Genomic DNA, 71,941 nt, shown 5'->3' with positions numbered 1-71,941 from the left:
TATCATTATCATTATCATTATCATTATCATTATCATTATCATTATCATTATCATTATCATTATCATTATCATTATCATTATCATTATCATTATCATTATCATTATCATTATCATTATCATTATCATTATCATTATCATTATCATTATCATTATCATTATCATTATCATTATCATTATCATTATCATTATCATTATCATTATCATTATCATTATCATTATCATTATCATTATCATTATCATTATCATTATCATTATCATTATCATTATCATTATCATTATCATTATCATTATCATTATCATTATCATTATCATTATCATTATCATTATCATTATCATTATCATTATCATTATCATTATCATTATCATTATCATTATCATTATCATTATCATTATCATTATCATTATCATTATCATTATCATTATCATTATCATTATCATTATCATTATCATTATCATTATCATTATCATTATCATTATCATTATCATTATCATTATCATTATCATTATCATTATCATTATCATTATCATTATCATTATCATTATCATTATCATTATCATTATCATTATCATTATCATTATCATTATCATTATCATTATCATTATCATTATCATTATCATTATCATTATCATTATCATTATCATTATCATTATCATTATCATTATCATTATCATTATCATTATCATTATCATTATCATTATCATTATCATTATCATTATCATTATCATTATCATTATCATTATCATTATCATTATCATTATCATTATCATTATCATTATCATTATCATAATCATATTCATTATCAGTTTTCAGTTTTTACTCACCGACATCGGCTTCTCTGGGCTGACTAATATGACTTTTTCCACATTACATACTGAGAGACTAATATGCCCTGCGATCGTAGCGCACTCAAAGGACGGCCATTAATTGGAACGTCTAACTGGACAGGGCGTAGAGCCTCAATTTGTTTTAGCGCTAAAAATACAAATACAAAATACGCTCATGCTCATCTAGAGAGTGGACGAGAGTTTCCCGTGTCCCCCGCCGAAACCCGTACCAATTTGCAGCAGCCACGAACAGTTTACGTTAGATATTGTAAATTTTCGTAGGGAGCAACCACGAGCTAAAAAACAACAACTGGCAATGAAAACCACAAAAAAAGGGAGCGAGCGAGAAGGAAGGCCGGGGCGAAAAAATATGTCTATTTAAATTTGTTCTGTGGCCTCGCTGTGTTCGTCTGCGGTTCTTTTAGGTAATTTGCACATTTTACACGCCGACAGGACCAACACGCAAATGGATATCGAATCGGGCGGGTGAGCGGGCCGGCGCTGACTATAACGTAAATATTGAAATGTATTTGGCAGCTGTGCTCAAATTTCGGCCAAAAGTAAATAAGAGCGATGGTTGCTGTTCCGGCGGCGCCAGCAGAAGAACAGACTGAACATACATATGTGGCATGTTAGACCGAAGCGTGATTTGAATTTTAAAGCGCTTCCCAGCACGACCCCCTTGCTGTAATGGGTAATATGTAATCATAATGCAGCACGAATTAAAGACGCCAAAATATTAATCATACGCCGCGTGGCGCTCATTATGCGCCACTCGAGAGACCATAATGAAAAGTGAAAGGCACCAGGACGCCAACGACAAGGCTGCTTCATCTGGGCACAGGCACAGGCACAAGCACAGGCGGAAGTAAAAAATATTTAATTAAAGCTAGCGTCGCTGCAGGCTCCTCCGAAATGTGTACGCGCACAGGCGCGCAGCGGAGCTTCTAGCCAAGAAAGAAAGAAAAGTGGCCAAGTGGCGCTGGCTAAAGCTGATTTCATTTTAAGCGTTGCGATAGCAAGCCAAGCGGGAGTTGGAGTTGGTGTTGCAGTTGAAAAGCCTTTGGGGTGCCTTTCAGCTACAAAATAATAACCTACAAGTTAAGAGGAGCACTGAAGGAGGCGAAGAATGAGCAGGAGGAGAGAGAGCACCAGGTGGAAGCTATAAAAAATAGTTGAAATGAAATACACACTGCATCGATAGCCAAATTATAGCAGGCAATGCAGTTTAAGTGGAGCGCCTTGCCTGCAGTCGGACACTGGCATACCTAATAGCTGTCGCAGCTGTCGGAGCTCTGCCTGGGCATATGTGGCATGGGTGGGTGGGTCGTGTGCATGTGGGTTAATAACGTCATTTATTATGCACTTCTTTCCGGCATTTCCGGTATTTACCGCGCACGCGACACGACACATAAATGTTGCCATAAATTTAGCACTGCTCCGCCACACGGGACTCGAGAGCATGCGGGGGCGAGTCGAAATGCAGCACACGTAGCAACTGCAGCGATGTGGACGTCTTCACTGCGGTCTTAGGTACACGCTCTGAGCTGTGAGCTCTCGGCAACTGCTGCAACTTTTGCTCAAATAACTTGCAATTTATTTGGTGTGTTGCGAAAAGCAACTTCCGTTGACGCCTCCGCCATTTTGTTGGCGCGCCGCAAACGCCATTTTGTAAAGGCAACATGGCCGCAGCGTCGCTAAAAGAAATGCAAATGTGTCTGCGAATGGGAATGGGAACGGGCATGGGCATGGGAATGAGACAAGGCTGGCAAGAGGAATGGTAATGCGAATAGCAAACGCGTGCTTGCCACCTGTCTGCCACCTGCCACCTGCCACCTGCCACCTGCCACCTGCCACTTGGTCGCCGCTGCACTTATTTATATGTATATATTTTTGCGGTTTATAAAGTTTTACATTTCACTTGGCATTTTTTTATTTTTGTATTCTCGTTTTTGGATTTTACGGCGTAAACTTTACGACGTTTTATGCGGTGAAAGTGGCTTTAAATCGAACGCGAAACGAGGAGGGAGCCCAGAATCACTTGAGCTCCTCCCGCCGAGTGCCGTTAGCCTCGGCTTATATAGCGCCCATAAATTTCCATTTCGTTGCAGAACATTGGTTTCACATAGAAATTGAGTAGATACTCTCATAAATCTTGGCGAGTTCAATAACATAAATACCAAATTGAAGGTTGAACTTTTCTTCTGTGTCTTCCTCTTCTTTCTACTTTTCACTCTGCTGCATTTGCATTTATTTTATGCAGATTTCTCAGCTGAAAATAAGACCACAGAAACGGAACTGCATTAGCTGCGAGTGCTATATGTGTGTGCGCTTTTCCTGCAATATTTTGTTGCTCTTGAAACAATCCAATCTATCATTTTATATAGCCAGCAAAGCTCGCAACTCGCCAGATAAGACAGACAATGCATCATCTCAGAATGATATCTGCTGGATCATTTATTCATACAGAATTTTGTGTCGACCATTCAGTCATTAAGCGAAGCAACCGACGTGTGGATGTCTTTGTATGAAATTAATTTGCATTAAATATAAATATATATTAATATACATATATATTAATATAATAATAATAATCAATATAATAATGGACTTTAAATGAACTGAAAATCTTTGAAATCTATGCGAAAGCTATGTGAGTGAGTTTCTTCTGGATATCTATAACAATCTTGCTTTGCTTTTATAGTCTGTAGAGGCACCCAAGAGTGGAGCCTTGAAGTCAGCTACTGCTTCACTACACACTTCAGCTGCAGCCAGAGTTCCGATTTGAAATATGAAGAGAGAAGCATAAATATTATGGTAATAAATATAGTCAAATAAGTCTATATATAAAAATATAATTTATAGTATATAATATATAATATATAATATATAATATATAATATATAATATATAATATATAATATATAATATATAATATATAATATATAATATATAATATATAATATATAATATATAATATATAATATATAATATATAATATATAATATATAATATATAAAATGTAATACATAGTATACAATATATAAAATAATATATAATTTCTAATCGTCACCATGTGAAATCTATTAAATCATAAACAGAGTCGACTGAGTCATATTTGTCTCTCTGCCATCAGTTTGAAAAAGCTATAAAAGCGTCATAATAACCAGCAAGAGTACTCTAGTCGGGACTTACCGACTAGCAGATACCTTGAACTCTGATCCGCAGCTTATGCAGCGGCTGTGCTTGCACTTCGCCTTCTGAAGTGACTGAAGTGTGATTCAACAAACTTTATCCAAAGTGGACAGAGACTCGAAGATACATGTCTATAGGTCAGCTTTAGTAAGCTCAGTTAGCTATTCAAGATATCTTCTAGTCACACACTAGCTCATGAGCTTGGATTGCCCTGTACATCATACCCTTTTATTGCATTCTATTAGGGCATACAACAGCAGGCCACCCGCAGTGTCGTCTGTGGCGTCTAATTAACTTTGACTTGAAGGCGCCAACAGCAGCATTGCTCAATTGAAAAGCATTCCCTCGGCCCTTCAGCTCTCCTACCACCTATAGGTGGGGAAATAACATAAATTACTATCGCGAGAGGAGGAAAGACAACTGTTTCCGCTTGTCCGCCTGCTGTTTGTTTGCTGTCCCATTTTCCCATGCTGTTTGTTTTCACATTTATTATTTATTGCCTCAATTCTAACTAAATTTTTATCATTTTGCACTCGCAATCGGCCTGTCTGCTGAATTATGCAAAAATAATTATGCGCAAAGTGTAACAAAACAAAATACGCTTCAGTATTCTTCTAGTTTGGCCAACAAATTGCGCTCCTCCTGGACACCCAACTTCCCATCCGCCTCTTCATGATGACATTCCATGCCATGCCATGCCATGCCAGGCCAGGCCAGGCTGCGCCATAGAAGCAAATGCAGTTGTAAATATGTCCGTTTATTTGTCTGGCTATCTGGCGGGTCCTGCCGTTTGTTAGCCTGTTTATTTGTTTGCTCGCTTTGCATACTTTATTCTTGTTGTTATTGTAGCTTTTGGTTTGCACATTGTAAAATTTAAAACTCATTTGATTTACATGAAATTTCATAGCGTCGCTTTGATATGTGGCCCGAGTATCATTTGATTTTCCATACAATTCACCAAATGTCCAAAAACAGAACACAACAAGCAACACAAGAGTCGGCCAGTCGGGTATGTGCGACTAGGATATACTCTTTTAAGTACACACAGTCCAACCCGTTATCAAGCTAACTCTTCGAATCTAAGAGTCTCTCAGCTATGGAATAGACTAATCAAATCAGCCTGGGCTAACTTCATTCATCATATTTATCTACAGGATAATTTCATTCTCAGCATACCCTATGTAGAGCACCTCATTGATTACAGAGCATACTAGCAAGGCATACAACAACAATTTAAATGGGATGCGCATTTATAATTGTTTCACATTGTGCATTCCGCACACACAGAGTAAGAGGGCGAGCGGGAGAGGGGGAGGGAAAAAACTCATTTTATCTGCAATTCAAGCTGAAGCTGAGCCAAAAATAATGAAAATGTAATTTCATTCGCGAACAGATATGCCAATTCACTCAATCATTCTAACTAGCCAGCCAAATGGCCGCCCCAGAGGCATTTGTTTGCTTTTTGGGGTCTGTTGTTTTTGCTTATGAAATTAATTTTCATTGATTTGGCAAATGTTGAATTCATAATTTTGACGCATTATTTTTGCGTGAATTTCGAATTGTGTTTATCGCAAACGATGGCGCATTAAAAGATAATGAACTGTTTGCAAATTTGCATTTGAATGGGACTACCTAAACAAGTAGCATAATGCCCAATGGACTCTAATGGCAGCATAAGACAGCAGCTTTGCGAGTCACATTACAGATTTATTCAAATTTATTCCAATTACTTATTATTTATTTATAACTTAATGGTCTACCGAATATGTGAGAGCAAATCCAAGCAGTTGGCAGAGTCAGTTCGCTAACTGAGTCACTATAACCTGATTAATACAAAGTTAAAACAGCAAATGGAAACTTTCCTTCGGCTCGAGCGTTTGCGGTGAATCTGAGATGTGAAAGCCTCGACCTTCAAGTAGTTGTAAAAGAGTTTTTATACTGAACTCTTTTACAACTGAACTCTTTTACAACTACTTGAAGTTCGAGGTTTTCACATCTCAGTTTCAGCGTGTGCGAAATATAGCTGGAATACCAGAAAATTTTTATTAAATAAAATATACAAATATAAATAAAAAGATTTAAGCTGAGCTTAAGTTTCCTTAATTCATATTTTTGAGTATACCTATAAGGTCTAAAAGTATATAAAAATATATAATAATATAGATTTTTAGTTTCATTCTTTTAGCTGGATCTCATGGAAGCAAGCTATACTGCCTAACATAACCAGCTTGCCAGAATACAAGAGGATATACCCATCTCACTTGCCAGATCGGTTCATTTAATTTTCATCTCAATGGAAGTAAGCTCGACTGAAAAATAATTGATATAATCCTTGTAAGGTTTTAAAAATCATAGTATATATATTCATGAATATTTATATATATTCGAAGAGAGAGACTTCTCTTCAACTCAAAGTTAAAAATCTGTTTATCAACGGCAAGGGTCTCTGCTTAAAGAACTCTGCCTGCTGTTGATTGGGTTTATTTCATTTTGGGTAATTGTTAGATTCAAAACAGTAGAAGAAATTGCCGGCGATAAGACTTGCTGCGGGAAATATCTCTCCGTTTGCTCCCCTCTGGATGCCGACCCCACAAGAACCGCAACCTTGACATCTTAATTAACCAACTTTGGCAGCTGCTTGATGCCACTCGAGTGGGCAAGCAGCTGAAATTTCAAGAACATTTAACACATTGCCAAATCTAGCGTGACCCAAGTCGGAGCAAACTACAGAATGCCCCGCGCAAGGAGTTCATGAAAATTTTATTTACACCCTGCCAAACGGTCCGAATTAATCTCTTGGCAAATTTATTTCAAAATGTGCCATAAAAATGCATGCAAAAAAATTCAAACAGCATTTCTACCCCAAGTCAGCGAGGGTGAAAGGCAAACAAGCAGCATAGAGTTTCGCCTGCGATTTTCCTTCTTGCTCCGTGCTTGATTTTCGATTTGTTTCTTAATTTTTACGAATTTGTTCTATGCTCTTGGTTTTGGGCAAACACAGGCGACAAAGAGCATGCGATGTGGGTGTGGGTGTGGGTGCGGCAGCCCAGTGGGTAAGAGCCTCAGGCCACACTGATCCATAAATACTTCCCCTGTCAGCAGCTGATTTGCTTCTGATTTATTTGCAAATGCGAATTTGCTTTTTATGTTTTCGTATTTTTATTTACTTTATATTCGCACCACGAAATTCAGGCAGCAGCTCGCAAATGGTTGAGGCAGCCGACCTACGCCCTGCTCTGGTAGGTGTGAATGTGTTTTCTTTTACTCAACCACCCAACCACCCTCTCACACTTGGCCGATTTTCCCTCATTTTTCGGCAGCTCTTTCATTCGCCTGCCTCTTGGCTTCTCGCTATTCAGCTATTCACTGCTGCCCGACCAAAACACACAATAATCATTTCAATTTTAATGCTCCAATAATTTGGAAATAGCTACGAAGGGTTATTTAGCTTTTTTCAATCTCTCTCTCGCGCTCCCTCTCCCTCTCCCTCTAAAGAACTAGCTGTAAGTAAGCTCGGGCGAGTATATAAAGTAGAGTCGAGTGAACCTTGAGTTCATTAGGTAACTTGGCTTCATTTTTTCATTGGCGTGGCAGCGACCCCCTTTGATTTCTGTTTGCTCAAGCTGCGGAATGTAGGTCAAATTTTTTTGCAATTGCAAATAAGACGGCCACGAAGAGTGCAACTGCTGCCGAGCTGTGCTTAAAGTTACTTTGAGTTGCATCTAAGGAATACATTTCTTTTATCAGATGTCTCAAGTAATGAAATTCAACAGCGAGTCGTATATTCAATTCAGATCAAACAAGATATCAAATAACTATAATTGAGTTTTGCTATAGTTTGCTTAAAGTTTATAAATTGACTTTTTGCCTCAGCTGTGCATACATTCTGTGAATCTGAGTATATTTTGGTCCATTTACCCAAGCTTGGCACTATTTATTTAGCCTAAGATCTGTCACGCTTTAAACGAAAAATGAAGCTTTTACTCATAAATCTCTTTTTGGCACTAAGACTCTCCTAGTCTGAAGATAAATCCCAACAGAAATCTTGCCTAATCAAGCATTTGTTAATCAGAGTCAGAGTATACCAGATGGTTAACAATTGACCTCGTCTACAGATATACTCATGATTATTCAGGTCATAGGCTTACTCTGTATTCTAGTCCAAATCAAGGCTCACTTAGCTCCGCCAAGAGAACTGCGCTCTATTGAATTCGCTTTCAACCCTGCACAAAAATGAGTCATATGTTGTATAGATCAGCCCACTAGGAAATCACAGTTTACGATTCAATCATAGGGCTGGAAAGCGAAGAGCGAGCTGTATTCCCAATGCACGCGGCGCAATGAATAATGCGACAAATGTCAGTGAACGCCTAACGCCTATCAGGAATACAAAAAAAGGAGTCAGAATGTCTAAATAAATTTGCATTAGCGGCAGCAGCCAGGATGTTAAGGAAGGGGATAGCTCGACCGGGGGAAAGGGCGCGTCGCAACGTTCATATGCATAAATTATCTAGCAAAGGATGTACGCAACATTTTCATTTGGAAATCCAAAAGCAGAACTTGTTTATATTCAAATTAGTAGGCAACACAAACAGAAACAGAGACAGAGACAGAGACAGAATGCCAAAGGACGAAGCGAGCACCAAAGCTGGCGCCCATGACTCTTTGACTGTTTTTATTGTCAGCAAGGACGAAAGGGTGACAACGACCAGAGCGCTCAGGACCTTGAGCTCTGCCATTTGCCAGTTGCCAGTTGCCATTTGATTTGCTTTGCTTCGTTCTGGTTTGGTTTTGGTTCGTAATGAGCGTTTTATGAGGATGCTCCTCCTAGCCGGAATAAGCATTGCGATGCTACCCCACCTTCCAGCTGACAACTTAATTAAGTTTTCATTGTATGTGTTGGCTAAGCAAGTTGGGTGAAAGTGGAAGTGGGGCGGGCGACGTCGGTTAGTTTCTGGGCAATCAGCGCATATTGTAGAAAGCACAAATGTGTGCCACACCCACTCATTCGCGCCTGTCCCAACACTGCCAACACTGTTGAGTGGCACTTCGACGCCAGCGCGGCAGCTGGACCAACCCACCAATGAGTGGTTCGCTCTGATCGATCGCCCAGGCCATAGCGGCGCGAGCCGTAGCGTTGCAAGCAGCACTGACTGTGCAACAAATGGCTGCAATTAATTTGAGCGTTCGCTAATTAATTAATAACTGGGTCTACTGTTGCTGCTGTTTCAGCTGATTCTGCCTGCCCCGCTACCTTTTTGCATAACGACTGCGACACGGGCAACAAGTAGACCTTGGACTGGAAAGTTGTCCCTGGCAGCGGGTCTCTGCGGTGTCTTTGCTGCTGCTGCAACTCATTAAAGGCCAATTGAAATATGATTGTTGCCATGTAAATGTGACAGCTGATCAATCAAACCGGTTCGGAGTAACTGCCACAACATGTTGCCTTCGCCGACAGCTAAGATATTGTCCAGTTATCGAAGCCAAACTAAATCCATAATTCATTCGTTTTGATACCTAAGCTACAATGTCCATAAACAATTTATATACTACTAGAATAACATGTTTTCCTTTGCCTCCCCTTCCCGCTTCGAGCTGGCTTACTTTTATTGGTAATACACATCGTTAAACATCGTATTCGAAGTATTTCAGTACGGATTACAATTCCTTTTATACTGGCCTGATCATCATTTGAACGAACTTAAGTGTTTTGGCGTGCCATGTAAACCAATTTATTCCAAAAGTTTGACTTTCCGATTCCGGCAGCTTGTACAATCCGTTTAAATCACTATAAGTAAAAAAAAGATGTATATATATATATATATGTATATATATAAATATATTCCCTTTAACGCTTATCTGAATTATAGATTCTGTTACCTCTGAGTGCAGCTGTTGTACCACCAGCCAGCAGTAATCCATTCTGCGCAATGTAGTGACTTGTGATTATCGTGATCTGCATCTGGGGTAGAGAATTCCATATGCAGATGAGCAGCCATGGAGTCACCTCCGTTACCAGAGTAGTCTCCCAGTGATATAAGTTTAAAGTTGTCTTCGTTTGGCCCAACGAGGAAGTGGCTGTATCGCGCATATCTGTCTTCACCATTGAAGTCCTTTAGATAAATATACAACTCGTGCTTTTGGGATATTGTCAACAGGTGTATCTTCTCGAGGCCTAGGAAAAAATCTCCGTTCAAATTACCGAAGCCAGACCGGTACACTTCCCACTTGCGATTGAAGCTCACGGAGCCGTCTATACGACGCTGAATTACGGTCCAACCGGAAGTAATCAGAGTCGAGTCACAGGACACTGGAAAAGGGTTCAATCCAGGTACTTTTATTTTGTATATTCCGGTGCTTTTTCCTAAGCAGCTGTTGGTTATGTTCTGCGACATTTCTGTTTCAGTGGTAAATTGGATATTTGCCTTTTCTATGTTGCTGATCGTCAAGGAGTCCAAGAAGTGCTTAAAGGACTCTTTGAGCTGCTGCATTTGGATTATTTCCGCCTGAAGCGAGATTAGTGGTTGCTGAAGGTGTCTAACAATGTCGTCAATGTAATTTCTGCACCGGGAGTCAACACTGCTTGAAACATTGATAAACTGGAATATATAGAATGGATTGTCAGTTATAATGCTCAACAGTATAATATATATAGTATATTCTTGATAACTCAGACGAACTGATTTATCCAACTGTCCGTAGTCCACAAAAACTAGAGATATCAAATTTATATATATATAAATATATATATATATATATTTAAATATTTATAATATATATTTATATATTTATAATATATATATATATATTTATATATATATATATATATATATATATATATATATATATATATATATATATATATATATTTATTGGATAATTTTCATATATTTTGTCATTTCCATGTTATCAAGGAGAAATTGGATTTTAGCCATATTTTACACAGTCCAAGTTTCTGAGATGATACTTCTAGGTTTTATTTCATTATTTATTTTTATCACATCATATCAATTGAGTCTTACGTCAAAATCTTTCGTATATGTACTTACCGCAGTCGCTTCGATCCCATTCAATAATCCTGACAGGATAACACCAAAAATTAGCAGCATTATCCGGAATATACACATTGAAATTACTAGCACTGGCCCAAGTCAAGTGTACTCATTGGAATATAATTTCAAACTGAATGCTGCTAAAGTGCGCAATCAGCACTTAGAGCTCATTATCTGAAACGTCAGCAGAGCTTATCAAGCAAGGTTTATTATACATATATACATATAAGGTGTAAGGTATATATGGGGAGGTGAAGGTGCTCTTTGGAGTAACACGAGAGTGCAGCCTCAAGTCAATTGCAGCTGGAATCGGCACTCAGCAGCTGAAGTCTTGCTTGGCATATAATACTAGTCATCGGCTGTTAAGCTATACTATAATTCATTATTCTCAGTAACATATATTATTATATTAGTATTGAGCTCTGTTCCTTGCGCTTGAGATCATCTTGATGTCTGTCACTGGGAACGGCAAATAAATATATGTATGCAGCTGGCAGAAGTAATCGAATTGTATAGAGTATATGTATTCGTGTCCAGAATATAGGATGTATTTGATCTGGTCGATCTCAAAAACTACAAAAACTACAAATTTGCTAGTCACAGTATGAACTGAATGAACTGAATGAACTCTAGGATTAAACTTGTGTAAATAATTGATTGCTTCATTAGATTTCAAGTCTCTAGCTTTGATAAATATTGATTAATAACAGCTAGAGATGCATGATAGAAATGCAAGTTTTCTGAAAGTAAAAGGAATAAATAATTGAGGAATACCCCTCATTCAGTGCTCACAGCTATATTACAATTTTCAAATGAGCGCAGAAAAAACTTGGCATTCATTTATTTAAATTCTATATAATCGTATGACAAGGCTTAAGGGCTTTGCTCAGCTACCAGGAACTTCAATCTTTGGACACACATCAAGCAGCATTTAACACAATCATTATGCTGCTCTCAGTTCCAGAAATATCCTTAATAAAGTGCCCAAAACTGTCAGAGACAAAAACACAAATTGCTTTCCCTCCAGCCGGCCACTCGCATAAAATGAAATGTAAAATGCAAAGACTCAAAGGCATTGTCCAATGCACGCCCCAAAACTGGACTCATATTTATTTAAGCAATCAACAGACCGCTGTGGGCCAGTGGCATGGAGAGTCATCTGTGCGCCTTGTGCAAATCAAAAACACAAAACTAATTCCTTTGACAATGCCACACGCCGGCACCAGCCGACCGACCAGAGACAAAAGACAGAAGCGGATTGGGAACGGGCACTGAGAACTAGGAGCTGGCTGGGCATGGGAGTTGAATCTTTCAGCCTTAACGTGCTGTTGGACTGAGCTGAGCCAAGTTGAGTTCAATTGAAAGGAGCCGACCCGAGTCGAGTCGAGCCGAGCCGAGTCGAGTTGAGTTGTTGCTCCTGTCAAAGATGCATTCAAGGATTAAATTAATGTCACAGCAAGTGGACAATAGCCGCTCGCTACCACAGGGGACCGTCAGCCCTGCAATATTAACGCTTAATTGTTTAAAGCTAGACCAGAGGGCAGGCGGCTGCTGTATTAAGCTACCTGCTAAGGTCTGATGATGAAGCCATAAGCAACAGACAGCTGGGTAACCTTTAAATATGGAAATGTATGCCCAGGCTCGTAGATTGCCCCGGGGATCTGTTGTCCTCCTTCTGCTGCCGCTGCCGCTGCCGCTGCCGCTGCCGCTGCCGCTGCTGCTTCATCTTGCCTTTTCATACTTTAAATCAAATCGCATTAACATTTCTTTACAATTTCTGCTGCTCAGCATCGTGACAAAAAAATAAAGTGTTTGTTGGTCGGGGGCCAAAGCGCATAAAAAGGATATTTGACACTTTTAAATGTGCGCTTATTGTGAATGCCACGCCCCCCCCCTCTCTCTTCCCTCTCCACTCTCCCTACAGCTCGCTCTGGCCGTTTCTTTTGTCTGTTGAACTATTTGCTGCCTGGCTTCTTGAATTTTTGTTATATTTCTTTCAAACGTTTTTTTATTTTTTTTTTTATTGTTTGCTTTTGTGTCTTGGCCTTTGCTGCCTGCCAATGCCAATCCCAGTCCCAGTCCCAGTCTCTGTCCCTTTCCCATTCCCATTCGGCTTCCTGCCTTGGAAAATCAAATCTATTGTCATTTTGCCAACTACGTCTAGGTTCGTCCTGCGTTTGGTCCTGTGCCTCAGCACTTTGTCGGCTTTTCGTTCCCGTCAACCTCATCGTCCTTGCAGCGTTTAAAAGCCATAAGCGTTTGCCTTTATTGAGCTTTTATTGTTTTTTATACCCTGCTTTCTTCCTTTCGAGTCTGACTGCGTACTGCTTCAAGTTTTTGCCGCTTCTTTCGCTCACTGCTGATAGTTTTATTATCAGAAATCAATGATCTATGGGTACAGTAAACTCTGTCATGAAATTCCAGCTGCTTTTCTCTTTCAAATCGATGTCACTTAAATCAAATTTAATTTTGATTGCAGTTTGTGGTCAAATCAAATCTGAGGCTCGAGCAAATCAAAGCAAATGAAAGTAAGTTTATTAAAATGAATTCATATATTATAAATAATAATTTTCGGTTACTCGACGCTCAGAACTCACCTTTAAGCGCAACTTAACCCAACGCTGTTTATGACAGGTTTTGACGGCAATCCCCTTCGATTCGAGGAGCGTCTGTCACATTCAGCAGCTGCAGCCGTCTTGAAGGCCTTCGTACACGTCGCACTTTATTGCCAGACAAAGCACACACTGTGCTCAACACATCAAATGTATGTCAATAACACTGTCCAACACGGCATTGGGCTGCTGTCAACATTGCCGCTCTCCCTCTCTCTCTCTCTCTCTGTCTGTCTCTGTCTCTCTGCATGGCGTTCACGCCCCTGGCTATTGGTTGAATGCAATGCCACAGCATCAAATCGCATCTCGAAAAATTCATTTCATTTCATTTCCAGCCAAAATACACACAAATCGAAGCAAGGAGCAAGCAGCTCCATAAAATTGAGAAATGAGAAATATTTCGCAATCATTCGTTGAAATTATGACAAACGCATTTCTAAGCTGTCGCATTGATTGAATTTTCTTTGGCCCTTTCTTTGGCCAACTCGCGCAAAGCATTTCCTCTTCAGTCTAGCTGGCTCTATTGTGCTTGGATTTTTGCACCTTTCAACAGCGCTGCGTTCCACGAAGCCGGATTAAAAATCTATGTCAGTTGTTTGGTTTGTTTGAATTTCATTTTCGGGCTTTCCGTTGCCATTGCCATTGCCATTGCCATTGCATTGCCACTCGCATTCCCTTTTCCTTTTCCATTTCCATTTCCATTTCAATTTCCATTCCCATTCCCATTGTCGCCCTTCAATGCCAGTCGACACCTCACCCATTGTGCCCATAATGAGGTATTCCGACTCGGGAACTGCATATTATGAAACGCTTAAAAGTAAATTAAGGAGATTTTAGCTGCAAAATGTTTACAGCTGGTCTCTGTGGCATCCTCTTGTGTGCAGCTCTCACCTTTGTGCATGTGTCACTCGACAAATGGGATTTTCGAGCATTAGTTTGAAACAGAGTGTGTCATATGGGTTTCTTTCTTCCACTCCTGATGACAGTTATTTGCTTTCTTTTCAGGAAAATTTCGATCGCATTGATTTCTTATTTGGTTTCTGCTGGTTGCTTAATCCGAGCCCCCGTCCATCCCATCCATAGCAGGCGTAACTGCCCCTAATTGACATTGACATCCGAGTGTTTCGAAGTGCCGTCAAAATCAATTTTCATAAATATTAAGACAGGCGCATAATTGATGCCGCGCTGCTCTGCCCCTTCTCCAGGATCGACCGAAACTATTTACATTCCCTTGGATAGTTGTGAGTTGATTGATGGATGGAACCAGCGCCAGTCCGAAATTGACTTGCTGTTTGCCGGGCCAGCCTCAGCCCAAGCCTCCGTCTCAGTCTCTGGGTCAGCTTCAGTAGTTGCCTCCAAGTAGGCTGTCCCACAATTTATTATCTATTTACAAAGTATTTGTAGCGTAAATTTCGTAGCTGTCTTATCAGGCTGCCCCACACCATAAACCAGTCAGACCCGACTCGATTCTGTGGCCATATCGAAATGACTACTAATTGACTGCTTCCCCATTCCTGCTCTCCATCTCCCTCTTTCCCCTACTGTTAGCCTGCTCTGCTCGCAAGAGTTTTTGTTTTATTAATGCGCCTGTGGTAGATTAAAATCTGCCAGACAGCCGGACAGCCGGACAGCCAAACTGCCGGACAGACAGACAGCAACTGCCTGCTGCGGCAATTTCTGTGCATTCGAGCGATCAATCATTTGATTGACGCCGCGTTGCTCAGCATGAATGATGTGCTATTTGTGTGGGTGCCTGTTTGCACGGGCTTATAATGGCATTGGCGCCTGCTTCTTGACGAATTAGAATGTTGTTGCCGGCACCTGTTTGGACAAAAACTAAAACTGAAACTTGTTTGACCAACTGATGATGCCTTCTTTGCACATATAGATGATGGACAACTTTGTAATGTATGGCTATTTCAAGTGTTATTCTATATACTTACTTAACAAACATTCTATTTATAAATATAACTTTTGTCAGGTCAAGAGCTGATACTCAATAATACCATGAATGAAATTCAATTTGAGTTCAATGCAAATAATATAAATTGTTTTCAGTGTAAATATGTATGAATAAATATACAAATAAATGTATTATGTTTCCTGTATAATATAGATGAGTTTCTCTCAGACATCAAAGGCACGCTATCGCTATGCACTCTGATTGCTCCGACACGCGCTCTTGTTATAAGTGCTGTGCTGTGCTGTGCTGTAGCTGACAGCTTTTGACACAGGCGGCAGCACAAAGCAGATGTAATTGAATTGCTGCAACTAATTGAGACAAAAGCCGGCGCAAACTAATCGCGAAACAAAATTCATTGACATGTAAATAACGCACCAGTTCATCCTATGTACACTTACACACACATGCACACACGTACGCGTATTTCTGTTTCGCTTTTGTTCTCCCGTTTACCTTCGCCTCTCTTGCTTATGTTTTGTATTCACTTGTCTCTCTGCATTACTATTGCTTTTTGTTTTGCATTACTTATAACAAACGAGATGCGACGAGCCGCCACAGTGGAACGGGACTTTTTCTATATTATTTGATGTGCTTCGCCAACGAAACAACAAGAAGACAAAGAAGAAGAGTAAGAGACATGAAGAGTGGGAGAGGGAACTGCGTTAGAGCAGAGGTTGAGCATTGGTTGGGCACATAAGGATCAGGGGGCGTTGTTCGTCACGTGACCGCGCCATTTTGTTGTTAGCTTTGGCAGCATATTTTTTGCCCGGCTACACACGCACACACACACACATACGCACACATACAAAAGCTATAACAAAGCAGCAAACAGGCTGCAAACGTACAACTTTTGCTTTCTTTTATTATTGAAAATCGCCAGCGCAAAAAAAATGGAAGAAAAGCAAAAACAACATGACCAAAAAATGGGCTGCTAATTGCTTTTAAAATGCAAAAGCCAGTGGAAAAGAGCGAGAGAGAGATTGAGAGAGGGAACGCAAGCCATAGACCAACATTGACTCTGGCAGGACATGCGAAAAAGCCGCAGCTGCCTGGTCGGCTGTAATTGTTTATGGCAAAGCCCAGCGCGAACAGGGCGCACAGGAGAGCACAGGATAGACCAGCACCAGCAGCAGCAACAGCAGCAGGATACACATAAATCAAGGATAATGGCCAGCGTCGTCGAGTCGCCGTCGCCATCGCCATCGCCGCCGCCGTCGCCATCGTCGTCACTGATGTGCGGTTAAAATTCGTAATTCGATGCTTTTGCATTTGCTCAGCTTTTTTATAATTTTCGTTTTATTTTGGTTTTTTGTTGTTTGCTTTATTAAAAATTGAAAACGCATTCAATTTATTCAGTCGCCGGCAACAAGGTCGTCCTCAACCATCCAAATCGATTGAATGACTCCGCAGCGGGAGGGCGGGCAGCCGTTCCCTCCGTTCGCAATTGAGATTGGGATTGGGATGGGGACTGAGATTGCGATTGGGATTAGGGCGTCGTCTGAGTGACGTTTCGTGGCAGTTGTGTGAAATGCTGGCCTCTCAGCGTCGCGTTTTTGTCTTTAAATCAATGTTAAAGCAATTTGTCACGGCCGCCGCATGGTGACAATCAGCAAGGGGGTAGTCGGGGCAAAGGGGTTGCCACTCGCGACTCGCAGGACCAGTAGCAGAAGCAGAAGCAGGACAAAAGCGCCATTGTCTGGCAGAAGAGTACACGGCATAGCCATTACCATTACCTGTCAAGTGGGCTGAAAACAAATCGCAATGGGAATGTCAATAGGCCAACCGCCCAATCGCGAATGCAAAGTGGCGGCAAAAGGCCGTCAGCGATAGGGGCCACCAGCTCAATTGATTTAGGACTTCAGCTGAACGGAGCCACAGATAATAATAGACCAGAGCAACAGAAAGAGAACGACAATGAGCGAGGCGATAAAATCTGTCAACGCGAAGCAAGCGACTAATTCAAACCACTTGAAGAGCGTCAAAAGTTCTCTTTACACTGAGCGAAAATATTTATTGCAAATATAAATGCAGGCAGAAGGCCTTATGAAACGTTTTGAGGCATGTTAAGATACATATTATAAATTATAAAATATTATTTATTTAGTCTACTACTTTAAGGAATTGCAAAGTAACATACATATAACAATTACTAAACTTATGCACATCATTTATGATAATAAAAAATCTTAAAGCTGAGTATCAGAGTTGTGTTAAAATATATATTTATATAAATTGTCATATGGCTGTCTTTCTGTCTTTCGGCATTTCATAAATTTACTTTTTTTCATTACAGTTAAATTTCCATTTATTAGCCTACTTAGAATCCTAGATTTATAATCGGGAGAGCGATTTTTGACTCGCACTCCGCCAAGCTCTATAGTTTTATAGAGCAGACATAACATATATAGCAATAATTCATTTAGAAAGGGATTCAAAAAACAGCAGACGTTGCAACTGCAGCAATTAAAATGCAGCAACAACATTAGCCGCTGGCTCAGGTTAAAGTGTTTGAAGTGCGACTTCGATGTCATTGATAGCCAGCGGGGCGTCGACTTGCCAAAAGCATTTGTGGCATTCAAAAAGCCGCAGACGCAGCCGCAGCAGCAGCAGCACCATCAACATCGGGGCAGAGGGCAAGAGTCATAAACAACACAACGGATTTCCCGCAAGGAAGGCGACGTCGAAAAGGCAGCAAAGCCAATACCTAGCGCAGCTGGGGAATCTGCGCGTGCAGCGCGTGCAGTTCGCATCGATAGCGATAATTACGTGGGCGTGGTCGGCGACAACCTGCTGCTGATTTGAACGCTCTTCTCTCTCCGTCTCTCTCTCTCTCTTGCACAGCATCAAAAGCAAATGCCGCACGTGGCGAAGGCAAAGGCGACAACGGCGAACCATGCCGATTCCGATTCCCCAGCCCATTCCTTCTACGCAGCGTGGGTGCAGCCAACCAGCCGCAACAACCACTGTCGATAATCGCGGCTGATCAGCGGCATTTTTGCAACAGCGACAACTTTGTCTCATCCTCCGCCTCCGCCCAGCAACCTCGTCGGCTTGCACTTCACTTAATTAAATTGCAACCCAGCGCCGCTTCGCGGATGCGGCGCACTGGAGGCAGTTCCTCCGGCTGTGGTACGACGTCACTTGAAAGTTGCCGCGCCATAATCGAATTATGCGGCAAGTGCCGGCAACAAGAATTACGATGGCAAAGCGAAAACATTATTAAAACCTCATCAGCAATTGGCATGCAACGTGGGTCGCCAGTCCATCCAGCAGCGTCTCTATGTAGGTGTAAGTGTGTGTGTGTGGGAGGCGCTCTTAGGAATAGGAACTGCGACAAACAACGACCCACAATTAGACGGAAGCCACAACTAGAGAATGACTTCATTAACCAACTTTATAAAAAAAGCCAAGAACAATGATAATCAGGAGATATAAATACAAGTATAAGTATAAGTATAAGTATAAGTATAAGTATAAGTATAAGTATAAGTATAAGTATAAGTATAAGTATAAGTATAGGTATACGTATACAGTCATACGTATAAGTCCTAGGTCTCCGTCTCCGTCTCCGTCTCCGTATCGCGTCTCGGATCCTCTTCCGAATCTCAGTCTCCGTCCTCAAACGTCCTCAGTCTCCCGTCTCTACGTCTCCGTCTCCGTCTCCGTCTCGCGTCTCCGTCTCCGTCTCCGTCTCGTCTCCGTGCTCCGTGATCCGTTCTCCGTCTCCGTATCCGTCTCCGTCTCCGTCTCCGTCTCCGTCTCCGTTCTCCGTCTCCGTCATCACCGTCTAAGTATAAGTATAAGTATAAGTATAAGTATAAGTATAAGTATAAGTATAAGTATAAGTATAAGTATAAGTATAAGTATAAGTATAAGTATAAGTATAAGTATAAGTATAAGTATAAGTATAAGTATAAGTATAAGTATAAGTATAAGTATAAGTATAAGTATAAGTATAAGTATAAGTATAAGTATAAGTATAAGTATAAGTAGTAAAGTATAAGTATAAGTATAAGTAATATAAGTATAAGTATAAGTATAAGTATAAGTATAAGTATAAGTATAAGTATAAGTATAAGTATAAGTATAAGTATAAGTATAAGTATAAGTATAAGTATAAGTATAAGTATAAGTATAAGTATAAGTATAAGTATAAGTATAAGTATAAGTATAAGTATAAGTATAAGTATAAGTGTTGAGGAGAATTTTACCATATATTTCCTGTTGGAATTCGTAATCTTAATGACTTACTTACACCATCAGCCAAAGGAAGTCATTGAAGGTACTTTTATATTTATATATTTATAAATAACAACTAAAAGGAGACTAGAATTCCGTTAAAGGTCCATTCCCGAGCCACCTTAACGTACAAACACTTTGCAATTCAATTGAAACGAATCCAAATCAAATACTCGCATTCCCCTGTCCATATAAGTACTCACAAATGTGCATATAACGTGTGCACATTGCCATGGCCATTATCGGCGACATCAGCCTCATCAGCTCCATCAGCTCCATCAGCCCCAACTGCCACTGCAGCGAAACGAAACGACACAGTCGAGGAGTAGGAGCAGGAGCATCGACATCAGCTGCAGCATCTGTGATGCAATTCACGTGCAAGTGTTTTTATGTTTGTTGTTTTAGAGTCGTCGTCGGTTGGCTCGTCATGAATTGAATGCGACAGGAAAATTATGTCCACACATTAAACAGGCGCTGGTCGAAGGGGAACAAGAGAGGGGAGAGTTCACTGTGTGGCTCGTCTGCTTTGAGGCCGGTGCAGCGGAACTACACAAAACACGTTTGTACTACCGCATCTCGGAGCTTGTCAACTTAATTTATGCTCGATTCCGATTCCCCCTCGCGAGTGGCCCGTTGCCCTTAGCCGGTCCTGCCGCATTTGGCAAGACTGCTCAGCTATGGCCATGGCTATTCATCCATTGGGTCCGATCGCGTTCGCAACCCGCGCCTCGTCATCATCGCTCAGGCGTCTTGTGGCGACATTTTTCATGTCTTCATGTGATCGAAGGCATAAATTATGCACACGTCGAGATCGCAGATCACAGCGAACTCAAACCAGACCCAGACCCAGACCCGGCCAGGGCATCCCAGGGCAGAGCAGGGCAGGACCTGAGAGTCAGCCCGGGGCCTTCAATCTTTGTGTCAACAGAAATTATTTTTAACAGCAACTACAACGGCAGCAGCCAAGCAGCACCGATCTGAGCTATGGACCCGCGTACGTAGCTGGCATGAGATTAATTGGCTCTGATTACAAATGTATTTTGTATGGCAAACGGAATGAAACTTGCGACTCCATTCGTATTCGTAAAATATGCATTTGGATCTATTAGTGCTAAAAAGTGATAATGCCTCACATAAGCGCTATGTATTGCCTGTTAGCTAGGAGAACATAAATCTAAATTACAGAATGTGTTGAATATTCAGTTTATATTTCCAGCGGCCATCTCTTCAATCACTTCTTATAGAGTACTATACTAGTTTTTCTTTTCCTCTAAAAATAAAAAAATATTCAATTAACATTATATCAAATTTTTAATGCTATGTCTTACAGTACTGGAACTGATCTGCTGAACGTTCAGAGTTATTCATTATCTACCAGACAAATTTCTATATTTAATTTAAAATGATTATTCTAGAACTGATCTGAAGTAACTGAACATATATTCTTTTTTTTTTGTATAAATAAAATTTAAGACAAATAAAAGACGGCTGCATATAAATATATAAAGAGAGGGAAAAATATTTAATTAAACTGCGCACAGCAGAGTGAAAGCAGGATCAGACATATAGTTTTTAAAGCATAAGTTGCCAATTTGAGGATCGCATGAAACAAGAAAAATTAATAAAATGTAACATGAAGTTAGCTATAGTTAAAAAAAATATTTAAAAATGACTCCAATTTAGAAGACTATTTGCAGATAAGTTCAAAGGCAATTCCTGGTAATCATAAAACTGCAATTTTGATGTACTCCCACAGGACATAGCTGTGTATTCCTTTTTGTTAGCAGTAACAAGACTTTTGACCGAATATTAAAAACATTGCTCCTACCTTTGTAGAAGTGGCTTCTGTCACGCATCACCAAACAGCATTCCCATAGGGCACATCGGCATCAATACTCTGATTACCTTGCGTCTGTCTGTTGTAGAGACGAGGACTTGTTTTAAAAATGATTTTTCCTCTTCAAGACATCGCAAAGCAAAATTCAACTAACAACTAACACAAGCAACTTGTTGGCAGTAAGGAATTGAAGTATTCTATTAGCTACTCTACGAAAAGCCTCTTCCAATTAAGTGTGACCCAGAACAAGTTTGATTGCTTCACAGCTTCCTTATTATTAATATATGATATAAGAATCTTCTTTAAATCACCTTCTGGGCGTAGTCAGCTACATGTGGGCCATGCATATGCACACCTATTTGGCCTAGGTCTTAGCTTTAATCTACAATATCGTCCATTATCCCGTTTACATAAGCAGCTTAGCATGGTGTTCATGCTATCAAGGAAGTTTTGTGGCTTGCCCTGATCGAGTTGCATTGTCTGGCAAAGTTTGTGAGTTACGCCCACGCTTAAACAAAGCCCTGGCTCGAGACAAGCACTTTGAAGAAATACCTTAATAGTTTATTAATGATTTTGTTGCTGCGCCTGCCTCTTGTAGCAGTAAGTTTATTAAAAGTGTACGAGGGTCGAGAGCGTGGAACGCGTGGAGAGCCTGAAGAGCGTCGAGAGCTGCTGGCGGCCAAGCAAACTATCTGCAACTATCAAACCAGGCAAACACTTTGCTTCCACGTTTCCTTCACGTTTTTTAAACCAATTATAAGAGTGTGCTATGCAGGAACACGGGAACGTAGGAACACAGGAACAGAAGCTGTCTACCCAGAGAGGCTGCCTGGCAACACTTCTCCTGCCACTCTGGCCCTATTTGTGCCCCTGCTCCCACTACCGGTCCTGCTCCTGCTCCTGCTCCTGCTCCACCCTTTACTTTCTACCTCTGCCCGTTGGCGTCAATGAAGCCATCATGTGGAAAAACACTTAATTACTTTAGAAGAGCTGGCGCACAAAAGTGTAAAGTGCCCGGCCACGCCCCTTCCCTGACGGCAGAGCTAGTCGAGCGGGAGGGGCACGGTTCATAAACAGTTAACTAACTAAAGTAACTGCCAGTCGGAACAGTAGTTCTCAGCCGGGATAGAAGCCCATCAAAGGTTGCCAGCCAGCCAGTCCTCTCCTCCTGCTCGCTCTGAGCTCCCCTCGGCTGATGTGTAGTCGTATTTAAATTAGATTTGCCTGAAATCGTGCGTGATTGTCAACGGTGCTGGGATCTGCAATCGGATCGAAAAAGGAACGGGTATGGGAACAGGAGCTGGAAGTTGTTCGGGGCGTTGGGTAAACATCAGGCTGAAGAAATTTTGCGTGTGTGCACTCGAAAAACTTGCAAATTGGATTTTGGTTTTTGAGTTTTGAGTTTTGCTTCAACTCAAGACAAGAACTTTGCACTCACATAGCTAGAGTGTTAAAGTTTTTTATTTTATTTACTTAAGTTTCGTGGGCGCCCCTCATAGAACGAAAGACCCAACCCGAAGAGCCCGCTACGCCAATTTGCGAGTGTCTTAAATTCGAATCTTTCCAATTTTGGGTCAATTAGACTGAAGCCTGCTCTCAATCAATTAAATGTGGCTGCAATTGTCTGAAGAGGCCCTCGCAGCGAACGCGACACAGTTAAGCATAGTTTACAAAAATTTGTGTTCTTTTAAATTTCGTCGAGAGCTGAGAGAGGAAATGAATAATTTGATCGCTTGGTCCGTCGTCCGGCATATGGTCCGTAAAATTTGTCTTCATCAGCGTTTGACTTGTGGGTTGGACAGGGCAACTCAATATTTCGCTTTAAAAAAGTGCTGGGAATTAATTTCCGAGCAGTAAATGGGCAGAGGCTCGAGGTCTAGATTCCCAGGCACTAACTCAACGAATTCCAATTTCACGATCCATTATCATATCAAAAAACAATTGCGCTCAAACTCGAAGTCAAACTCGAGCTCGAACTCGAAGTGAAACGGAAGCATAAATAAGAAACAATTAAAGGCATTTTAACGCGCATTTCATGCCAGGGCACCGCAGGACATCAGGACGAGACGCTCTTCCTTGTATAGCACGGATAATAAATGAGGTTTAGGGCACGCCAGGAACGGGAGATGAGCTAAACTGTTTTGACTTTGTTAATAAATTGAAAAATTATGATAATGCCTCGAGAGGCAACTCGAGTATAGAGTCTAGAAGGGCGGACGCCGCACAGTAAATTAAAGACGAAAGGACTCGAAGGACGTGCAGTGCGCAACGCAACATTAAACAGGCGACTGGCAACCGCCAACTGGCAACTGGCAACTGGCAACTGGCAACTGGCAAGGACATTAAGGCCACGGACGAGCGATGATGCAACATATTCTCATCGTCTCTTGCCTCCCTCCTAGTCCTACTCCCGTAGCTGCTCAGTCGCTCAGTGTAACCAAGACGCCGCAAGTGCGCAATTACATTCGAGCGTGTCCTGCGTGCATATCCTGCAGCCGGCGCCGGCGGCTGCTGCGTTGCAATAAAGTGTCACTATAAATAAATAATAACGCCCACGAATACGCACCGAGTGCTCAGAGCTCAGCCGCCCGCTGTGCAAAAATATTGAAAAATTGTAATTGTATCTCATAGATAGAATTAAGGCACGGCCCGCGACACGTGACCGTCGCAACGCCTCGCACTGGCTCGGAACGGGTCGAGTGCGAAAAGTCACCAACGGCATTCGTACGCCGGCGGCTGCAGCAACTCCGTCGCTTAATGGACCACAGTTCCGAAAAGCAAACAACGGCAACGCTTGATTGCGGGCCGTGGATCAACGGGGGAATATTTAGTTGATGTCGCTCGCAAAAGGGCAACTGCCCAACAGGGAAAGCCGACTAACTGGGCACAAGCGAGCACAAACAAACAAACACACACAAACACGCACACAAACACACACAGATACAAAGAGAACCGGAAGCGACTAACGTGCGTTGTGAGTGCCTCGAGGGCAGAGCGAGCCGGAGGATGTGTTAAATGAGAAATGCTGAGAGCGGGGAAAAGTGTGAAATGAAAACCAAATGTGGGTGACAGCAAAATATTTAGAAGGCAGACAAAGGCTTCCCATTTCAGGTAGAACACTTTAAAGGCTTTGTGCAGGGCTAGAAACATTTGTCGAATTTGATTTCAAGGTTCTAGCAGGTATAACATTATGCCATTTGCCAGCACAGCACATTTATGTATGAATTAGAGAATTCTTATATGTAAAACATACTATATATGTCAGTTTTAATCGACTTTCATTAAATATTACATTAGTTTAATAAAGTATTAAATAAATTAAATAAAAAAAATATGGTAGTCTTCTAATGTTGTGCGACAGTCTTCTAATGTTGAGAGACAAATTGCGACTTGTTAAGTTCGGAACGTGATTAAATAAAGGAAAGTCAAATGGAGTATGAAATGTCTACCAGGAATCCATAAGCAACGCCATCTCTACGACACATATATATTTGTTTCTACGTATGAAGCGTAGCTCAACACTGATGCGCCTGTGAAACTTGATGATCAACTGATGGCAAAATTCATATAAAATTAATTATGTATTTTGATTTATCTTGAACATTTGGAACTTGTAATATTACCTTGGCCATTCATTGCAAGGCACCTCGAGTATTATGATATATTTTAAATATTATTAATATTATGTTTTTTTATTAAATATTATATTTTTCCTGCTTGCTATATTATATAACAACAGCTTTTCGTTTCAGATCAAATTAATTTCATCTTATATGCATTGACATGTCTATAAATGTAGTAATTAATAAATTATTTTAAAAGCAAAAATATGTCAATAAACTCAGTACAACATTCGTTTGCTTATCATATTTAAATCGCCTATAAAATAAAATAATCATTTTGTTTATAATCTCTTAGCAATCGTATTAGCATTGGTCAGTCAACAATAAGTTCATAATTGTATCATTTTTACCGCAATGATCTCCGATTAGATTCACCCAATTTCCACATAGCCCACTCCAGGCACTGAGAAAGAGACAGAGAGAGGCTTATCGCAGCAGTTCCAAGTAAAGCGCAAAGCCATTGAAACACGCATGAAACTAAAGGCGGCAACAGGGAGACGCAACTGGAAACCCGAAAGCCGCAAGTAAAACCCGGCAGCCGTTCGCAGCGGCAGATGGGCTTGAAGGGTGGAGCGGGGAAGCAGCGGCGAAGGGAGTTGGGCGCTCGGGCAGCTACAGATTTGAATGCGGAAAGGGGGCCAGAGCAAATCAATTCTGGCTGGGAGACTCTGACATTAATATGACATTTATTTGTCACAAGGCCTTTGCTGCGGCAAACGTTGAGGACGTTTCGATGGCCCGCCCCGTCCCAGTTGCTCCCACTTCAGCCCCTAAGATGTTGCTGCCAGACGCATAAATTCAGTTGCCGTTAAGCACTTGGCCGGTTATCAATGGGTTAATAAACGTTATAAAATATGAGTTCATTATGGTTGAGTTATAAATTTTTGTGCTTGTTGCACTGCAGGGGCTATAAATTCGGGTTGCCAGCAGCAGGAGCCGCCGGAGTCGCATATGCCACAGACTGAGCTCAGTCCGCCTTTGTTGTAGTTGTAATGAGAGATTATATTGCTTTATGCGTCTTGGCACTGGGCACACGCGTGTCCTTGTCTCTCCCATGGCCTGGACTTAACTTGGACAGCGAGTGCTTCAATAAGGGCTGTTGCGCGTAGCATATATGCCTGGTAAATTAATCGAATATTGAAGTATCATACGATATGGCTCTTTCATGTGCCAAATAGAGTTCACTGTAGTCACTACCTGTGGCAACCTTTGCTCAGCTGAGCTAACCACAATAGATGCTGTATATATTGTTATGCTGCCTAAAGGGACTAACTCAAATTACCCATTATGGCCAACTATTCGTCCTGTGTGGCTCATGGCCCGATGGCCACTACCAGACAATGGAAACTGATGCCATAATTGGAACTAAAGTCCGAAAACAATGCACAGCGATTTGCCCAGATAATGAGCATGGATAATACGCGTAAAATGAGCCAATCCGCAAATGAAGCTGTTCGCTTAATCTGGGTCTGCCTGGTTGGCACCTGCCCTACAATACGGTGTATAGCTTCACCAAATCGTGACTGCAGCTCGAACAGTGACTGTGTACTTTCGTGTGGTCTCTCGCAATGGGGGTCTACTCGGATTGTTAGACAAAAGAAATGAAAACGAATCGAAAAGAAAAGCAAACAAGTAACAGACAATAAATAAACAATTGATTGCTTCTACGTATATGCCAAGGGGCTGTTGCAGGACATGTGTTTTGAATTTGTCGCCTGCATAAATTTGCTCAGAGCTGATCCTTTCCTTTCCTTTCCTTTTCTTCCCTTCCCATTGCTTTCTTGAGTGCGTGTTGTGCCTTACAAATTTCATGCTAATGCCCATTTCCTTTGCATCTAGCCTATCCAATATCCAATATTGTGTAAACAAATGATGCCAGTAGGTGTCATCTTACAATTCCCTTCCTCTCCTCCGGCACAGGCAGGCTCAAGTGTGTGTGCGTCGCCTAGATCAACTGTGCCTGGTCGAATCGTTGTTCGATTCATGCCCCCACACCCTTATGCCTTTGTCTGGCATTAGTTTTGAGTCATTCGAGTCATTGACAGTTGCCGGCAGCTGTTCTCCTCCCCCCTCGCACAATCCATTATCGTCTGTGTTTATCTCCTGGTCCTCGACTGGAATGCGGGTGAACTATTGACACAATTGTTTTTGCCACAGCCGACCAGCCGGCTAGACCTTCTGCCTGACATTGTCTCTCGCTCGAAACTCGGGCTATTTTTAATTATTTGTATTATGTTTCAGTTGCCTTTGTCGCGGTCGCCGAGTCGTTAATTATTGCTACAACGCTGCTCAGATAGTGCCCGGAGGAGGGGGAGACAAACATCGACGCTTTTCCAATATTTGTCAATGGTCGAGGTTATGGTTACGCAGTTGGCCACTTAACCCACATGGTGGTCCGTCCGATCAACGGTTTCCAAATCGCTAACGTTACTTTGTTTGTAATGGAGTATTTGGATGGAGCTGCAGCAGTTGGGGGATAATGCGGTTCCCATGTTAGGTCAACGCCAGGTTCGTTTCGCTTACTCTAGCCACATTACAAAGTCCATTCGAATGACTTTCTACCCTTAATATGTACATATGGAAATCCTCTTATTGCCTCATCCATCATTATCATTTAGGCAAGCTGAAAAATCACGCTACCTTTCCCTGAATATATAACGCTTTATTGCCAGATAATTTCATTATTTAGCCAAAACATAATCAAATGTGCCATATCCATCACATCTAAAGGTACACACGCACACACACACACACACACACACATTAATGTACAATTAATTTCATAAGCTCATAAAAACGTGTGAAGATGAAAAAAAGGAACTGCTGAAAAAACCGCACACAGAGTTACAAAAATCAGATAAAGGTGGATAAATAGGTAGCTGAGAGGGGTGGGGCGGGTCTGGCATAGAGTGTTGATGGCGATTGCATGAGCGAGCCAGCTCGAGGGAGAGGAGCGGGCAAGGGAGAGGGAAATTATATATAATCCCGACGCGCAATCAGCGTGTAAATTATAAGCGGGCCTTGCCTCAAGGGGCGTGGCTGGGGCGAGACCAAGCTAAAGTACCGCAAAACTTGCAAGCGGTTGTGAAAATAAAGTAATGCGAAATAATCCTTGGGTTGTTATCACACACACACACACACACACACACACACACACACGTACGTATAGTGTATGTGCACAGCACGACATTCGCTGAGCTCGCGTGGCACACAAAAGCCTAAAGAGCGCCCGTATTAGGGCAGAGCGTAGGGGAAAGAGAGCTGGATAGAGGTGGGCGCTGGGAGGTGGGAGATGGGAGGTGGGTTAGGGGAGATGAAAATGGAAAATGCAAAATGGAAGCGAAGCCCTGACAGGGACAGCGACAAGGACAGCAACAGCGCCTGGGCACTGTGACAGGATATTTACACAACGAGGATATTTGCTTAGACGTCTGTGTAAGCCCATATGTGTGTGTGTGTGTGTATAGCGGTAATTTGAGCAGAGCAAAAGATATTATATACGTGGTGAATACATTGTATTGGGCATGTGTGGAAAATATATCAGATTGTCGCTGCGCTACATTCAGCAAAGTTGTTCCAATTGCGGACAAAACATAATTTACGATCGCATATGAACTTTGAAAACGTATCGAATTACTTGATCGATCAACATGATCATAAATTAGCAGCAGAGCTTGAGTATTGCTCGATAAATGAGCTAAGTACAAGCAGCTAAGTTGTATAGTCAACTGAAACATGTGTAACTCACCTTGTTTCCCTGTCTATGGTGATTGAATGCAGCATTAGCTTGTATATATATATATATTTATTGATATTTAAAGCAACTAAATCAAGTCTAAGAATTATATTTCGTAATTGAAACAGATGTACAATTAATTACTTTTCCATTTAACATTTGTCTGGCTGCAGCGCTTAAATTACTTGATCAAATTTAATTCGATATAAAAAAGTGTGCAAGTCCAGACAAACAATATCATATCATTCAAGATTCTCTTGTCAGGCAATCGATCAATTATCAATATTATAAGAGCTTCAGTTGAATATGCTCAGCTGCAGCTGTTCCAAATACCAAGAATTGCATATTGATTGAATAACCTTGTTACTAATCAAAGCTTTCTATAACTCAGCACAGAATTTGATGCCAGAAGCTGTTCTATGAATGGATTTTAGTTAAACGTTGTCTGCTCTTATTCTTGTGAACTTGTGAAATGGTTTTGTACCGCCTTCAGTAAGCGAATGCTGCCAACAGATTTTTAAGTGTAAGCTCGCTTAGCCTAGCATCCTCTATCCATATACATATTCTTTTTGCATCTACCTCGGCAGTTATAATGGTTTTAATGAAATTTTTATCTTTTGTTGCAGGAAGCCCAACAACAGCAGCAGGAGCAGCAGCCACTGAAGCCGACGAGGCGTTGACAAGCCGCATTGTCATCAATTTTGCCTTTGAGAAAATACACACATAGCCAACGAGGCGGGCGAGCGAGGCGATGGAGGAGAGGTTGCCCGGATGATGGATGGAAGGCAAGGTGTTCGGTCAACCATTTGATGGGCTTATAGTTTAGATTATGGAACATTTTTTAATTTATGCACAATTTCGTTTAGGCCCAAAGTAACAAGCGTAAACTGGGCGAGATCTCAGAAATAGGTCATTGTCACTAAATATGGAAACAGCACAAGCAATTGGCCTCGGTTAAGGGAATAGGAATGGGGAACGAAGGCGTGAGTACTGCATGAAACTCGCCTCGAAATCCGATTATGCGCGTGCAATCATTTGTGACCCTCGGGCTAAACGGGCACAGAAGAATGGGCTCAAATGGATTAACGCTTCAATTGAGAATTCATTTAAAAAGCAGCCTAACAAACGCTGTCCCAGCCTCAGCTGAATCCTTTTTTCCAATCAATTGTTCACACAGCCTCCGCATCGAATTACACGAGGTCTGAAATATGAGTATGAGTAATTCTTCAGCATGTTCGCAGATACAAGATACAAGACACAAGATACAAGATACACGATACACGATACCAGATGCAAGATATGCTCCGTTCGAGCGCAAAATCTATAATTCGTGGAAGTAAAATGTTAATTGAGTTATCAATGAGTACAAGACACCTACACGAGCCTCGTTACCAGGTATTGTCGAGGTCTTTGAATTGTTGTTTCATTAAAGCAATCTAGATTTTCGAGTGTCGTTTTCCGGCTACCGAAACCCCAACTGCCAAGGATTGTGTTTCGTGCAGAGCATTGACAGCTGAAGGATCGATCGATAGAGAGATTTGTGTTATAAACAACATTTTGCTCTGCTCTTTAAACCTTCGTTTAACTTGCAAAAGCCATTTGAACCGAACAGAGCCACATAAATATTTCTTCTCAATATGGCACAAAAAGTTTCGGTGGCCATAAGTCAAGCATATCCTGATAGCCTGGCCCCAATGCAGCCATGCAAAGAAGAAATAACTCGTGTATTTTCGTATGCCACAGCATTTTATTGATAAACTTGTGCCTTAGTCACCGACCACAGCCAGTCCAAGGACCACAGCGCAGTCCACTGAGCAATGAGCAACACAAAAAGCCAACTCTGCTCCATGCACGACTTCAGCAATAGACGCTTCAATTTAACCCCCCTTGCCTCTTGCTGCTCCACCCACTTCCCACTTCCTCCTGACGCAATCAAATCCCAGTTGTCGCAGACCACAGCAGCCTTGAGAAACACTTTTTTCTATAAGCTGAAAACTTTATATGCACTTGGTCTCTCGTGGAAAAGTGGGCTGCGTTGGGCGAACACCTTTTGGCAAGTGGAGACCACGCAGAACGCAGTTGAGATTCTCCATGTTCGGAATGATCAACCAGCACGCACATGCAAACCGGCTGAGCTCGAGGAATGCTGCCTCTGCTGCGGAGCTGCTCTAGACTAATTGAATTGAAATCAATAAAATTGTAAAATAAACTAGTTAGACTGTTGCATTCGGGCTCCAACGACTGCGTAATACTCGCTCACAGCCTGCAAAGAAAGATAATATATTCGAAATTTCTTTACTTTTCTGAGTTCATCTTCAGAGCTTTAAGTTTTGAAAGCTAGTAGACTGGGAAAATATCATGTTTCTCAAAACAATATAGATTATTACAGATTATTATCTTAATCATTTATGAATGAAATGCCTACTGAGTTCTATAGTTCAACTTATATAGAAAAACGAACTAATTCCAAGCAAAATATTACAACAAACTAATATACTCTTTTCACTACTTAAGCAAGTAGAGAAAGTAGCGCCAGACATTTGTCTCAAGTTGCGGCCGCTCCTCTTAGGCAGCGTTGCGGAAAAACTAATGAGCATTTGCCTTTGCCTACGTTTATGGCTAAAAGTGAGCCACAGGCACCTGCCGATGCTCCTGAACGTACGTGAGGACATGTGGACATGTGGACATGTGGACATGTAGGCCGCCTCAATGGAGTGTTTAATTTATGCGTCGCATATGTCACCAGCAAATAGGTTAAAAAATGGCAGAGACAGGGGCAGAGCAACGGCCGCAGCTCAGGTATTTCAGCCATAGCCCCAGCTGCGCCCAGCTCGGGGCTCGCACGTAGGACGTCGGGCCAAAAATTTAATTAAATTGCACGCTGCACGAGTGCTCCTATTATTATTATTACTATTATTATTAGCAAGGTTCGTATGCGATTCTTGTCGTTTGCCCATTTCGGTTCGCCACGCGAATCAAGTTACAAAAAAAAGTAAATTTGATTTGGAGATGACCTACAACTGCGATGTTAGCTGTCTTAACTCTGTCTATATGTATAGGAATAATACACATGATATTACTTGACTAGTACAAGTAGCTAACATATTTATTGATGTGATCTATATGAAAGAAGATATCAAAGAAAGAATTTTAACTTGAGCTGAGTACTACAGAAAATAATCGACGTTTGTCATTTTAAAGGTAAACCACATATAAGTATAACGTCATCAGATACGTATTCATGACTTGATTAACTCAGTTTCACTTCCTCATCAAGAATATATAAGCTCTCTGATGACAGGGATTCTTACCTACAACATATTATATACATCCACTCAGAAATATCACACTCTACTCAACCAATTTAAATGAGTCTTTAATATTATTATTTGTAACATATGATAATAAAAATGTTGTAATATAAGCATATATAATTTTATTTTAAAATACGTATAAAACGAAGTCAAACAACAGAAACTTAATTAATTATTGTGAATCAGATTTGTGCTGAACTTAATGCAATTAATTGGTTTGAGTCATTACGAGTATATTTGTTTTGAGAATCTCCATCTACAGCTGAAGACATATATTCGTTGGCACCTTTGTCTTATAAAGAGATTAGATTTATTGGATACTCCCATTAGGCACTTGCGAAGTCGGAAAATACTATATCTGGTATAACACAAAAGCTATTATTTTGGGTGCTAAAGACTTGACATATCTCGTGCTGTTAGCCCAAAGCCAATACGCCCAAAAATGGATTAATCTGTGAAAAATGGGAAAAATAAAAATAAAGGCAATAATTAAGTTACTGTTGTCCATCTATGCAGATTTAAGAAAAAGTAGAAAACTGTCAGTAGGAAAAAGTGAGATCCTCCAAACATTTGACTTCATAACTTAATATTTGACAGTGAATTTACTTCAGACTTTCTCTTGAGATTGACACAAAAATGATATATCGAATCAGAAAAAAACTATCAGAGTTTAAGAGTAAAAATCGTGAATGGATGATAATCTCATCCACAGACAATCAATATTATATATTGAATAAATTTAAATTAATTTTGAATTAATTCCATACAATTTAATTATCCATATGAAAATTCTCAACAAAATCTTAATGAAATTCAGTTCTAATCAACATACGTAATAGTTACTTTCGCAAAACATAATTTCTATGTGCCTGCAAGCTTCTGTAAGGTAAATCGTTTACCTTTGCAAATATTCTTAATGGATGATAGATGCAATCGAAGTCATATTGAGTTGACATCAGAAATGCTTGCTTTACATGTAGCCTAATTCGTGATGGACTTATTTTAATTATTATCAAATTAAATTCTCAGCTTGAAATCAGTAAAGCGCTCTACAGTTCAAGTCGTACTTATAGCTAATCAGCTTTCCGTTCACATATAGAATGCATATTGTCGAGGAGCTGCTGTCGATTCACAGCTGAGGCAGCGGATTACCATTCCCAGCTAGACAATATTAGAAATAGCAAATGGCACAACTGGATGCGATAGACAAACTCAGAACCAGAGTTGAACACAGACACAACGAGGAGAGACCGAGACCAAGGCAAATACAGAGGCATCATTAATCTTCGACCACATTCAATAATCATACATAGGAAGTAGCAGATAGCCCGGCTGCCAGACGAGCTAAATGCCTGGCTGGTGGCTGGTGGCTGGTGGCTGGTGACTGCTTGGTTGCCTGGTTGCCTGGCATGCGGCATGCTGCATGCTGTGCGCACTTAACCCCATAATGCCCCCAAAAACTGCAGCAGCAATAATAATGCAAGAGTCGAGAGACAAGAGAAAAGAGCACGAGAACTGAGCAAAAGCTTTAAATTATGCCAATGATTTGTTGCATAAAAGCAAGTGGCAAGTGGCAAGTGGCAATACGGCAATGTGGCAATGTGGCAGCTCGGCGATACGAGCAACTATGCTAGCCAGCTTGCTGGCTTTCAAGCGGATAGCCAAAAATGAAAGCCGACAAATTTGTGCAGCTGCAGTCGAAGCCGGCACAAAGCCAAGTCAACTTGGCTAACACATGCATAAATATATACATGTTCATGTGTGTGTCTCTCTGTCCGTGTGTGTGTGTATTTACTGATTTTGGCAGCAAATAGCATAGCCACATTTGTCGCTTCAATGGTCCGTCCCCCCCAACTCCTGCACAGCCCCGTCTGCTTGCACCCACTCCGACATCGACAGCAGTCTGCATAATTTTTATTCTATGAATGCCTTGGCAACGCTTCTGTTGCACTGTACAGCCCTCCACAGAGACCTCCTCCAATAACAACAGCAACAACAATGCCAGCCCCCATTGACAATGGCAAATGATTAAGTTGCTTATTCGACAAATTGATGTTGAAATTTGTAGGCGTTCGCACAGTTCGTACAGAGCCTTTGAAAAGTAATGCTACACTGCTCTCAGAAAAGGGCACCAATTTTGTGAAAAGATACAATTTCGATATATATGTAACTCTGCTAACAAGAAATATTAATGAACTTTGCAATAATTGAGAATAAATTGAATTTCTTAAATATTTATCTTTTATTCGGGTTTTTTTTTTAATAAAATTATAAAGCTTCACAGCTAGAAACTCCTTTAAATTAGATACACACTTTAAATATGTACTTTGTATAGACTTAAGCCCGTGTCAATAAAATATCATTTTCCTAATACTATTCAAACTCTCATTTCTGAATTTCATTGATATATAGAAATATGTATTAAATTTAGAAAGTCCAACAAGCTGCAGTTGCAGCTTAATATTCTTAGAAACTTTATTAAATTAAAATTTACTAATTTAAGATGTGAGTTGTAAATTTTGAGTTGACAAATAATTGATAGGATATTTACAAGGCTACAAGATAATGTAGTCGTTCGCCTGAAACGCCATAGCGAAACATAAAACACCCAAAGCGAACTTCTATTGGTGGAGTCCACTGTGACATGGGCCCAAAGTTTTGTGTCGAAGCCAATAACTCAGGCAATTCCCCAAACGGGGTCGGCATGCCTTGGTTTTGGGTGGCAGCAGCACTTGCAACAATTAATCACACGTGGGCCTTGGTCCAGTCCGCAGTCCTTAGTTGGCGACATATGTGGGAAATTTTGGTGAGCTGGACTAGCAACCGGCAACTGGCAACTGGCAACTGGCAACTCGCTCGCTGGCTAAGCGAAAACATTTTCGGATGAATAATGACAGCTGGCAAAAAGTCAAAGGCGAGTCAAAGGCGCAAAACGGCAACACGACAAACTGTTGGGCAGAATGAAAAATGAATGCAGGTGCCACGCGCTGTGGCATGTGGGGAGTGTGTGGGGCGCCCAATCGATTGGCAGTGCCAAAAAAAAAATGAAGAAAAGTTTTAATGAATTTTCAGAGGCGTGATAATCTAGACGGAAGCCAGCTCCCATTATCAGCAACGTTGTCTCTACGGCATGTCGCTCACATCAAACGCTGTTCACGGCGGATCCGCGGCACGACCGAGTAATTCAATAAAACTTTGCGACAAATGAAGCACCCAACGTCGAGTTGCAGCTAACTTCAATCGACATCCCAGTGATGGGGCTGAAGCTGAGCTCTGGCCTCGGTTCAGTTCGGTTCGGTTCGGTTCGGTTCGGTTCGTGGGTAGCAATGAGGCGTTGGCTTGCAAATGAAAATGATTTCCTTCCATGTCATTATTATGTATTCTGGCGCGACGAACGCGAATGTTTCGACTTCGACTGGGACGTCGACGTCGACATCGACTCCAATCCACCAATTGCAAGTGGCTTTTCTCCTTTTCTGCTGCTTCTTCTCCTTCGTTGGCTCATCGAAAGTCCCGCTGAGATAAAAAGGGCAACAGCAGTGGGGCGATAGCTCTTAGCCAGCATCGAATTTGTTGGCGTTTGTCTGCGTTGTATGCTTTCCGTTTCCGCTTCCTTAGCTTTGCAGTTTGTTGCTTCACCCCTGCCCGTGCCCCTGCACCTACCCCTAACACCTACACCCTTGGCGGGTTTTTCGAAAATTTTTCGCATAAAAAATAATAAGAAAAGTTGTATGCTAATGCTGCTGGTGCTTCAGCATTTGCCTCTTTTCTCTCGGCTGCTGCTGCGTGTTTTATGTATTGCAGAATAGAAAAGGAATTGAAAAACAATTTTTGCATTTGGCATTTCACTGCTGGATGGGGCAGCTCGGAAACTTTCAAGGCGAACGCCTTAAACAAGAGAGATTCCAAGTCAAATACTTGGACATTGATTATGTGCGCTCTTAAAGTCGAAAAGTTGCCAATAGCCCAGCTGTGATTAGCCACTGCTGCGAGCAACTCCTTGACAACCATAAGAAAGAACAACAACAACGACAACAACAACAACCCGTGCGCAACAACAACAACGACCGCAATCTTTAAAGCAATTCCAAATGAGTTTCATCAACTTTTTAATTAGTTTTGCAATCAGAAAAACATCAAACTTCGCTGCAATTTAGAACAATCATTGGAGCCAGGACGGGTACACAGTTAGCCAGCGATATCAGAAAACTTGGCCATAATAATTTCAAAGGTAAATATTTATATTTGCGCTAATGCCCTGTGGCCATAATCAACAGCTTCTAGAAATGGCCACCGAAAACGAAGAACTGAAGAACTGAAAATGCGTCGCCTGCTCTTTCAAAGTAATCAATTTTTGAGGCCATGCCGACCCACATTGGCGCAAAAAGTTGCTGCAGTCCTACCGGAACCCATCCTCGTCAACAAAACCTGGTCGAGCTCATCCGTTGAAAGTTCAAACATCACCTGGCATAGCCGCTGGCATAGGGCTGGCAATGGCTCCGTGGGGGAGCGAGCTCTAGACTGACGACTACCTGTCGTCATTTTGTTGCTGTTGGCTTCTGAAGTGTTGTGGGCGTGGTCGTTATGGGTCATAAGAGTGTGAGAAGGGGGAGGGGGCTGTCAAAGTTTTTTTGCGCGCACACACAGCTACTGAAAAATTGAAATGCTGCCTCACGTGCTATGAAATTTTTTATATTTGTTGATTTTTGGCTTAGAGTGTTGACCAACAACAAAGTTCCCAGTTGCCAGTTGCCAGTTGCCAGTTGCCTTTTGTTTTTGTTTCTTTTTTTTTCAATTTTGCCCCTTTTTGCTCAACATTCCATATTCCATTTCGTTTTTCCTGTAGCTCAAGTTTCAATGAGCTCGTCCCCCGCCGCCATCCAAACGTTTTTCTGTTTTAGTTGTGTGTGACTTTTATGGCAATATTGGCAGCCGCACGCAGAAAAAATTGAAGTTCGGATCGCGTTGTTTTTAATAACTTAATATCTTTTGTCAATTTGCTGGAGCGCTTTAATTTGATTGAAACGAAACTGTTCAAAGTTTGCCTTTCGGCTTTTCCATTACTCCATTCCTTTTTAATCGCAGCAGCAGCAGCAGCTGCAAGGGTAGCAAGGTAGCAGCAGCAGCAAAATGGGAAACGCATCTATCTAATTGGTCTTTTGATTTGAATTTACCAATGGGTATGAAATGGGCAAGCTTAACCAGTGTAGACTTTATTAAATTATGTTAAGCAGCTACTTGGCTTAGTTGAAAGGACCAAAAAAGGATAAATAAATATATATATATAAAAGCTTTATATATATATATATATATATATATATATATATATATATATACAGTACTTCACTTTAGTCGGGCACTCCTTATAAACGTGTGCCTAAGCTTGCCTGTGCATTGTGTGTCCAGGGTATCCACAAGTAGCAAAGGCCCTACTAGAGCACTCTTACTAGTTTAAATATGTTTTTCGCTATTATGTTTTATTAGCATGTTACAAAGTTAATTTTAAGTTAAAAACATTTCGTTATTTTTATTGCAATATGAGCACAAGTTTAGGCTGAATTGTTAAGTAATAAAAAATTTTTGCATTTGAGTAATCCATAAAAATTTAAAGCGCCAACTAAAAAGGGAATTTCAACTTAAATTTCTCTTATAGAATGCCAATTATTTTCATGTTATGTTATTTAAAGTGTTTTTGATTTGAAATTCATACTTCAGTCTTTTCGCAAGCTTTAATTAGCTTTGGTATACTGAAATGTTGCCCTGAGCAGTGTAGTCACATGATGTTAAGCATAAGCCAAAGATAAATGAAATACATTAAATGCATATCAATACATATTTGCATTCACATTAACAAAAAAACTTCAATATTATTTTTATTAACCCGGAAATGCTTGGGTTTTGCGCTCTTTTAATTATCTTCAAACATTATGTTAGCAGCTGTTAGCCAATGCAAAGCTGTTGAGTTGAACAAACAATATGATAAAACGTCTTGAAACTGTACAACTCAACATTATGCTAACTCAACTACTAATAGATGCGAGCATATTCTAATAATCCTGTACACTTTAAGCTCGGAGTTGGGCTATGTCGTTATGTCGTGGCTTTAGTGTAACTGCTTTTCGTATTAGCTTTTGATTTGGATAGTGGCTTTAGTTAAATGCCAAGCAACTCGGCTGTGGCACGTGCCCAACGTGCCCGGCGCGCTCAGTGAGCGCTTTTTAAAGACATTGGCAGCGTTAACGCTGCGAGAGCAGCATAGAAAGCAGCCAGCAAGCAGAAGGACCAAAACTAGTCGCTGTGACAGGCATATTAAAAAGGACACAGTCACACATCGTGCCCCGCCATGACGTGCCAAAAACTAAGTAGTGTCAGTGCAGCCATCAAAGGGCATGCCATGAAATGGCGTCTACCTCATAAGCTCTGCACGCGCTTAGACAGGCACTACACGTACAGGTGTGTGGGCAGTGCCTATCCCCTGTGTCCCGATCTAGACTCCTAGTGCTCACCTGGATTGCTCCTCCTCAAATAGGCAGTTGGCATTACATGCCTTTTGTGTTGCCACCACGCTTGGCCTGCCAAAGAGATTGGCTCGGGGCTGTGTGTACTTGAGTGTGCGTGTCTGTATGTGTGTGTGTGACTGTGTCTGTATGTGTGCGTGTAAGGATTGCAGATGGTTAACCCAAACCCCCTGCATTTGCGACAGCCTCAACATAGTGGAAACCCAAACAACACTTCGCTCTTAGTACAAGTTGTTTTAGGGTAAGTGATGGGCGTGGCCAGGCTCAATTGTTAGCGATATACTTACACACGAATATATATTTTACCTAACTGTCGTCCCCATTTGCCCATTTGCCCATTTGCCCATTTCCATTTCTCATTTCCCATTTCCCCGAGCCATGCGCTGGCAATTCACAAATGCATTTCCATGGTTTTTGAATGTTATGCACGGACGTTTATTGAAATCGTTTTTCTTTCATTCTTCAAATTTGAAATCATAAGTGGAACTTAAAACTAATGCGAAATGCTTAAGTATATTACAAAACTTTTATTTTTCTCTCGTTCTCCTTCGTTCCTAGACCTGCCGGAAAAGTAAAACAAATGTCGGGCTCCTTTCGGAAAAGTACTGCAGTGCACGGTTGGGTATGCGACATGATATGACATGTCATTAACATTAGTCAAATACAATAGATTCGAGTTTGCTAGCACTACGGTCTTAGACATACATATACATACACATATAAATACATTTACATTGATATTCTATAATATATATTTGTTGCTGTTTATAAACGACAAAGTGACCCGAAAAACTCGTATATGCCTAGCCTAGGTTGGTGTACTATTTATTTTATGGATCTTGTCTTTTGCTATGTATCTATATAATGTTATGTTATGCAAATGCTCGACGTGAGAGCTCTCCAGAGGGAGCTTTTAACTGGGGTATCTTCAGAGGGCTTTACTTTTAACTACTACGTTTCTTGCATTGAAATGTCACATGTTTTCCACTTCTTTCGTAACATCTATCCTAAATGCTAAATATAGATGGGGGTAGCCAATCACTTGAAGGTTCCCTCGATGGGTCATTCATGTCGATCAACTACCGCCCACATTATACATAAATAAGTAACTATTTATTGTGGGGGACAACAATGGGCCCACACTCGTATCTTTAGCTCCGAAACTAGCGTTTGCTTAGGCGCCCCTTAAGCGCTATAATTTAAATATGTCTTTGGAAACAGAGTTGCGGACGTCGTCTGCTGTGAAATCTTGCGACGTCGCCTCTTGTTGTATTTACAAGTCTTGGTATGCTTCATTACCGCAGGTTAAACGTATCTGGTTATCTGAGTGTGAAACTCCGATAGACAAATCTGGAGCTGGCTAAACGAGGGTCGCTCGGCGGGCATGGAGGCCCAGCAGTAGGCCATAATAGTGAAGCTGTAATTAGCGGAGCAAAATCGAAAGGCGTTTAGTCTTCGGTCTGCTATGGGAGCTCTTCACCCTAGTGATACTTACAGTTCGTCGGGACAGTTAAAGGGCTGTGCCAGCCTATAGCCATCCTTTAGATAATGCTCCATTTCATAAGGATCGATCTCGGCATAAGGCAGCTTTCCCAACGTGCACATCTCCCACATGAGTACTCCAAAGGACCAAACATCGCTGCCTTCGTTGTAGTGGCATTTCTGCAGTGCCTCGAGCGACAACCATTTGATGGGTCGGTACTCCCCATCGCCCAAGCAATTGTAGTCACCAGAGAAGAGGTCACGGCTGAGGGCACTGTCAGTTAACTTTACGCGCAGCTGATCGTCAATACTAAAGGGAGCAAACGTTCAAGAGCAGAGGGTAGCGAATGGTCGATTAGACGGATTACAAATGGCAAATACCAAATCGGCGATTAGGTCGCTCTTTTAGACATATGCTGAATGTTGATGAGGGCTTAGCTCTACTTACACACAGTTCCGGGCCGCAATGTCCTTGTGAATAACTCCATGATTGTGTAAATGTTCCATGGCCATGGCCAGCTGGGAAGCCATTAGCACAGTCTGTATGGTGGTCACGCTCCGGGCATATGATGGATCCTGCAGGAAGGTCTTCAAATTACGGACACTGCCTGTGGCGGCGTAGAGCACAAAGGGTGTGGCAAAGTCTTCAATGGAAATGCCAAGCACTGCCATAACATTTGGATGTGTTGCCTCGTAGAGCATCATGGATTCTTGGAGAAGTAGGTTTACTTGTAGCTGGCTTGCATGCTGCGCCACAGTTTTGACCAGAACCTCTTGACAGTCGTTGTAAGTGCCGCGATAGATGCGCCCAAAGTTGCCCTCTTGGACAAGACAGGAGAGGCGCACGCGGCATTTTTGGACTGTCAGCTCTTGGAGACGGCGGTTGAACTCCTCAGGCTCATGCTCATATTCGCGAAAGGGCCGCGTCAGTGTCGCATATGTGGGTGTTATGGTCGAAGGGCAGACATAGATCGAATTGTGAGCAGTAGACGAGATAGTGGGCAGACGCTGAAAACTGGAGGTCTTGATCAAGTGCACGCCGTTCGAGGGATGGCGTTTCGAGGGACCCTTAGCGCAGTAGGCAATCAGAATGAGTGTCGAGACGAGCACCAAAGCCAAAATTCCGCCTACTATCAAAGTGATGAGGCCACTTGTGGGTGGCACTAGAGTTTCCCGCAACAGTGGATCGTATTCGTTGTTCGCACCTCCTCCAGCAGCACCGCGCCCCACAGTTACAGTTGGCTCCGTCACCAGCACACGATGTCTCTCCGTCGCCTTGCCATGCTCCCCGTTGGTGGGCGAATGTCCATCGGATATGACGTGCTCAGCAGTGTCCTCATTGTGTTCCGTGTAGTGGATGTCATCGTGACCACTCAGATCCGGATGTAGTGGCTCCTCGTCATCGTATTCCTCGCGTGCATCGTTCGGCTCGTCTTTCAAGCAAATTTTCTTACGCTTAAAGATGAGATTAGTATTGTTGTTGGTCGCCCGGTCCAGAATAACCTCCACGCTGATGGTCACGGTTACCTCGGCGGCCCGCGTGCCCGAACACTTGAGGCTGACGCCCCATGTCTGCGGCTCCTGCGGCACATTGCCAATTCGCGAGATGTTCAGCATAGGGCGTGGCAGCACGCCCACGTCCGAGGTGGCCACATTGATGCTGTAGGGCAGAGGATGGTCGACCAGAGACTGCCATGTGAAGGTAACATCACTGATATTCGCCGGCACCGGCACCGCAAAGTTCAGGGCATAGTCATTGATGGCACCCTCCCGCACGTAGTAGAGCTCCGCGGAAACTCCTGCAATAAGAAAGAGCAAAAATTTAGATGCATGTACGAAATGGCTGCTTACATGGCAGCCCAAAACTCAACCCGTCGCCAACGCTGAGGAAATTAATGATACGCTCGGTGACCCAATCGAAGTCGGGAAACTTTTGGCCAGTCACTCGAGTCGGCTGCATAATCAATCACCAGGGATAACAGTTTTCTTTACTTTGTCAAATTGATTTTCTTCAAGGAATGGCCATACTGCTAGCTGCCTGCTGCCTGCCGCCTGTCGCCTGCCGCCGGCTGCTGCCACTAGACTCCGCATTATCTGTCCACTTAGACACTTCGGTGACATATTGAACGAGTTAAATAGCTGAACCCCCAGCAACAGCTTCAAATGCCAGACCATTTCTTATTGCTTTCTCCCCCTAAAATCAATCAAAGACGACAAACAAGTTGGCTAGTAAAGAAGATTTCTATCTTAAAGGGGTAGCACTTGAAAGACTTAATATTCCACTCCAACAATATTAAGCTGCAAATAGTTTTGCTTGTAATATCTGGGCTTGCCTATACTAGCTACTCCTCTTCTCTAATTACTTCAGCTGCTATGTAACTAACATAGACTTCACTTAAGCCTTCAGCAGTTGAGGTCCATCTGCATAACATTTCTCTGTTAGTTAACAGTGAGAAGCTCTGGTTAACATTTCTTAGGCATGCAAAGCACTTGTTGATAAATAGAATTTAAACACGTATGATTTCGATTTACATATTTATATATATATTAAATGTATATATTAGAATATATATATAGATATGTATTTGGGGCATATGCTTCACTTAATACGCATAATATTTACATGCCATGTTAATGGCAGTCTCACATGTAAACTAACTGAGCTGTAGGTAAGGTGTATCTATCTCTATCTACAAGTCTCTCTAACCACCTGTCCACCTATCGCTTTCTGTATCTATGTCTATATGTATATATCTAATAGTTATGACAGCTCGGCTGATCGCTGCTCGCTCGCGCGTTGCCCTTTGTAATGCATTTAATTAAATTAGTTATAGAAACATGTGAGTCGCTCTTCTGGGGAACGGCCTACAGCTGGCGCCTTGTTTGTTACCTGAGCTGGCTGCACTTGCCACTTGCCACTTGCCACTTGCCGCTCTGGTGTCGGCTCAATAAATCAATCAAAATTATAAAATGCGACTTGAACAAAACAGAGAGCGGGACCCTTCCTCGGTTCGCGGACACGCGACGTTGTGTTCGTAGGCGTGTCCCGGGGGCAGGTTAAATGTTTATGCTTAATTAATGTTGATGTTGTTGCTTTGCTGCCGCTGCTGCACATATGTTGCATGCCTCACTGTGTTCATGGGGCCGCGGCTAGCCGCAGCGCGGCCTGTTTATTTTAGATTTTTATCGCAGTCGACGTCGCAGTTACATTTTATACTTGTACATTTTATTTTAATTTATGCCACTTATGCGTCCACCGACTGTACCTATGCCTGTGCATATATATGTATATATATTTATACATATCGTACTAATTAGTGAAGCGAGCCCAGCTACGTTCTAGTTGCCGTTCCCATTCCCATTCCCGCTCTCTCTTTCCCTGCACGCTTCGTTTGCACTTTGAAAATGTAATTAGTGAAAGCGGCTGCTGGTGGACCACGCCGTGATGCGTGTGTGTGTGTGTGTGTGTGAGTGTGCCGCAGAAATGTGACGTATTGCAGATATGAATACTGTGTCGCATAATGAACCAAGGTAGATAGCAAAGTTGTGATAGCGCGCAAAGGGTTAATGGGCCCCAGACATGTAACCTGGCAGCCACATTTAATCGAGAGGGAAATAGAAAAATTGCTGCTTAAAGTTGCCCCATTAAAGTTGCCTCCCTGCCTGCAATACACAATTAAAATTCCACAGACATCAAAACTTTCACGACCCCACGCACCCCAATTATAGACAAATAATAGCAAATTATTCGCTAGAAGCAACGAGCCAACCCGCTTTGCATCTCAAGTGCCAGGCGCGCTAATTAGAGCTGATTGCTGAACAAATGAAGTCAATGCCCCACACTCCTAATACACGGCTACAATGGCCAATACCGAGCTCTTCTCTCTTTCATTTCCTCTTTTGTCAGTCACCTGAAGAAAATCGATTTTCCTTATCCACAAAAAGCGGCAGACACCCTCAGCTGCTGCTAGCAACTTCGTCAAGCACCGCTGACATAAATGTCTGCCACAAAAAGTAAAAGTTGCCCCAAAAAGTGTAAAAGATGCTGTGAAAATATGCTTAAAGAGCTACAAATTGCCAAAGCATGAAAACTGGCAAGCGAACGAGAAGCCAACAGAGAATGGACTGCAGAGATACCAGATAGGAGTAATGTGTGCCAAGATGTTGATAAGGTGCGATGCAAAACCGACAGCTAAAGTGGGGGCAAAGCTGAGAGTGTGAAGCGCTCTAAGTATCAATGAGCTGATATGGATATTACAATTATATGAGCTTTTGCAAATGTATTTCTTAAAGCCTTATGAGCTTTGATTTATAGCCAAGAAACTCTTGTTACTATGATTACAACTTTAAGTTGATTTGTTGAAATCAAGTGTTCTTTATCTACAACTACTGAGACTTTCTGAATACAGTTGTATTAAAACTCATCACTGATTTATATTTGCTCAGCCCGAAAAGATATCCTGAATATCCTGAATATTGAATATTCAAGTCTGTCGTGGAATCCACCACCTTAAAGATGCTCAAGACCCTGCGAATGCTTTCACATTCAAACCTAATACACATTTTCGCGTTTTCTTTTAGCTTGCTCAACTCTTTAAAACATACTTAGCTATGCAACGAGTTCTACAAATAGAAGGCAAAAGCAAAGCGATTTGAATTCATGGCACGACATCTATTTAATTTCAATTACAACCCTAAAATACCAGAAGAGACGCATAAACCAAAACTTTGTATATGCCAAAAAGAAGAAAAAGGAAAAATGGGGAAAAATAAAATAAAATGGCAATTTTTGCGCCCCAAATACGACGGCCCACATATCCCTCCCATGGAAGCCCAGTCCAGCAGCGATCCGACTCCCTGCTTCAACCCTAATTTATGCAAAACCAAAAAGCTGAGCGAGATTTAAATGTATGTCTGAATGCATGTATGTCTCGCCTACTAGCTAGTGGATATCGCTTTATGCTTTCTTAACATATTTTTCCTCCTCTATGCTAATGCAGCGGTCGCCATTCCGGCCGCCCACTCTGCGTCATTTGGTCGGCGGCGTTGTCGTTGGACATCAGCCTGGGGATTTCGCAGGCCATAAATCCGAAATTGTCTTTTGACACATGAATATGTTGTGCATTAAACGCAGACGGAAGACTAGGCCACAGTCAGAGCCAGAGATACGCATTACAGAGTCCGACTCCCACTTTGGGCGTCAGACAACAGACGACAGACATTTTTATTATTATCAATGTATGTACGAGTTTTTGTCTGGGGCAAGCTTCTGTCTCTGCCTCTGTCTCCGTCTGGCTCTGCCCGCGGCTGATGATGACATTGGTGGCCACCGAACTGAAGCTGATGCTGATTTAGGGCCTTTTTGGGGTAGCGTATATGTTAGCAAGGGTTGTGACTATGATTCCTCCCTCCACCCCGTGCCGTCCATATCTCTGTCTGCGCAAAAAGACAAACTTTTTATGTGCTGCAAATTTGAATCTGGGGAACAGGGCAAGGCCCATGTTAATGTCTTTAGCAAGGGGCAATCATAACTCAAGCAAATTCAATTTGTTCACATTTGATTCGGTCAGCAGCCAAGTCGAGCCACAGACGAGCTGGCTAACCCAAAAGTCAAGAGCCAGATTTATGGAATGATGGAATGATGGAATGATGATGCGCTTGCAGCTGATTAAATCGCACTACTACAAAGTCAGGTAACTCAGAGACTTCACCGTCCGGGCCATAGAAGGTCAGCTTCATACAACGAGAAGACAAGTCAAGACCAGCCCAGGCCAAGCCAGGCCAAGTCAGACGAGACAAGGCGAGCCAGGGCCAGGTAATTTTTATGCCCAAATGGTCATGATTCGCTAGCTCGTTTGGGTTGCATGCTCGAATGCTTGGTTAGCAAGACGTTTCTCTGTCTGGCCAAACAACTTCACTTCAGCTCGCTGCCGAGGAGCGTCAGAGTGAAAGACAAACAAGCTAAAGGACATGTGAAGTGCACGATGCTCTCTGGCAACTTCATTGCCAGCCAGACTCTAACTACGTGCAGCTAGCAGCTCGCAACTCGCCACTCACAACTTGCAACGTGCAACGTGCAACGTACAGCGCCAACGGTAGCTGCCAAGTATTTCTATTTGTATTTCATCGCCCTGGTCGAGCAGCTGCAATTTATTTGCCTCGGTCTGGTCTCTGTGCCTTTGCTCTGTCCAACTCGGCTGACGGTTTTTGCCTTCAGGCCAGACGCAATCAACGTCGCCAGCCCTCAACCCTTTCTGGCCGTCTTGCAGTTTATGTGTTTTCTTTTATATTATCACCTCAACGACTGCGGCGGCTTCAGCTCCATCGATGCTGTCGGCTCGGACCTGAACCTGGACCTGGACCTGGCCATAAATTCAAGTTCATTGGGATGAAGCGGCCAGCGGGTGTTGCATAAATTATGATCTTGTAGATTTCTATGACAAACCATAAAAAAACACATTACGTTTATGGTGATGTCGCCATGAACGAGCTGTAGTTGCATTTTCAATTTAAAATGTAAATACAAACTACCCGAACCTCTGCCCCTTCCACCTCCCCACGCACACATACATTTGTGGAGAGGGCAATTCCTGGAAGAACTCCGATTCGTCCATTGCTAATTAGCGCTTTGTAAGGACCATTTGGGTCAAGGCACTCAAGCAGCACGATAAATGCGTAATTAATCTAGCCTTAAGTGCTTGCCTTTTAGTACACACATATATAAATCTCTTAAAGGCCCGGCCAAGCCCACAAAAATACGTGCAAATTATTAGCTCATAAAAATCAAAGCAACGCTGCAAAGAAGTCCGAAATGTAATGTGTTTATCGGAAAAAGTTAATGTGATTATTAGCCAAAAGTCCAGACTCGATTGCGTGAGACAAGAGCCAGCAGCCAGTAGCTTTAACACCTGCCCATTGGGAGCCACCCACAGTCGTTCATCAGGTGGTGGCCGACTGTGATTCCGAGCCGAGTCAGACAGAAAGCTGGCCATTAATTTGCCACCGGTGAAAAGTTTTCTTTCAATTTCGGCCAACGCGTTTGCGTGATGTAATGAAATTTTTATCACCTCTGGCTCGGGACGCGATCCCAGACAGAGCTGGAGGGGTTCAAATCGTGTCTAGGCGCTGCCATCAAATTTATGGATAGCCATAAAGCTTGGCTGGGCTTGCAGCAGGTGCAGGTGCTGGGGTGGTTCGCTGGTGCGGTTTAGAGTGGCCCAGTTAGTTGAGTTTTGTTGCGGTTTTGGCTGCTTGGGTCAGCTTGTAATGTGCCCTGTGGTTTGATTTGCATGCGCCTCTGTGGTCAAAGCCCAAGCAGCCTAGTCGACCGACGGCCTGTCGGCCTGGGTGGCCCGTCAGGTCTGCCGTTAAAAGACATTCTGTGGCAAAGTTGCAGATGTGCGTGAGTTTGTGTACGCTTAAGTAAACAAGAACTTCCTGTGCCGAATTTTCGGGCCAAGAGCTGGAATTTATGAACACTTTTGACATGGCCAAACAACGGAGCTGCGCGATGACTCTGCCAGCGACACTAGCCAGAGGGAGCAGCGCAAATTGTTCAAGCCAACACCTCCGGGGCCGTAGTCCAATACAAACAAACAAACGGCAACATCAACAACAACACACAGAGTTTTCAATAGCACCCCCGGGATGGCGTAATTTATGACTCTGACCGAGTGAGCAGCGCTTCGTATTGACTTTTTCGGCCAGCCGACAAGGCAACGCAGTTCAGTTGCTCGCCAGCTGCTCGTGCTAACAATAAGTGCTGCTACGTTGCCCATTACCCGTCCCAGGCCCAGGCCCAAGTCCAAGCCCCTGCCGAATCCCTGTCCCAATCGCATTTCCAGTCCCTGTGGCAGTTCCAGGTCTCAGCACCAGGCCCAACGAAATGTAAGAGAGATTAGCATGGATGCATTGCTCTCTATGTACATGTGTGTATATAAGTGTCTGTGTCTGTGTGTGTGCTATGTGTAGGCGGAGCCACTGAAGTGGACGCATTTCATCCTCAAACTCTGCTGTCCGCTGCTGTTTGTTGAAAAGTTTTTGGCTTTGTTTATGACAACGTTTTTTGCTTGTGGGTCAAAAAAATAAACACACTCACTCACAGACATAGTCATAAGTTTATATACATGTGCATATGTATATGTATATGTATATGCTTTTTTTGGCTTTGGTTTTTTATCGGGTGTTTACGTTGAAAAGTAGTTAAGGGGTTTATCATCTTGTAAACGTGACGATGTGAAAACTTTTTTAAGAGGACCACCCACAAACAAACCAAAGTATATGGATGTTGCACATGTGGCGGAAAGAGACGCAAGAATAACTTAATGACTTCAAAACAATACTTAATTCTAAAAATGGTGTATTAGACCCCCAATGTGCCAAAGGCCACATCGTCACAGATTAGCAACCTGCCAATAAAAAAGGCTTCAAAGTGTCAGCAAAACACCTCAATGAGAATACTTCAATGATAGCTATAACATATGTGAAACACATGGGGAGTATTCTTCTTTTAAATTGAAACCTCTTTGCATATATTTAGCTAAACATTGTTTCAATTTATGCACTAACAAAGCCTGAATACAAGTCTTGCTTTGAGTCTGGACTCCTTTCACTGCCTGCCTCAGTGTTTAGCGTGAATGAAGCAATTCATTATTTATAAATTCTCTCGTTTTGCGGTGCTCGAATTCATTTATTCGCTTTGCTTATCCGCATTTAAATATGTTAATGATAATGTTGCTAATATTCTCACACCCAGCTCAAAGACCCACTCAACGCCATTAGTCTGTCCAAATAGATGTCTATAAAGCACACACACACACATTTCACGGCATTTGTTGGACTGCCAGGGGCTTACAAAGAGATGAGAATTGATAATAAAGAGGGTGAGAGAGTGAGAGAGAGAGAGAGAGAGAGAGAGAGAGAGCGAGAGCGGGGCAGACACGATAATAGCCGCGACTAATGCACGGCGGCAAATGAATGTCGAGTGTATGCGCTACGGAGAGGCCAGAACGAATCGCATTTGCGATGGAACGAATTGGCTAAGCCCAGGCGTTATGTTTCGCCGGCAAATAAAATTAATGCGAATATGTTTTTAAATAAACAGACATGTATATATATGTGTGTGCTTCAATGTGCACTGAGCGCTTAATTAAAGTTAAAACAGGCCGCGAAATAATCAGGACTCGTCTTGGGCATTACTTGTTGCCACATAACTGCGACTCGACTCGACTCGACTCGATTCCAGCCCCTGCCCCTACGATCCTCTTTCTTTATGTGCCATGTGCGAGTTTTATCATGCGTGACAGGGAAATTACCGCAGATGGAGCGGCCCCTGGGCCACGGCGCTGTCATCAGTCAGTTTTCCAGCCAGTCAGTCAATCAGTCACTCGGTTTGATTGAAGGCACGAATTATATGTATGTCGGCGGCGTGTGTGCACAACGAACGCTGCTTTGAGTCATACTCAAAGACTAAGTCCCCATTTGATACTTTGATTAGCGCGTAATTCAAAAAATCATTTCGCATATGTCTGCCGACAGTTGTTTCTTATCAACATTTGGGGAATGGGAATGGGAATGGGAATGGGAAAGGGGGAGCGCTTCGGAAGTAGGTCAAGCCAAAAAATAAACAATAATTGATATATATAAACTCATTCACATCTATTCAAGTATGCTTTAAATAGCTATTCTGTAGCTCAGATACTCATGGTGGATTCTCTCACCTGTACTCAGAACAATTTCAATTCACATTATATTTTCTTTAATCTTCTTGATGATAGTATCATGACTTATTATGCGCCTTAAGTAGAATGCTCCAAACTTTTAATTACTCAATATTTTATCAGCCGAGACCCCCGTGAGCTCCCGTTCAAGTGCTCCGCTTTGGAAAATTACTTAAGGCTGCGTGGGAAGCTGTACGAGGGCTGCTCGAATGCAACGGGAGACCAGTCCAAGGCTGCGGGCGTGTGAAATTTTCCAATACGTTGCAATTGGTAATATATCCAAAAGTACATACTTATTATAACAGAGGGAGAAAGTAATAAATGAAGAGCAAAAGTGAATGAAAAAGAAAGAGAGGGAGAGAGATAGAGAAACAGAAACAGAGAAAAGGAACTATGAAAACATAATCTGCTTGTTTTTCCAACAAATTTTCAATGTTTTCTTTTAAGTAATTGTATGAATAGTAATTAAAATTCTCTGGAAATAGAGCACAGAGTGCCTGGATAGAAGAGCAACTGTTCCATAAGGTCTATGAAGCCTTGACCTATGCCTTTGTAGAGCAGTAGACTAAACTACAATAACTTGAAAAGATAGGATCAAATCCCTATAAATCGCACAATTTCAGCTAAGTTAAAGTTAAGAAAGTAGGGAAGAATATTATCTTAATGGCAATGCTCACAGCTTAAGTCATTTGCGATGCATCCTGCAGATGCAGCTACCCCTTTGCTGTATCCGATTCCCACAATCAATTCGAAATCAAATGGCCGCCTCACACGCGTGCTGCGCTCTGGTTCGGATCGTTTTTTGTGTGAGTCAGACAAACAGCAATGAAAAAATTAAATACGAAATAATAAAAAATAATTTACGGTCTCATTAAGAGTGAGACAGGGATAGAGAGGGTGAGGCGCCCGCTTGGAATTCGCTCGGCAATAAAAATATGAGACGACATCGGCATAGACTGCTGCTGCGACTGCGGCTGCCAAGGCAGTAGCTTAAGGGGCGGCAGTCGTGGTCCACCCTCGGGTGGCATTTCAAATGAAGCCCTCAACAGCGTGGCTAGCTGCTGAAAGAGAGAGGCGGGGTGGGGCGGGGCACGGCGGAACGTGGTGGGGTGGGGTGGCATTGCTGCGGCGTGCTCAAGTGCTGGCGGCTGCCTCGTGCGTTGCCGTCGCATCGTATTTCGCTTCCGGGCTTCGTTTGTTTGCATACGCAGCAGGACGAGCAGCGAGTGCACGGAGAGAGGGAGAGAGCGAGCCAGCAGGACAAGCAAGCAGAAAAATATATGGGAACGGGCAGAGGACAGAAGAACGGACAGGAGAACGGAACGGCAGCAAGCATAGGACAGAGGCAAGGGAACAGGCACTGTGTTTGCACAGCGCATTTCTGGTCCATTAAGTAGCGATGTTGTTGTTGTTGTTGCTGATGTTGCTATTATTGTTGTTGTTGTAAAGGTAGCTACCCCTCTGGCTGGCAGCGTTTGTCATTGTTGTGTGCGACTTTTCTCACTTTGCAGATGCAGCCGGAAGACAGTCAAAGCACGAGGGGGAGGGAAAAAACGTCGTATCCACAAGATACAAATGCTTCGAGCGCGGGCAGCACGCGTCACTTGCTTTGTTTATTTAGAAGTTAGTTGTTGCAGCTAAGCTGTGGATGCAACAGCCCCGACCAACTAATCACCGAGCAAGCAAGCAACCGAGCGCAGAAAGTGTGGGAAAGCATTTTCCTAAGCACAAGTTAATTACGCTAAATGGCAAGCGTTTCGAGGCTCTGGTTTATCCTTGAATGGCCTAAATGCGGATATTGTTTTAAGCGGCATTTCCTAATGCAAATATCATGTACTTTATTATCTGTGCCATTAACATAATTTAGGCATTGCCACTGGCAGAGCGAGCCTGACAGCGGCTTCCAGCCACAGTCCGAGGATTAGGCAGCCATAAATTTATGCGATATTATTATTCTCTGGAAACTCGGCGACTGGGCAGTTGCGCAATTTATCTTTACAGCTTTAGCCCACCCCACTCCCCTTCGGAACTGGGCAATATCAAATTTTGAAATCTATTCATAGCCACAGTTTCCACATCGTCGTCAAGTAGGTGTCAGTGAGCATTTGACGGCCCACATGTGCTGGCCATCAGAGACGCCAATTAAATCGCCTCATAATGGGCCCAGCAATTTGTCAGTTGCGTTAATTGTTCGAGCTGATGCAGCGATTATTACAAAATAAAAGAGAGAAAAACTCTATAAGAAAAGCAAATTTCCAAACAAGTCAATTGAAACTTGTGCAATCCCTTCGCCTGGCTCTGAAAAGTGGGAATTGGTTTGGGTGGCTTTTCCTACTTCTAGCATTTCGTTCTCGCTCCTCTCTTAGCTCGATTTCCGTTTCGTGTCTAGAGGCTACCAATCATGCAAAAAGACAGGCCCCCACTTTTTATACAGAAACTAAAACATAAACAATTGAAACTGATTAAATTCATTTGATAACGAGGCGGAGCCCGAGTCTGGGGAACGCCACTTGAGATATGCGACTCGGTCTCTTGGGGGTGGTCTACAACTGCAACTGTTCTATCCCTATCTTAATGTATACATATATATATATACATATATAAGTATATATATATATTTATGTGTGTGCGTGCTGGAACTCATTAATTGCTAAGTGGAAATGTAAAATATGTTCCGAAACTGAATAAATTTTAATAAAAGTCGACGTCAACGAGCTTCAAAATTATTCAAATCTTGAAAATATATATCAACTCGAATTTCTGACCACTTTTAGATTATATAAACGAGTTTAAATAAGTAAAACAGTTTAAATAAGTAATATAAATATTTATATTTATGAGAAACTACTCACAAAACATAGAAAGAATGAAATACTTGAAAACAATTTATTTTTATTTTGAACTTTCAAATTGAAGTTATACTAAATTGCAGACATAAATAGAAAATAAATAGAGTTCTTTCTCATCTAACAAAATTGAAGCAGACACACAACAAATACGCTAGGAGCAACCCCATAGAGCATCCTTTTCTCCATCTATTCCCATGCATCTCTGAGCAACCGCAAAAATGGAGCAATCGAAAACTAAATCAGTGGCAACTTTTGATAACAGAGTCTCTTAAGCCTCAACCTAAGCCTGTAATTGACAACAAATTGCCAATTAAAAGACTCTGACGCCTGATCATTGACCAAACACTTGAACAGACTTCATTTTACAATAATTTCAATTGAGGGCAGCTAATAACCAGCAGTACCAGCCAGTTCTACACAGCTAGAATTCTTCATATTTCACTTGAGATAGTATATCTACTGGAACAGAAGTCGGTTTAATCGAATCTAGATAGTTTTTCTGTATACATGAAGTATTGCAACCTCTGCCATAAGTTGCAGTCGAACCAACCAAGGTCTGAACCTTGAAGCAACCATTAAGTCCATAGAAAGTAAACTTAAGTTAAATAAAAAATGTTGCCAAACTAAGTATTAAGTTTTTAGTTAAAGTTAAAAAAGTTGAAGACAAAATATTCTGCAGCAATGCAAGTTGAATATTTATTTAATAAATTTTGATAATAAAGTTCGATGCACATTATTAGCTCTTGGACCAGGCCAGTATAGACTGGAAAATATTGGCAAGGAAAGTGTTGCAATGGTTCATCAACTAATAAATATGAAACTTCAAGTAAATAGCTAAAATATAAATTATTCATTTTTGTTTGTAGTAAGCAGCAGCACATGAACAGAAAAATGAACTTAGCAGGAAATTGAAATTGATTTGATTGGATTAAACAAACAAAACAAATATGCATTAAAATTCTTATATATATAGGAGTTCACTTGTACAGTATATAAATGTTGCGATGACTCGAAATAGGCCAAGTAGCCTCAGTAGCTCAAATAGCCATGTAAAAATCAGGTTAAAATATTGACATATGGAATACATATCTAAAACATTGAATATATATGAAATATATCTATATTGAAATCTTAGAAGATAGATAAAATATGTCAAAAAAGTTGTATATTAAACTTATTATTAATTTAAGTATACTTCAAAGGACTTCCATTAATATGAATACGTCTAATATTCAGTTACGCAATATATATCGAAAAATATGTAGATAGTAAGTGTAAATATTATAATTTAAATATTTATTCAAATTTTATTTGATGACTAAAACTGAAATAAAACTTTTCTTCCTCGCATATCAAATAAAATAAACTTCAAAATATTTTTGCACTTTTCGAGACTCAGTTGAAATAATAAAAAATATTTATTTCTATCCAAGGTACTACTTGTAACAAGATTATGTATATTTACACAATTTTTTTAAATATGATAAATGTAAACAACGGAAACTTGAATGCGTCGGGAGAGCATCAAATGTATGCACCTTGATTATGTTTTGAAGCAACAAAATCGTTTATTGTTGCCTTTGTTGTGGCTTATGCAAGCATGATCCAATGCACACGTTAGAGCTTTAATTGTTGTTTTTATTTATATTTTTGTCACAAGCGACAACGACAACACCATCCGCAGAACATTTAGCGTTTTAATTAAGCGCAAATGGGCGTCGCTCCTTGTTGTTGCTGTTGCTGTTGCTGTTGCTGATGCATTGGCTTAGCAGTATATTTGGGCGTGCATGAAAGGGCGTGGCCAGCAATCCATGACCGTTTGCTGAAGTGTGAACTGTTTACGCAACGAAGGGCCAATGACTTGCATGAAGATGAAGAGCAAGCAACAACCACAGCAGGACAGTTGGGCTGTAGGTGGCTTTAGGTGGAAATGATGTTGCAAGCAATGCTGACGTTGACACGTGTGGCAGTCATGGCTAAGTGGCAGCTACACACACAGAGCGAGAGAGATGTATACAGCTGACAAGTGGCAGGTCCCTAGCGGCCAAGCCACCGAACCACCCTCGTAATTAAGCGCATTGAAATGCAACTGAGATTTCGCTTCGCCTACTCTTTAGCTGCATCATCGTCTCTCTTTCTCTCCCCCCTCTTTCTCTCTCTCTCTCTTGTCGTTTGCGTCTCTCATTCATTTGCCAATTACGCACTCTGTGCAACAACTCCCGTCCGCTAGACAGTCAGACATGCTAACGACATGCTGCAGAGTTGTTTATAATGTCGTCATCCCAGCAGCAACAGCAACGGCAACAACAGTTGCTGCCACAACAGCAGCATGCCAAGCGGCGCCTCTGCTTATATATGTGTCTCCGATTTCAACTCTCGCCCTCCTCCCCCTCTGTCCCTCCGTCTGCTGCTTTATCGACTTGCATTTATTAATTATTCTGTGTGGCAAAGTCGTCTCGACCAAAAATTCGGCACGCACGTTGCGCATTTCTCGCCAAGATTTCCCCCGATGGGCTTAAAAGGCTTTCCTCTATTTTCACAGCTGTTCCCGCTGTAGTCGTCGTCGCTTTTCACTAATTGAGTTCACATTACTTGGCAAAATAAATGCGTTTTGTGTATTTTTAGCCAAATGTTGCCGTTTTATTAGCTAAACGTGAGTTGGCAACATTTAACAAAAAATCTTTTAGCCTCCTTCTGATGCTGCTGTATTGCCGCTGCTGTTGCCTAGTTGGGAATGTCAATCGCGCGCAGATGGGTTGAGATTATAGCCGTTGATACACTGCCGTCCATGACTGGCGATTCGCAAATGGCAAGGGATATGCACAGCTCGAGACAGGCACTAAGCGACCCATGAAGCTTGTTCGATCATAAAAGGATTTTCGATATTTTTATTTTCATTTCATTTTAAGGTCTGCTGCGTTTTGATTGTGGGCTGATTTATTATGCTTAAAAACACGCTATGCATATATTTATTATTTTCTCTAACAGCATTTTATTTGCATAAAAGTTCGGCTTCATAATGGAAATGTGCCTATGACCTGTAGCTTCACTAGTTGCAGACGGCTCATATCAAATCTAATTGACACATTTGCTCTTAGCAATGCAAAGTGCAGCAGAGATATGTTTGCTGCCCAAATTGAGCAACAATTATTGTTGAATTGATGGAAATTAGTTACTAACTAAATCAGCTCAAAATTGATATTTTTTATTCAAATCAACATCGTTCATTAGTCTAAATTGAATGTTGGCTTTGGATATTAAAATTATTAGTTTGCAACAGATATTGAAATTAATTCTTTTCAATGAAAATTTAAAGCACAAGCAATGCCAAGCTTCAAAGCAGTTAACCTAACATGATATAGTGCCAGATACACAATAATTTCTGTATAAACTGAAGACTTTAGCCAATTTTTGTCACAGTTCAGTCTCTTGCATCGCAGTCCTTCGTTTTATCACTAGCAAATGGCGCTATTATTTTGGTGATCACTAATTACTGTGTGGCCACAGTCACTGCTCTCTGCTCTCTGCTCTCTGTTGCACCAAGGAGCATTTATTTATGCTCTGGTTGGCGGTGCCTCATTTAAGCTGCAAACCCATTAAAGATTCTACGTGTCGCTCATTCCGTTAACGAGCTACCGCAGCACTGTGCCAGTCCCTGACATCGTTTATATATGTGCGTGTGTGTGTGTGTGTGTCTGGTGTGTGTAGACTTTGGCCAGAGCTGCAATTTGGTTGTGAGCGTCCTTTAGCCCACTTCACCAATAGTTACTGCAGCTCCCCAGCTCGGTCCGATCCACAAGCGTAAGCTAACGAGCACCAAATGCAGGAGCTGTCGTGTTTTTTTCTTCTTTTTTTCATGTGGTCTGACAATTTAATTGATGTACACGCATGCATACAAAGACAGCTCACACACACACACACACTCATGGACTTTTGTATTGGAGTCAAGCTTTTGAACAAACCGCTAAAAAATGACACCTACCACAGAGGGAGAGGCAGGGCCGCCCGAAAAGGTAGCCAAAAGTAGGTCAGGCATGCAACCTGCTGTCAGCGCTGGATAATTGAAGGAGGGTGCCCAGCCAGCACTCATCAATGGGGCAAGTTGCAATTGCAAGGCAAAACAATAGCCACCCATACACGCGCACGCACTCACACTGCAGGCGAATCGATTAGTGGCTTAAAATTTGACTTTGTTTGACACGCGGCTGACACAACTAATAAATTTCCATACCAGTTGATGGATCGATCACCCGAGCTTGCCAATTGGCAACCAGCGCGATGCACTGCAGCAACCTGATTGATTGTCCGGCGCTCCGATAACTCGACCGACACCAACAACTGAAATCCCAAACATGAATTACGACGAGTACCGCACGGCGATAGCTGCCAGATAAGCGCCTGATTAGCACTCGCACTCGCACTCGTCCCAATATTTACCCAGTTATTCAGAACTGACGCGATTTGTTGCCCGATCCCATACAAACACACACACACAGAGAGAGAGACAGACCAATATGCCACCTACATACAGCCAGCTACCATCAATCACTCGACCTGTTTGCATAGGCAGCCCAGCAAGCTGCGAGTTGTAAATTTTACAACATAATTTCTGATAATTCAACCATATCTCGCCCTTTGCATGTGTTTTATGATTCTCCAACATAGATTTATTTATTTTATATATATGTATATATGAAAAGGGTTTTTACTGCATTTTTTGGCAGCACCTCGTAAAACACTTTCGGTTTTTATGCCTTTTTTCTTATTCATAAAGCAAAGTAAATCTTGGTTATCTAAATATCCTATATATACGATATTCCTGTTGATTTGTGAGCTGACAACACATGACATAAAAGGAAGGCCCTCAAATAAAGGAGATATCTGTCTCTAAGCACTTAAGCGCAGTTCTACAATATAAGAAACACAAACTTGAATAAAAGCATAAATTTTCAAAAATACATTTATCAATTAATATATCATTCACTTTGAAGCACCAAAATATAATTAAATAAAGAGCTAAATAGATTTATAACAAACAATATGAATATCAAATGAATAAAATTTAATTTTAATTCAAATTCATTTAATACCCAATCGCAGCTTGCATCACTATCGAAAATTCTTTTTTTTCCGCAGTTTAAATACGATTTAATTTCGAAATAGTTGAAGCAACAAAGTTTACATCTAATTGATATTAGATAGACAATTAATTTCGCATTCATTAAATTCATAAAACTATTCATGTATCCGAAGGGGGCCAGGCACTCACCGATTAGTCGCAGCACCTCGTGCAGGTTCAGAAATATATTCAAATGCGTTTGGCCGCCGCTAAGCAGAGCCAGAAATAATCCGATTGTGAAGAGGCCTTTAAAGTTCTGCTCCATGGCTGGCATTGTTGGCTTTGTAAGTCAGGTTTTAATTGTTTTATTAATAATTGCTTGTTAATTGTTTACTTCGCTTTTTATGGCTTGTTTGATTGGCACTGGCAGAGCAATTTTGCTATTGTTAAACACTTGCCGAATACAATTTTTTGAATCTTAGAATGTGGCGCGCATTTTGCCTTTGCAATATTTCACAGTGCGTTTTTGGCACTTTGCCTCGCGGAAGACTCAGACGCGCATATTCCAATTGGAATTAACACCTAGACGTGCGTGGCTCTGCTTAAGAGCCAAGACAAAATTGATGCCTGTTGGGTTGTTTGGTTTTCCGCGACGAATTTTCGTTGATGCGCGCACCGTGACGATTTTCCACAAACTGTCAACTGGATAAACAAAACAATGCTATTGCTAAAGTATCTTTCAGATACTTTTAACAGACTCTGTTATTGACGCGCACTGTTATGTTAATCTGTACAGATTCTAAAATTAACAGTGGCTGCTGCTGTTCTGCACATTCGAGATTCAAGCAACAGAGCCGCTCTCCCAGCTGTTTTCGAATTTTCGAACTCAATTAGAGCATTACAAGCCTGTTACACTTCTGTTAAACTTCTGACATTGACACATTTTTGCTGATTAAAGAAGGAAAATTTCAAAGTAAAAGAATAGTATTTAGGTATTTTTTTTTTTAATTTTTAGTTTTATTTTTATTTATAGCAAAACAAAATACAAATATTAATGTTAACTCAACTTACTTGTGGATGATATTGCGCCACCTTACGTAAATATTTGGTACTAAAGCGTCAATATAACAGTTTACAGTCATCTATCTGTAAGGGGCTATTCCATTGTAAATATTACCCCTTAAACTAATATACTTTTTCTACAGTTAAAATACTTTAAGTATTTGTTTAAATCATAATAAATACTGCAATTCAGAATATACGTATTTTATTTGTATAAGTTATGAATTGATCACTAAATTAGCTGCATTGTTTACTTAAATTAGAAACAGAGACTCACAGAGACTCACTGAGTATAAGCTATAAATTATAATGATAATATATATAGTAAATATATATAATTTGGACACTCATACTCCTTTAGGTAGGGGCTCGTACACACATACATACATCTATGCTGACTACACAATAGTATTTTAGGATACTTTAAATACTTTTAAATACTTTTACACAGTTGACACACTAATTTGGCCTACATAAATTATGCTCTTAAGTGACTAATCTTTGACTTTTAGCTGATCGATAGAGCTTAGCGTCGTTTCTATTAGCAAATTGTAATCCAATTCGTTGAGGCTCGCCTTAGCCGTAAGCAGGTCGAGAAAGGAGTCCAGCGGCGACAGCGTTTCCGCCGTGAGATCTGTAAAGAAAAGGAGGAACCAAGTTTAATTTAGACTTTTATAGAGGCCATTCAGTAAATACAATTAACGACAAAGCCACAGACTGACAGACACAAATAGGTGCGCAGCTTACCAACCAGAAGACGATCGGGACGGGTTGTGGCTAACTAAGTGATTACCAAATGGCGGCTCGCTGCACAAGCATGAAGCGTGCAATGCTTAAAATGGCTGTGGTTAAAATTATAAGAAAAAAACCCAAAAGCAACGAGTGACAAACGACGGTTGTGGGCTTGCCCAGTGCTAGACCAGGTGTAGGATGACAGAGTGCAAATTAAAATGAGTTAAACTAGATAATGCAAATGATAAAGTAAATAAAGTCGCTTCCTACCGGTTCTGGTATGCATTCGTGATTGCGAAACGCCACCAGATCCGCTTCGCTGTGCCGGTTCCTGATGCTGACCCGATAAAATATTGGCCGCATGTTCTCGACCGCGTATCATAAGGCTCTCTGGATGCTGCCAGCATTTTAACAAACGTTGAGCACGTTGTTTTGGCAGAGCCGAGAGCAGCGACAGCTTGCGCTCGACGCCCTGCGGCGTGTCCTCGATATCTGCAAGTAAAAACCTGAGATTATTTTCAAGATCATTGATAGAATTATACTTTAAAAACACACCGTAGACAATTGTCTTCATGACATCGACTTGCAGCTCGAACACATGATTCTCCACGTATTGCAAAAACATGTCATAGTCCAGGGCTCGATAGCCTAAGTACGTGAAGAACGATGAGAAGCCTTCGGGCAGCGGAAAGGCAATCGATTCCACGGCCAAACAATAACGTTCCAGTATCAAAAATAGCGAGTGTTGCTGATTGCTGGACATCTGGTCGCTAAAACAGAAGAAAAACATTTATGAATATGGTTGGGGTCTATGTAAATATACAACATACATCAGTTGAAAGCCACGCAATGTCTCCAAGCGCGCATCCAAGCCGGCAGCCCGACAAACCAGCGAGCAAAGCGCACGTGACAGCTCCAACTGAGCGGAAACAAATTGCGAAGCAACTGCATGCACATGGGCTGGAGCCTGCGAACGCTCAAAAAAGGTTTCCTTCAGCCAGCGGAACCCCGAATGCGGTTTTGACGAATGCTTGACCAGATGCACGCTAAGCTCCCGAAGATACTAAAAGGAAAGGACAATATTAATGTACGAGTTCCTCTAACTTAAATCTGTTCTGTAGAACGTACAACGGATAGCACGTGCTCCTGCTTGCTGGCCGTGCAACCCTCGAGCTCAATGAAGGGCAGCACTTCGTTGCTGAAGGGAAAGGCGCTGCCACTGCTGTAGTCGCCAAAGCCACCGCTGCCTGCGTCCGGTGTCATGGGTGTCGTGCAGCGGGAAAGTGCCTCCGGCTGGTAGCAAGCCAGACTAAAGATCAGCTTCTCTGTCACCTGCTCGGCCGCAAATCGTGGTTGCTCCTGCTTGGCAGACTCGTTAAGTAGCTCCCACAGTCGTGTCCAAATGTCCGTACGATATGGAGACAGACGCTGCTGCGGCGAGAGAAGCATCATGCTAGTATTGTGCAGCGCCTCGTGCGATAGGCCCACGTTGATGTCTGCAACCCGTGCTTGAATAGGCCGCGTGGCAATCGCCGTGGTAAGGGGAAGCAGACGCATCAGTGGTTTTGCCTCATCGGGCAATCCGCGCACTGCTGCTGCATAGCTACCAGCAATGAGCGCCTCCTTCAATAGTGCAACGGTGTCCAGCGAAAGAGGTCGCTCCAATATGCTGCTCAGCAGCTCGGCCAAAACATCCATGTCAGTGGAATGGATCAGAAAGTAATGTATAATGCTGATGCGGTTATCCAGCGAGTTATCATTGCGGAATGTTTCAATTAGATGTGCCTTTGGCACACTCAATGAAACCAAGTCTAAAGTAGCAGCATCAAAGGCTAATGCGCCCCACTTGCGCAGCGGCACCAGGTGCGTTACATCGGGACCTCGATTGATTATAGCCGGGCAAACAATATGGCATGTGGGCTCGTGTTGCAGTCCCACATCGAGCAGATGCACAAAGATAGCCGATGAAACCAACAGATGATGCGAGCCCTGAAGCGCAAAGGTTGGGCGCAGCAGGCGCGCTTTGTTCCAGGGCACGCCCGGCATGACACAGTGCACCACACAGCCGTGATGCAACAGAGACACGGAGTAGGCGAAGTGAACATCCTGCTGCTGCTGCTTAGTGGTCTTATTTTCCTGCGCATGCTGAGGTTGCATAGGCTGGTAGAGATAATAGTGGCACACGAAGAACATACCCGAGCTATCGGCCAGGATGATCAGATTCAGTGAACTGTCGTGTACGCGCAATGGCACAGCATCGTCATCGTAGCTGGGCGCTTCCTCTGCGGCATTCGCGGGCAGTTTTGGCAAATTGAGTGGAATGTTTAGCTATCGAATATGAAAGCAAAAAGTTTAATGAAAGACCCATTTCCCTTTCGTCTAGTTCATACTTACAACTGTTTCCGTCGGTTGTTTTTCGTTGAACTGAAATGCAGACAGCGTGGGACTGAGCACCGGCGCAGCCTGTTCGCCTATCTGCTCCCGTTCGTCGAGCAAACTGAGACTTACGGCCTTTGGCTTGAGGTGTATGTAGTAGAGTGCTTGACACTCAGCATCCCACTGCGCCCAGCTAAAGTTCTTGGCCAAAGTCTCATGGGTTAATATGCTGACGTCCAAGCGCCATGCGCTGCCCTCTGCACTGCCAGTTTGAGAAGTCGTAGAGCTTTGTTTAACCGTGCAGCTGTACTGCTTAATAGCTGAAATATTCATTATTACAAGATTAACGTGTATTTACTGAACACTCACAGTCTTCGTGTGTGAGCACCAAAAGCTTGTCCTGCCAGTAAGTGCGCGTAGCGCTCTCCACTCGCCAAAGGAACTGCGTCATAATCTGACGAGTGGATGGCTCAGCCGTGAGGCATGTGGGAGTCCCACCCTCACTACTTCGCACTTCCACAATAAAGGCCTGATAGCGCAGCGATGCTTTGACCACGTAAGACAACAAAGTAATGCTGCTGTTGATGCTCGCCTGGATAATTTCGACACAGCCTGGCAGAGTCCAAAGCACCCGTACCTGCTTTTTGGTGGCATGAAAGTGACCGATGCACGTTTCACGCTTACTAGGCTCATCCAAGTCCTCGAATATCCATGAAGTTAGCAGCGAGCCGTCCTGCTCCTGGCCCAAAATTCGCCACTCATTCGACTTCTCTGTATGAGAACATATAACATAATGATTGGAATTATTTAAAAGCTTTTTATGGGTGCCAAAACACTTGCCTTTGTAGCCTTGGGCCGCAAGTAGGCCACAGAAGTTTGCAGCCAAGTTCTCTTGACGCAACATGGTAATTTTAATTTAATTATTTAAAAATATTGTCGCCTTTACAACATTGCTATCAATTTGTAGCGAAGCACACGAAAAATCAATAAGCACCGCGCAAAAGTTGGCAACGCGACTATCAGCTGTGAAGGGTGACCATATAGACATATTTAACTGAACGGTAAATGGTTCACTAGAATCGCAATGCTGAAAAATGTCATGTAATGACTTTTAATAAATTTACACATATTGTTTTGTAATCTAACTTCCAACAAAACAGTGGAACTATCTAATAGTAATATTAAAACATTGATTTTTTATTAGGTGGCAACGCCAGATACTTTTAAGACATGGCGCCAAGCACCGTTATATTCAATATTTTACTCAGAACAGGAAAAAAAGTAAATATAAATAATGCCAAGTGAAATAATTACGTTACAATTAGGCCAATGCGGCAATCAGAGTAAGTTAATTATAAATGTATCTTAAGCTCTAATTTTCGAATGAAACTCAACAGTTGGATTTGAATTTTGGAAACGTCTTTGTCTGGAGCATGGCATTTCCCCGGATGGGGTGCTCGAAGACTTTGCAGCCGATGGGCACGATAGAAAAGATGTATTTTTCTATCAGGCGGATGATAATCATTATATTCCACGTGCCGTGTTACTAGACCTGGAGCCACGCGTCATTCACAACATCATGACATCGCCGTATGCCAAGGTAAATGTAAAAATAGAAAAAAAAATATTAAACCAATTGAAACTTGCAATTCACAGCTCTACAATCCGGAGAACGTGTACTTATCCAAGCATGGCGGCGGCGCTGGCAATAACTGGGCTTCTGGCTTTAGCCAAGGCGAAAAGGTGCAGGAAGAGGTGTTCGATATAATTGATCGTGAAGCCGATGGCAGTGATTCACTGGAGGGATTTGTACTCTGTCACTCCATAGCTGGCGGTACGGGCTCTGGCATGGGTTCATACGTGCTCGAGCGTCTATCCGATCGTTTTCCAAAAAAGCTTATTCAAACGTACAGCGTGTTTCCCAACCAGGACGAGATAAGCGACGTTGTTGTGCAGCCCTACAATTCAATACTTACTCTAAAGCGGCTTACGAAGTGCGCCGACTGCGTCGTGGTGCTGGATAACACAGCCCTGAATCGCATTGCCACTGAGCGCTTGCATATACAAACACCCACATTCACGCAGATCAACAATCTGGTGTCTACAATCATGAGCGTTAGCACCACCACCTTGCGCTATCCCTCTTACATGAACAATAATCTGATTGGGCTGACAGCCCCGTTAATTCCTACTCCCCAGCTTCACTTTCTTATGACAGGATACACTCCGTTGATCACAGATTATGAGGTGAGGATATAATTGAATAAAATTAAGACTCCTTTCCAATTAGCATTTATCCTTTTGGCCATTTACAGACCAAGACAAATGTGCGCAAGACAACTGTTTTGGATGTGATGCGCCGCCTGCTGCAGCCAAAAAATATGATGGTCTCCTCGACCGCTGACAAGCGGCACTGTTATATTTCGATATTAAACATTATACAGGGCGAGGTGGATCCCACACAAGTGCACAAGTCATTGCAGCGCATACGTGAGCGCAAATTGGCCCAGTTTATACCGTGGGGTCCGGCTAGCATTCAGGTGGCACTGTCACGCAGCTCGCCCTACGTTCAGACGGCGCACAAAGTATCCGGCCTGATGATGGCCAATCATACGGGCGTGAGTGCTCTTTTTAATCGTGCACTGGCACAGTACGACAAGCTAAAGAAGCGCAATGCCTTTCTGGATCAGTTTCGCCGGGAACCCATGTTCCAGGATGATTTGACCGAACTGGATTCGGCACGCGATACGGTTGACTGCTTGGTGCAGGAGTACGAAGCTGCTACACAGGTAGACTATCGTCACTGGAGCCCGCTATCGAATGGCGCTAAGATCACAGCTTAGGCATACATCTATTCTTGTCATACATCTCTGGAAATATTAATGTGAAGTAAATCCGAGTAGACTGTGCTTTTTCGTTATTTTGATCCTAATATACAAACATCATTCGATTTTGTGGATGTTATGAAATATTCCTAAAATTTTCAATTTTCTCTGGGCATTGAGTGGCAATTGAGTGGTTCGTATATTGATTGATATGTCTCTTAAATGCTATCATAAAAATCAACCAATCCTTTCCTAGTTGTACCGACATGTCGAAGTTAATGAAGTCATTAAAGGCTATTAGGCATGTCGTTAAGAATGTTTTGGGCACTGGAGTCCAGCGAACCGTCAGTATTTTTGGATATCTTGGTGGTATAACATTTCGGCCCTGACTTGACAACACACAATTGCCAGATTGCAACGCACATAACAGAGGAAATATGTAAATTTGTATCAACACATAGCCGTAATGCAATATGTTTAAAAAAATGAGAGAGATGCAAAAATCAATTATGATAGCTAATCAATAAATATATTAATCTGTAAACCTACAATATGAATATTTTTCATAATACTATTTTCAAATACAATTGCTTAATTGGCTAAGGTTAGACTTTAGGTAATGCTAGAAAACTTTAGTGTAAATAGTTTTCATGATTTTAGAATACAAATATGTAATTACCTAATGTTCGCTATTAGCTAATTAGCTAGAAAACTGTAGTATAAACTATGTTCATAATAAGATATTAAAATACAAATATGTAATTATTTGGTGATACTATTTACCATTCATAGCAATACCAGAATGATATACTTATCAAGATTAACTGATTCCACGAATTTTGATTTAAAACGCGGTTAATCTGCTTCTATATTTCTTGCTATACTGGAGTTAATGGTTTCTAACGTGCTAAAACCTAAAAGTAAAAAGACGTTTATAGAATACATGAAGAGATACTAACAAAGGTTAATAGTTATCGTATCGTATCTGAAGGTATTTATTTAACTATCGCCGAGACATTGTTTGATTCCGAAAAAGAGACTGGAGCCTAAACTAGACGGATGAGTGCCTATGACAGCAAGCGTCAGTCCAAAAACTTTCACCTTGTTAAATGAAGCTACGCCCAAGCTAATGTGAAAATTGAAAACTTAAATAAAAATCAAGGCAGGCCTTGAAAAAATGCTTTCATTTTTAGCTAGGCTGGAGAAATTCTCGCCGAGATCCTCAGATTTGGTTCAAAATTCGTGTAGTAAACACATAGAGTTGTGTTAAAAACTTACATTATTTTTTGTTAGGTGTTTTTCTCCGAAAGCCGCTCAGCACACGGGTCGTTTAACCAAATTTCAGCAAATAACTTTGTTCCGATTTTGCCCAAAGAAGCTCACTAATTCAACTAATTTTTAAAAGTGAGTATTGCCCTGCGGCATGTCACAGGCTTAATCGACGAAACTATATATTTACTGGCAGAATATGTGCTGCGGTCCGGCCGGCTGGTGTTCATTCTGTGGCCCACCTTGTGGCGGACCATGTTGTCAAGCCTGTTGTGTTGAGATGTGTTTTTCGCCGTGCACTCCGGCGTATTTGCAATGTTCATTTTGCTGTGGCTGTTAAACGACGGCAGACCTGACGGCCCGTGGCGCAGGCTTCTGGCGTCCGAGGAGCCAGTGGATCAGACTACTCCGGTCTGGAACGGCCAGCAAGATTAATATTGGCTTACAAATGCGTCAACAAAATTGATGTAAAACCAAAAAAAAATAAACGGATATTCTGTGTTACGATACATAAACAATAAAGACGAAATTGATACAAAGTTCATACCGTTTCTTGTCTGTTGAATGAATCAGAAATATTACTTTTATTCTCGGCCTTGTTGTGAAAGAGTACGGCTAGAGAGTTAGAACTTGTGAATGTTTACCTTAAAGGCCTTCGTTACTTTGAATTGTACTTTGAAATGTAAAATGTAAATGTAAAATTTGCTTACTCCTGGCTCCAAATTTGCTTACTCCTACCTCGATACAAGTTTTGATTATATAAGTTCTAATATCGTCTTAAATGATTTTGAGTCAGTTAATAAGTATGCCAAAAAGAACTTAATCTGCGCATTTGAAATTTTGAATTCTTATAGGTTTCGAGATCCATACGTTTGCACATACGAACTTACAGGCGGGTGGATGACCGCCCGAAGAACATACAGACGTACAAAACTAGATCGACTTGGCTGTTGATGCTGATCAAGAATATGCAGAAGCCTAGTTCTAACTGCAACAAATAATTTAGCTAAACCATTTTAGCAACAATTCCCATTCTCAATTGGATGCACAGTATGCGAATAGATGACTTCAATCGGAATTTCACATCGCCTTAACAATTCAAACCAAATATCCTGAGTTCTCCACAAATATCCTTAATTAATCGATAGATTTGTGTTAGTCTTTAGAGGGCAAAGAACATATCCCAATGGGTTGCATTGATATCAAAGTTATGGAAATTCAGTTTTTATAGTTTATAAAAGGCTAAAAGTACCCTAAACGTATACAAACAACACATAATATAATGTGTCAATAGGCCTTGCCTTAACACACAACACGTTCGCCCAACGGCTGTAGCAATTGCCAGTTTCAACCTATATTTTGAGCCGATAGGCTGGACTTAACTTTTGATTAATAGCATCGATTAGGCAGAATTAGTAAGTAGCCATAAAAATTAATTCGCGCCTAGAATGTCTATTCTGATTCCCTCCGCAGGGTTCTGAGCCATTATGTGCTGCCAAAGTCGCTTCTACCGGGAGACACCCTGCGTGCAATGCTGCCTAGTCGATTGTAGCTACAGCTGCTATCGAACCCAATGCGCGGGACCCTGTGGCCCTTGTTGGACTGGGCCGGCTTGTTGCAACGGAGCCATCGGCGACCTGAACTACAAATACTCTTTCTTCGGGCTGCATTTGCTCTAATTTCGAAAGGAAGTGACGAAATAGAAACGATGACAACAGCAGCAGCATTTTAACATATGCCAAATTATCAATTGTTAAAAATATATGTGAAAAATTGATCGACTCTTAGATATCCTGGGCAGGGCACAAAACACCATGCACAAGACAAGTGCAAGTGTTCCTTAACTAGACTAAACGCTTAAAATTTCACAAATATTCATACTAACATTCCTTCCCGATAACTTATAATATCGATAACTTAAATGTCTCGAGCTTGAATACCACAAAAATTAAATAATTGAAATTTAATATAGGTCTTTGACGCTTAGGCAGCGACAAATGCACACATTTGTGATTTCTACGTTCTGAAAAGATCTAGAAAAGTTATTCTAGAATTAGCTTCCTGTAGGAGAGCCCACACACAGTCGCTGCTCGTAAGCAATTACTATTTTTTTCCGTCAAATCAGATTTCTTTTCAAAACCAAATGCTGAACAAATTTTTAAATTGCAAATAGCGAGAAATCAGGATTTTTTTAGAAATACATATTAACTATAAGACATATTAACTTTTAGTTTGCCAACATTGCTCTAAAAAAATGGTTAGCTCTGTCATTCTTATATCGATATTTTCCTGTCACCTCTAACTTAAGGCAAAATGTCATCTCTAAATGGCAATATTCACACACAAGAAAAAGGTTGCCGTACTGCTTGGCTGAAAAGTGATGAATGGGAAATGTGCAAGACACGACCAACTTTTGGAAAGAACTACACCTTTAGAAACATTCAATTGACAACCTACGATTCTTAGAGCTTGCTTGCTGTACCCAAATGCAGAAATAGAACGAGGTTTTAGCCAGGTTAACCTAAAAAATTCAAGCTTAGGAACAGCGTTAATCGGAGCACGCTCCATAGCATTTGTATTTGTAAGATAAACTGATTTTTTACTGATTTTGATTTATGTGCACGAGTTGGGAGGACCCGGAAAATGCTGAAATAGTTGCGAGCTGCCTAATAATTACCTTCGAATAATTGGTACAAATCCGTCGTACGATAATGCATCTTAGACCGGTCATTTAGAGTAGTTAGATGACTTTATGAAAATACTCTAAGCATAAAATATATTTAATAAATCAAGTAAAACCTTAAACAAAATTTGAACGACTGAAACTGCTGCTCTGAGCAGATTTCGGGATATCTTCCAGTTGCAAGATATACGCTGGGTTAAACCTGCAGCTAAAATAGATATGATAGGAACTTACTTATGCTGAAAACAGTCAAAGCTGTAATCTTCTTTTCCCCTCCAATAAAACAATTCTTGATTTATTAAAAACAAAATTATTTATTTTTAATTTTTAATAGTTATTTTTTTGTTTTTCTCTTTTTGTTTTTTTTTTTTTGGTGATGGAAATAGAAATTCTTACAGTACAATTGTTGCTGCTTTTGTTGTTTTTTTTTTTGGTTTTTTTTGTCATTTATTTTTACTGTTACACAACATTTTTTAAATGTTAATTAATACAATATATAATAATAATATAATATAATAATAATAATTTCATTTTTAATTTATGTACTTCGAAAATTGTGGCCCCTAAGCATTTAAAAGACTTATTTTTGCTTCAAGTTCTGTTTGGTTGTAGTTTGGTTTTTTAATTTAAATTTTTGTTTTTTTTTTTTTGTATATTTTTTTTTTTTTTGTTTTTTGCTGTTATTCGAGTACACAATAATATTAATCAAATGCATACAAATGAGATTTTCATTCGTCATTTCAGTTGTTGTTTTCTTCGTTTTATTGGTGTATAAAAATATTTGTATATATTTTAGCATTTCTTCCTCTTTTAACCGTTATTCGAGTTGCCTCCCACTTACAGATTACAATAATGAGTGTTCAACTGCTTCGTGTTTTTTTTTCAATATAGTTTCATTTAGGCATATACAATTATAATCGTAGTAATAATAGTTTTTAATGAGTTACTAATAACGTTCACATTTATGACATCGGTATTCGATGACGATGACGATGACGATTACGATTACAATTACGATTATATATATGTGTATATATATATTCATGTATATATGTATTTAATGTTTGTTTTCGCTTTCCTTTTGTTTTTTTTTTTAATAAAAAAATGAATACATAAAAATATATGTATGTATGTTTGTATGTATTTATGTTTATTCCAAGTAAATGCCTTTCATATGCGTTAGGTTTAGTACTTATTGATGTGGGCTGTTGTTGTTGTTGTTGTTGTTGTTGTTGTGTATGGTATATATATTTGGTTTTCATATGTTGCATATGCAGGGTGTTCACTGTACTGTGTGAGTGTGTGCGTGTGTTAGTGTAATAGGGAGCTCAACTGGCAGTTGTAGTAGTTCGCAAAACAAAGTCTAAGTCTAAATCAAAAAACACAAATTATTCAAAATATATATAGAGGGAGAGAGAGTTGGAAAGAGATGTAGTATATGTATTACTATATGCATTTTATATGAAACAGTGTGCATATAGTATGCCTTGGTGGGTGTGTGTGTGTATTTATCTTCTTCTTCTTCTTCCTCCTCTTCGTCTTATATCTTTGTTTTGTTTTCTTAACTGATTAACATAAATTTAACAATTTCCCGAAACAGCCAAAGAGCGCGGGCAACACTCAAAGTTACACATTTATTTTTGTTTTTCTTTTTATATTGTTTTTTTATATACTTTTTATTTAATGCCAACCCATCTCTACACTTTCATTGATATATTATTTACCTTTCAGTCCATTAGTCCATATATATATATGAGTATATATATATATCTATTTTTTTTTGTATTTCTTACTTTTTCTTTTTTTCTTTTGCTTAACAAACTTTCATAAACTAAATTTGAGCGAAAAATGCTTTAACTAAGATTTGTTTTTGTTGTTTTATTTTTCTTTTATTTAGATCAGAAATAACTGTATGTATAGAAAACATGTGTTTGTGTTTGTGTGTGTGTGTGTGTGTGTGTCTGTGTCCATTAACAGAGTCGGTGTCTGTGAACATGTGTGTATATATATTTATGTGTGTGTCCGTGTAGGTGTATGTGTATGTGTATGTGTTTGTGTCTATGTATGTATGTAAAGCCATTTAGCAACACCCTGTATACTATGTTTATTTAAAAATTCAACTTGTTTCCTCCTCTTCCTCCATTTAGCAGAGAGTTAGTTCAAAATCAATGGTAAAATGTTTAGTTTTTTCATTTCATTTTTGTTTTTGTTTTGTAAAATGCTTAAAACGTTTGCTAAAACTTATCAACTTAATTGTAACGACATTTAACATTAAATTGGTGTTTTTTTATAGTTATAAAAATACATATATTTATTTATATATGCTGACATATAATAATATATAATAATTTGTAAAATGACTAGATGACGATTTCATGGATCATGATGTAAGTATGTATGTATTTGTATACATTATATATAAATATATATAGATGTGTGTATGTATGTATGTAAATGCTAGATGTATGATGAATGATGTATGTTGACCATAAGCATGTATGTATGTCAATTAGAATTCTTAGCAAAATGTTTCATACGAATGTGTGTGCGGTTCGACCGTAGAGACTCATTAAACTAGATCTAGATTATATATATCTGTATATATATATATTAATTTGAGTCCCAAAATTGATTTAAATTATTTATGTATTAAATTGTGTAATTGCAAAAACGTAAACATCCAATTAGCATTACGAAATCATGATGAAAACAATTTCAACGCAAATATAAAAACAAGTGTGCTCTAGTCGGCAGTGCCCGACTAGCAAATACCCTGAATCCGCATGTGGTTACTGACGAGGCATAATTATAGCACTGAGAGTGGAGAGAGCTGAAGAGAGTATTATTCGATTATGGATCCAATAGTAGCTGAAGATACTTTAGAATGTTCGAGATATGCTTATCTAATTAAAGTTTGATTTCGTTCTCTAAACGATATCGTGAATGCAGTTACAATTGAAGATTTGATATG

General features: G+C 41.2%; 4 protein-coding genes and 1 long non-coding RNA gene across 8 annotated transcripts; 2 read left to right on the top strand and 3 right to left on the bottom strand.

Annotated features, from left to right (window-relative positions):
• Positions 1-9,590: 9,590 nt before the first annotated feature.
• On the bottom strand, positions 9,591-11,261 carry LOC111600559 (ficolin-1-like). 2 transcript variants are annotated; one of them, XM_030223238.1, is made up of 3 exons: positions 11,070-11,261; positions 9,901-10,619; positions 9,591-9,808 (listed from the first exon to the last, which is right to left on the bottom strand). In XM_030223238.1, the coding sequence occupies exons 1-3, from the start codon at positions 11,145-11,147 to the stop codon at positions 9,691-9,693; spliced, it is 915 nt and encodes a 304-aa protein (XP_030079098.1). In that variant the 5' UTR covers positions 11,148-11,261; the 3' UTR covers positions 9,591-9,690. The 2 variants fall into 2 exon arrangements, with proteins under 2 accessions (XP_030079098.1, XP_030079099.1); XM_030223239.1 differs by having other exon boundaries at positions 9,901-10,581; positions 11,070-11,260.
• Positions 11,262-39,431: 28,170 nt separating this feature from the next.
• LOC111600410 (tyrosine-protein kinase Drl) lies at positions 39,432-58,707 on the bottom strand. Its single transcript, XM_023316494.2, is given in 4 exon segments — positions 39,432-40,331; positions 40,410-40,706; positions 40,845-42,195; positions 58,234-58,707. Coding segments are annotated over 4 exon segments (2,004 nt in total). The 5' UTR covers positions 58,358-58,707; the 3' UTR covers positions 39,432-40,099.
• An 857-nt stretch (positions 58,708-59,564) lies between these two features.
• LOC111600329 (protein pigeon) lies at positions 59,565-63,219 on the bottom strand. 3 transcript variants are annotated; one of them, XM_023316403.2, is made up of 9 exons: positions 63,034-63,219; positions 62,563-62,964; positions 62,212-62,513; positions 60,946-62,145; positions 60,648-60,880; positions 60,373-60,587; positions 60,088-60,309; positions 59,833-59,999; positions 59,640-59,719 (listed from the first exon to the last, which is right to left on the bottom strand). In XM_023316403.2, exons 1-8 carry the CDS (start codon positions 63,095-63,097, stop codon positions 59,875-59,877), a joined length of 2,763 nt encoding a protein of 920 aa, XP_023172171.2. In that variant the 5' UTR covers positions 63,098-63,219; the 3' UTR covers positions 59,640-59,719; positions 59,833-59,874. The 3 variants fall into 3 exon arrangements, with proteins under 3 accessions (XP_023172164.2, XP_023172171.2, XP_023172180.2); XM_023316412.2 differs by having other exon boundaries at positions 59,675-59,719; positions 59,837-59,999; XM_023316396.2 differs by lacking the exon at positions 59,833-59,999 and having other exon boundaries at positions 59,565-59,719.
• Positions 63,220-63,438: 219 nt separating this feature from the next.
• Positions 63,439-65,533, top strand: LOC111600442 (tubulin gamma-2 chain). Its single transcript, XM_023316537.2, has 5 exons — positions 63,439-63,536; positions 63,591-63,793; positions 63,850-64,440; positions 64,509-65,211; positions 65,275-65,533. Exons 1-4 carry the CDS (start codon positions 63,488-63,490, stop codon positions 65,034-65,036), a joined length of 1,371 nt encoding a protein of 456 aa, XP_023172305.1. The 5' UTR covers positions 63,439-63,487; the 3' UTR covers positions 65,037-65,211; positions 65,275-65,533.
• A 699-nt stretch (positions 65,534-66,232) lies between these two features.
• On the top strand, positions 66,233-66,779 carry LOC111600574. Its single transcript, XR_002751492.2, has 2 exons — positions 66,233-66,422; positions 66,484-66,779. It is a non-coding gene; the product is annotated as an uncharacterized LOC111600574 (long non-coding RNA).
• The last annotated feature ends 5,162 nt before the right edge of the window (positions 66,780-71,941 follow it).

The sequence above is a fragment of the Drosophila hydei genome, unplaced genomic scaffold (genome assembly GCF_003285905.1).
Source record: "Drosophila hydei strain 15085-1641.00,03,60 unplaced genomic scaffold, DhydRS2 tig00000149-arrow-pilon, whole genome shotgun sequence".
In the NCBI taxonomy this organism is placed as follows: domain Eukaryota; kingdom Metazoa; phylum Arthropoda; class Insecta; order Diptera; family Drosophilidae; genus Drosophila; species Drosophila hydei.
This window is presented reverse-complemented; position numbering and strand designations above follow the sequence as displayed.

Bases quoted from the DNA above. Each gene is read 5' to 3' on its own strand.
- LOC111600559 (XM_030223238.1), bottom strand. From the start codon at position 11,147: ATGTGTATATTCCGGATAATGCTGCTAATTTTTGGTGTTATCCTGTCA. The intron at 10,620-11,069 runs GTAAGTACATAT...TATATATTCCAG, and splicing joins ATGGGATCGAAGCGACTGCG to TTTATCAATGTTTCAAGCAG. The intron at 9,809-9,900 runs GTAACAGAATCT...TTTTACTTATAG, and splicing joins TACAACAGCTGCACTCAGAG to TGATTTAAACGGATTGTACA.
- LOC111600329 (XM_023316396.2), bottom strand. From the start codon at position 63,097: ATGTTGCGTCAAGAGAACTTGGCTGCAAACTTCTGTGGCCTACTTGCG. The intron at 60,881-60,945 runs GTACGTTCTACA...CTTTCCTTTTAG, and splicing joins AGGAGCACGTGCTATCCGTT to TATCTTCGGGAGCTTAGCGT. The intron at 60,588-60,647 runs GTATGTTGTATA...CTTCTGTTTTAG, and splicing joins TTGCGTGGCTTTCAACTGAT to CGACCAGATGTCCAGCAATC.
- LOC111600442 (XM_023316537.2), top strand. From the start codon at position 63,488: ATGCCAAGTGAAATAATTACGTTACAATTAGGCCAATGCGGCAATCAG. The intron at 63,537-63,590 runs GTAAGTTAATTA...GAAACTCAACAG, and splicing joins AGGCCAATGCGGCAATCAGA to TTGGATTTGAATTTTGGAAA. The intron at 63,794-63,849 runs GTAAATGTAAAA...TGCAATTCACAG, and splicing joins TGACATCGCCGTATGCCAAG to CTCTACAATCCGGAGAACGT.